The following is a 72089-nucleotide window of genomic DNA, read 5'->3' on the forward strand; positions in this document are numbered from 1 at the left end:
ATGGTTGCAAATGGAAGAACCATAAATTTCTCTGGAAAGTGCCATAATATCAAGCTATCCATGGGAGAATATGTAATGAATAGTTCAATGCTTTCCATTCCAATGGGTGGTGCTGATGTTGTACTAGGAGTTCAATGGCTACAATCTTTGGGTACAATAGATTTTAATTTTCAAGAACTTTTCTGGAAATTTTTTTGGGAAGGAAAGGGAATTGAATTAAGGGGTATTGCAAGGAAACCAAGAAAGATAATCAGCTCTAACATCATGACAAAGCTTCTAAAGAAATAACAACGGGGTGTAATTGCACAATTATGTTCACTAGAGGTTCCCACATCGAAATCGTCTATTTCTCCAGATCTACAAAAAGTTTTGGACAATCATTCCAAGGTATTTGAGACTCCCAAAGGCCTCCCACCTATTCGTGATCATGATCATGCTATTCATTTGATTCCAGGAAGTGTTCCCCAAAACTAAGGCCTTACAGATATCCATATTCCCAAAATAGTGAAATTGAATGTATGGTTACAAAAATGCTAGAGGTTGGTATAATTCAACCTAGTCAAAGTTCTTTCTCTGCTCCAATGGTACTGGTACACAAGAAGGATGTAGCATGGTGCATGTGTCCAGATTATAGGGAGCTCAACAAGCTTACTATTAAAGATAAATTTCCTATTCCTATCATTGATGAATTATTGGATGAATTTCATGGAGCAATTTACTTCACCAAGTTGGATCTTCATTCTTGATATCATCAAAGCAAAATAAAGACAAAGACATTCCAAAAACAACATTTATAACTCATGAGGGTCATTATGAATTTTTGTTCATGCATTTTAGCCTTACCAATGCACCTTATACATTTCAAGGTTTGATGAATTCCATTTTCAAACCCTTCCTTAGAAAATTTGTGTTATTATTTTTTTATGATATACTAATCTTCAGCAAGTCTTGGAAGGATCATGTTCAACATGTTGACAGGGTGCTCAAACTATTGGAGGAGAAACATATATATGCAAAAAGCTCCAAATGTTTCTTTGGACTACAATAGGTGGAATATTTGGGTCATATTGTATCTCATGAATGTGTTAAGGTATACCCTAGCAAAATTAAAGCCATTAAGGAATGGAAAATTCCCACATCCATAAATTATCTGCGAGGATTTCTCGGTTGACAGTGTATTATCGCAATTTTGTTAAGAATTATGGGAGAATAGAAGAACCTCTAACAACATTACTAAAGAAAGATGCATTTTCTTGGACTCCAGAAGCAATGAAAGCCTTTGAACATATTAAAGAGGCAATGTGCCAAGCACCGGTCTTAGCTATGCCAGACTTCACAAAAACATTTATTGTGGAATGTGATGCCTTAGGAAATGGAGTTGGTGTTGTTTTAATGCAAGAATAAAGACCCATTTCTTTTGAAAGTCATCCAATCAAAGGAAAGTATTTACACAAAGCTATTTATGAGAAGGAAATGTTGGCAATACTACATGCACTTAAGAAATGGTGACCTTACCTAATAGGAAGACACTTCAAGGTAAAAATAGATCATGATAGTCTTAAATAATTTTTAGAACAAATATAATCTTCATAAGAACAACAAAAATTGGTCACAAAGATGTTGGGTTATGACTTTGAAATCTTCTACAAAAGAGGGAAGCAAAATGTTGTTGAATATGCACTCTCAAGAAAGGATGAGGATGTGGAAGCATTGTTTTCTGCCATTTCTATTATCCAACCAGATTGGATAAACGAAGCAAGTGATGAATGGAAGAATGATGAAGAAGTGTGGGCACTCATTCAAAAGTTGTAGCAAGATCCTAGTAGATTTGATACATTTAGATGGTAAATTGATTCGTTATGGTACAAAGATAGCTTATACCTCTGTAAGAATTCCCAACTCAAACAAAAGATTCTTCTCAAATTTCACACCTCCCCCTTAGGAGGGCACTCAAGATTTTTAAAACTTACCACAAGGTTAAGAAAGAATTGTTTTGGGATGGCCTTAAATCATATATTCAAAAGTTTGTGGCAAAATGTTTGGTTTGCCAACAAAATAAAGTTCAGACAATTAAGACCCGGGTTTGTTACAACCTTTATCCATTCCAAATCAATGTTGGGAGGAGGTTTCAATGGATTTTATCACAGGTTTAACCAAGTCCAAAGGAAAGAGTGTCATCATGGTGGTAGTTGATAGACTTACCAAGTATGCACACTTTTGTGCATTATCTCATCCATTTAAATCTAGTACAGTTGTTACTGCATTTATGGAAACAATTCAAAAGATACATGGAAACCCAAAGATTATTGTAAGCAACAAAGATCCCATTTTCACTGGAAAATTTTGGATAAAATTATTTTCTTGTCTGGGTACTCAGTTAGCTCATAGCTCATCTTATCATCCTCAATCTGATGGGAAAACTGAGATAGTGAAAAAATGTTTGGAAGGATATCTTTGTTGCTTTGTATCTGATAAACATACATAAGTGGTTGCCTCTGGCTGAATGGTGGTATAACACTTCCTTCCATACTGCAACAAAAATGACCCCATTTATGGAACTTTATGGATATCATACACCATTTGTCACACCATATTTAAAATAAAATTCTAAGGATCAAGCAGTGGAAGATCACATAGAGCATCAAAAAAAAGTTCTCAAACTCTTAAAGGATAACCTCACTTTAGAGTGGAATAGAATGAAACAACAAGCAAATCAACATCACAACGAAAGAAGTTTTGATGTAGGTGACTGGCTATTTCTATGACTACAACCATACAAGCAAATGTCCCTCAAGCAAGCTACAAAGGATAATAAGTTATCACCAAAGTATTATGGTCCGTAAAAGGTGTTACAAAATATTGGTACTATGGAATACAAATTGGAGATTCCTGCATCTTCCTGAGTGCACCCAGTTTTCCATGTTTCATGCTTAAAGAAGGTTATATATGAGAAGATCCCAATTCAAACAATATTGCTATAACTTGACGAGGAAGGAAAAATCATATTAGAACTTGAAGCAGTCACAGAAACAGGAAATTGACAGCTACGAAATCAATTAATTTCAGAATATCTCATCAAGTGGAAGAACTTACCCACTGAAGATTCCATATGGGAGGATGAGAATTTTATATAGAAGCATCCAGAACTACTCAAGCATTGAGGAAAACACTTTTTGAAGGATAGGGGCATGTTAGGTCCCTATACTACTAGTGTAATCCCTTATTTTTATTAGTACAACCCCCTTATTGTATTATTGTGCCCATATAGTCCCCATGTTGTTATTATTGTTCCCCATAGAAGCCCACTATTGTTATTGTTGTGCCCCTACAATATTATTATTATGTAAGCTTTGATTGTATTAGGACCCCTTAGACTCCTATATATAGAAAGGAGGTCTTGTCATTTGTATCATCTAAGAAATTTTCATTTTTGTAATGTAAAGGAGGTTTCCCCCTCGAAGAGGCTTATTTTGAAGTCATTGATATATATTTTATTCTATTTTGTGAGCTGGTTGCATAACAAAAACCCACGTGTCAAAATCGCCCTCCTAAAAACCATCAAATATGTTCCCATAGATAATAAATTCATCAAGGAATAATGTTTTAAGAGGCCAGGAAGGAAGAGGAAGGATACCCCCACTATCAATGTCATTGGGAAATTGGTTGATCTAATGCTTGGGGAATTCATTTCCCCAAAGTATTTGGATCTTGGTAGGTCGATAGTGGATGTACATATTAACAATATTGTAGTCCCAAACACACGCATGTATCTAGGGGCTACAAACAATGTCATGACCAAGGAAACCATGCTTAAACTCAACCTCTAGGGAGACCTAGGAAAACCACAACAGTGTTGCAACTTGTAGGCAAATCTAGAGTAGCACCTAAGGGTGCTATTGAGGATGTTATGGTCTCCATCGATTCTTGGGAATACCCTACTAATTTCCTTGTACTCTATTCTAATTCCAAGTTCCATGAGTGTCCTCTCATCCTAGGGAGACCTTGGTTAGCTATTGCTGATGTTTATATCAGTTGTAGAGTTGGGAACATGAAAATCAAGAATAGGAAGCTAACAAAACAACTTGTATTATACCCCCTCCTCAACCCCTTTTTGAGAATGAATTTCCTATGTGTGTAGAAGAGAAACAAGAGGAATAATTCTACCAATCATCCCCCTACCCCGTTTGTAAACTATAAGCTATTCTTGGAAGTAGGAAGTTGGACGAAGATAATTTAATTGATAATTTTATGCAAAACAAGAACCTTACTTCCATGCAAATTTATGGATTAAGTGAGGAACATTTAGGACAACCTCAAGATATTCCATGGGTAGAATTACTCACTATTGGTTTTGATGAAGACCATGTAAAAATTTTTGAAATCAACCACTTTGAACTCTGAAAATCAATCCTTCCCATTCAATGGAACAAGAGGAACAATTTCTTACTGTCCTAAGGCATCACCTTAATGCCTTCACTTGGGATTACAAAGAAATGAAGGGGGTACAACCCTCAGTATATACACACCATATATACATCAAAGAAGCTCACAAAATTGTTTTCCAACCCCTTAGGAGGATGGAACCTTGCACTCAAAGACAATGAATGGGTATCACATCTAGTTATTAGATGCAGATTAATTTACCCTATTTCAGATAGTGAATGGGTATCACCTATAGTTATTGTGCCCAAAAATAATGGGAAATGGAGAGTTTGTGTTGACTACAAGGAGCTTAATAAGGCTACCAAGAAAGATCATTATCCTCTACCTTTTATTAACCATGTTTTGGATGCTCTTGCAGGAAAAACGTTGTTCTCATGTCTAGATGATTTCAACGGGTAAAATCAGATCGAAAACATGTCTAAAGACCAGGATAAGACTACCTTCACATGTCCATGGGGGACCATTTCCTATAGGGTCCTTCCATTTGACTTCTGTAATGCCTCTACCACCTTCTAGAGGGTAGTAACCTTGTTTATGACATGGTTGAAATATATATGCATGACTTCACTCATGGAGATGCTTTCTAGGAATCCCTCTCTAACCTATGTAGTGTTTTGAAAAGATGCATTGAAATGAATATCTTTCTAAGTCCAAAGCAATGTGATTATTTTATTATTGCAGAGATTTTTTGGGGCCACTTCCTCTCTAAGGAATGGATCTAGGTTTAACCCAATACGATTGTCATCATTAGGAGGGTACTTGTTCCACAAAAACCAAAGGATGTTAGGAGATTCCTAGGATTAGTTGGCTACTATAGAAGATTTATCAATAATTTTAGTAAATTGGCCTCACCTTTATTTGGTTTCCAACAAGACTCAAATTTTTGTTGGAAAGTCTAGTGTCAGGAAGCATTCGAAGATTTCAAGGAGAAGTTTACAACTGCACCAATTCTCAAAGGCCCAAATTGGGCCTTGCCTTTTCATATTCACACAGATGCATTAGACAAAGCAGTAGGGGCATCCTTGGGGAAGTTGGAAGTAAGCTTCATTATGCTATCTATTTTATTAGTAAGAACTTGTCCAAGTTTGAACTCAAATATACAGTCATTGAAAAGAACTCTTGTATGTTGTACATTCATTGAATGAATTTTGACATTACATTATAGGGTACCAAGTTTTTGTGCACACTGATCATGCAACCATTAAGTATTTTATGAACAAATTTAATGTCCATCAGAGAAATTTTGAGGTCTAAACAGGCCTCAAAACAAAAATGTACAACCAAAATCAACTTTCTAAGAACCAATAGGATTCAAAATGATGATGTGAACCGTGGGGGATGATTCACCATTTTTGGAGTAAAAAAGTAAAAATATTAAAAAAATAAAATAATAAAACTACCTTTTCAACTCATATTCTCAACTTATCTCCCTACAGTTTTACTCAAATTTCCAGTATGAGGATTCGTTAGATGCAGAATCTAGTTCCCCATCCAAAGAGTACCCATGTTTCACACTTTCGATGGACCCTGCTACATGAAAAATGAGAAATACATGAAAAACATGATTGTAATCACACTTTTTCATGTATTTCTCATTTTTCATGTAGAAGGGTCCATTGAAGTATGCAACATGGGCACTCCTTGGATGAGGAGTTAAATTATGCATCCAATGAGTGATTCATCTTGAAACCTGAGTAAAATTGTAGGGAGATAAGTTGAAAATACGAGGTTAAAAGGTAGTTTTTTATTTTTTTCCCTCTAAAATTTGATGATGTCACCTAATCTTATTTTATTATTTCCACTATTATTTTATAATATTCCTTAGGATGCCCATTTTAGACCTCAAAATTTCTCCAATGAATGCTAGGATCATTAATGGTTATTTCTATTGCAACGATTTGATCTAACCATTATTGACAAGCCACGGAAATAAAATGTTGTTGCATATTTCTTGTCTAGAGTAACCTTGTCTACAAAGAATGAAGAGATGATAGATGATCATCTTACAGATAAGCACCTCTTTTCCATATCATTGTTGTCACCTCAGTTTTCTAACATAGCAAACTTCTTAGTTGCTGGACAATCCTCTCAAACTGTCCTCCAAGGAAAAGACCAAAATTGTTAGGAAGAGTGCCCCTTAAATTAGATTTTGAGGAGATGCATAAGGTAAGATGTAGTCTCTCATATCCTCTTAGAATTCCATGATTTACCCTATGGATTTAATTTTTCTGCAAAGAGGACAATCTTCAAGATTCTCCACGCTAGACATTATTAGCCTACCCTACATTAAGATCCCAGGAGGTACACTACCCAATGTGATGAGTGCTAGAGGATGGGGAAGCCTAAACAAAAGGATGAGATTCCACTACAACCTCAAGTGAATATTGATCCATTTGAGAAGTGGGGCATGGATTTCATTGGGCATACAGAACATTCATTGAAAAAAAGAGGTATATTACTGTATGCATTGCTTATCTAACAAAGTGGGCTAAAGTGAAGGCAACCAAAGTAACAATAGAAAAAAAGTGGTAGAATTCTCGAGGGAGAACATCTTCTACAATTTTGGTTTCCCAAGAGAACTGGTCACTTACCATGCAACTCAATTCACTTCTAATTTGATAGAGGGGATAATGAAGTAACACCATATTAGGCATAGGAAGTCCACCCACTATCACCCTCAAGAAAGTGGGCAAGTGAAAGTGACCAATAGAGCATTAGAAGGCATCTTGATCAAGGTTTTCAGTAGCAACAAGAATGATTAGGCACCTAGGCTTATGGAGGCCATATGGGCCTACAATAATACATGGAAGAACATTGTTGGGTTCACCCCCTTCGAGTTGGTTTATGGTAAGAAAGAATTGATGTCTATTTAATTTGAATATAACACCTTGAGAGTGGTAGGAAAACTTAATCTAGACATCACCAGAGCTCAGTACGAGAGGTTGTAGTAGTTGAATGCCCTTGACTAGGCCACAAGCTCTTATGCATATTAAGGTGGTTCAATTTCAAATAAAGATTAAACATCACAAGCACGCCAGGGAAAAAACCTTCAAGGATGGTGATTGGGGCCTCTTATATGACTCCAGATTTAGGGACTTCAAGGGGAAACTTATGACTAGATGGTTGGGTCCTTACTTGGTGGATAAATTCCATGACAATGGATCTATGCATATCCGAATAATTGATGAGGAAAATATACCACTTCTGGTCAATGGTTATATGTTGAAATTCTATAAGAATCCCCTGTCAAAAGACAAATTTACTAGTTCAATAAGCAGAGAACTGAATGTGATTGGAAGCCTCAAAGCTCCCAACCCATTCATCCCTAGACTAATGGAGAAGGAAGGAAGAAAAAAAAACCCAAGTGTAAACCTTCATGAGGTACCTAAGGCAAGCTCTTTGGGTTGAGACCTCCATGAGGTAGCAGAGAGTTTGAAAAAAAATTAAAAAAAATTGGGAAAAAAAATTAAAATATCCCTCGGTGAAATTATCCTTTGAGGCACCTAGGGTAGTTCCAATAGGTTGAAAAACTCCTTTGAGGCAGTTTACAAGCCTAAAAAAAAAAAAAAAAAAGAAGTAAAAGGAAAGTGAAAAGGAACCCTTACATGATCTATTCTAACATTTTTGTAGGTAGAACAAGGTTCCAATTATAGTAAAAGAAGGTAAATGCAATCAAAGAAGCAACATCAAAATTTACCTTCACACACTTCCATTCAGCTCTCTGTGACCGCTTCATCCATCCCTTGACCTTTCCCAATCTTTCTACATCATTACCTATGCCCTCTCACTCGATTGTATCAACGTCTTGATATGCTATAGTAAAGTCCCTATATTTCTACATGAAGTTGATCAACATATATAGAAGAAGAAAATTGGAAGTTTTTCACTTAAGAACAGGGGAGGAGGACCATGAGAAGCCTATCATCTATCCACTACACTAGCTTTCACCTTTTCCACCAATTACCATCCATAAAAACTTAACCCTTCATCTCTTCTCCACCCATTTCTATCACAGAAGAGCTCTCTATCCACCATCAAAAGCCTTCCCATGAATTATCAATATTTTTTGAAAGCAATGCTTGATTGTGATCCTAAGGGGTGTATGTGACTATTATAGGAAGATATAGTGTCATGCAGCAGCATGCATAAACCCTATAAGATCACATTTAAAGCACTAGGTTGAGAGTTTTGAATATCATGAAGCTTCAGGAGGCTCCAACACTAGTCCTAGTCAGCAATAGGATTCCATGTAGACTATTACAAGATCTTTGATCATCAACAACAACAACATCTGACCAGTGGTGGAACCCTTACTTTGATCACCTGAGTCATGGAACTTTAATCAATAGTGAACACTGAAAAAATCCAAGCTAATGAAAGGTTTGATGAAGGTAATAGATTTCACCTCATAGGGAACTCCAAAAACCTTAGTAATGCTCCAGCAGCCTTGGGAAAGCATCGACTGGTCAATCATCAGCTACAACACCACCAACATGAGAATTATCAGGTAAGGCTCGGGTAGGAAAAGTCCTAACCCTTCCTTATGAGTGCATATTAGATTAAAAAGTGTGATCAATGCATAAAAGAAGAGGTTTTAGGGCTAAGTTCAATTTAGTAGTCTCAACCACCTTTGATAGTGAACTATAGTCATCTCCTTCATCCATCAAACATGCGGAGGAAAAGACAAAAATGATGGTGATGACTCCAACGTGTGGGCCAACGTTCCTGCTCATCGTGTAGGAATTTACAAGGTAAGTTCCTTAGATAGAACACCAAGGGACATCACTCACAAACAGATTGCAGATCAGTACACTAGTATTCTTGACGTGGTTAAAACCCTCAAAGAGGGAAACAGTCCACAACCTAAGCCAACATGGCCACTTTAGGTAATTTATTAATGTAAAAGAAATAAAATTTACATAAGCTTCTCTCATGAACGGTCACCTTACAAATGACCTTCCATGCTCTTTAAATAGAGATCATGGACCAATTGGGTGCTAAGCCATGAATCAAGTGTCAGTAATAATAAGGAGAGAATGAACCGTCGAATCACTTCATGTCTAGAACATATCGTGACCGTCGGATTGTAAGTTACAAAAGTACATAGTGAAGAAACACACTTTACCTAACTCTACACTAGACCAAGTCATACTTTAACTATTTCCTATGTGTCGGAATATCCTAACATCCCCCCTTAAGAAAAACTTGGGATACGATTGAAGGATGTACAAATATGACACAATAGGAGAAGGAAGGAGGCATTAGATCCTATCCCCCCTTAATGACAACTTCTTGAACTCCAACCATAAATTGAAGTTTAGTAAACTTCGCCTCTGTGAGAGCCTTTGTAAAGATGTCTTCAACTTGATCATCAGTTGAACAATATTGCACTTCAAGAACATGGTCAAGAATGAGCTTTCTAATGAAGTGCATGTGTAGTTCAATGTGTTTGCTATGCTGATGTTGGACTAGATATTTGCATAGTTGAATGGCACTTTGATTATCACACCAAAGTGTAGTTAGATGTTGCTGCTGAAAGCAAAACTCTGACAGGATCTGACGAAGCCACATGGCTTCTTTACTACCTTCTATGGTGCCATGATACTTTGCTTCTACTACAGAAATAGAAATGGAACTTTGTTTCTTGCAATCCCATGTAATATGTCCATAACCAAGAGTGAACACATAACCTGCAATAGACTTTCGATCATCAGGGTCACTAGCCCAATCAGAATCAATGAAACCAACCAATAGAGGAGATGCTTCTGCACTGTAATGAATCCAAAATTGAACTGTACCTCGAACATAACGAAGTATTCTTTTAGTTGCTTTCCAGTGACTTTCATTTGGGTTTTTCATAAACCGAGAAATAAGGCCAACAACAAAGGAAAGGTCAGGACGGGTATGGGTCAGATACAAAAGTTTTCCTACAAGCTGACGGTATAAGGTAGCATCAACTTCAGGGGAAGTACAAGTGACAGAAAATTTGGCTCTAGAATGAAAGGGAGAAGGGGTTGGCTTACAGTCTTCCATGTGAAAGTGGTGTAGAAGATCACAGGCATACTTGGACTGGGAAAGGGAAATATATTCCCTAGATTGCAAGACTTGAAGACTAAGAAAATAATGCAAGTGTCCTAAGTTTGTCATTTCAAACTACTTTTTAAGGATGGACTTCACATGTTTTATAAGGTTTGGATCACTATTAGTAAGGATAAGATCATTAACATAAAGAACAAGAATGATAAGAGACTTACTCACTTTCTTGGTGTAAACAATATTGTCAGAATGACACCTAGAAAAGCCAGTATCTAAAAGAAAACTATCCATTTTGGCATACCAAGCCCAAGGGGCTTGCTTGAGACCATAAAGGGATTTCTTAAGCCGACATACAAGGCTGGAGTTTGTTTGTATAAAGCCAATAGGTTGTTCCATATAGATTTCTTCATGCAAGTCCCCATGCAAGAAGACAGATTTAACATCCAACTGATGGACTTCCCATTTGAAAGAGGCAGCAAGGGAAAGAACAAGGTGGATAGAGTTCATTTTGGCAACAGGGGAAATTTTTTTGGTATAGTCAATTCCTTCAACTTGTGAAAAACCATTAGAAACAAGACGAGCTTTATGTTTATCAACTTTTCTATCTGGTCCAAACTTGGTTCTATAAACCCATTTACATCTAACAAGTTTTTGTCCCTTTATTAGAGGAACAAGATCCCATGTATCATTTGCCAATAATGAACAATAATATTCTTCATTCATAGATGCATCCCAATCTGGATGGCGTGAAGCTTCTGCAAAGGTTTCAGGATCATAATTCGTTGAAGCTTGAGCTAATAAAGAAGAGGCTCTATCGAACTGAGAACATGTACGTCACTAATCTGTAGGATCACCTACAAGAGCACCTGTTGCCTCCCGAGTAGCACAAACCCATTTTGGAAACTGAGGAGCTGAAGGAGGATCCCGAGAAGTTGGGGGGGATTGTCATCCTTGCTGTCATCATCTGAATAAGAAATATTTTCAAAACTAGAAGGGATAGAGAGAGGTGGCACATCCACAGAACTAGGCTCGTAGGCCGATATATTTTCAGCAAACTTTACATCTCTTCTATTGATAACATTTTTGGAATTAGGTGGAAGAAGTATATATCCTTTAATATATTTAGAATATCCAACAAAAATACATTTTTCACTCTTAGGTTCTAAGACTTTATGTTTCTCATTTGGAATATGGGCCTATTCTTCACTTCCAAAAACACGAAAGTGACTTACATCTGGTTTAATTGAGCTCCATGATTCTTCTAGAGTGATATTCTTTAAAACCTTAGTAGGAGTGTGATTTACTATGTAATTTGCAAAGTTAATTGCTTTTGCCCAAAAATTAAGACTAAGTCCTTTAGATTGAAGCATACAATTAGCCATTTCCTTTAAGGTGCGATTCTTCCTTTTAGCTACACCATTTTGTTGTGGAGTATATGGAACATTATGTTGCATTTGAATTCCATGCTAAGTGAAAAAGTTGATGAATTTGTTGTTAACATATTCTTCGCCATTATCAGATCTTAGCTTAAGAATTTCATGTCTATATTATTTCTCAACAAAGGCCTTAAAGGCCAAGAACATGTTAAATACTCCACTCTTGAGTTCTAAGAAGTATACCCAAGTGTGTCTGGAGAAATCATCAATAAAAGTTAAGAAATACTTGTAGCCAGAGAATGAAACAACTGGAAGTGGAACATATAAATCACTATGCACAAGCTGTAAAGGGGCTGAGGCGTGCCAAAAGGAACGTTTTTCAAAACTATCCCGCTGATTTTTTCTGAGTACACATCCAAGACTAACACCATCTCTGCAAGATACCATAGGAAGATCTGTCACCATATTTTCTTCACATAGATTTTGAAGCGAGCGATAGTTTAAGTGACCAAATCGCTCATGCCAATTTTTTCTCACTTCATCATTATGAGCAACAAATATTGAGGGAAGAGTTGATGACCCAAAGTTGTTAAACTTATAAACCTTGTAGAATCATCAACAATTCCAATAGCTAAAATCTGTCTTGGATCTCTTAGGTCCTTAATTACAACATCGTGAGGTGAAAATTCAACAATTTTACCTTCACCTGAATGAGTTATTTGATATACAGATAGAAGGTTGCAAGGTAAGGTGGGAACACATAATACATCATTAAATTGACCATTGCCTAGATGAATAGTTCCAGTCTCTACAACACTAAGAGATCTATCATCACCAACATATTTTTTTTTGGTGTTACAATCATTTAACGAAGAAAACATGGCTTTGTTTTTGGCCATGTGATAAGAAGCTCCATAATCAATGAGCCACTCATAAGAATGAGAAGAAGAAGATACATTTAGTGCATAACCAGACCGAGATGCTTGACAACCACATGCAGAAAGTGTTATTCCTGAAGATGAAGTTGAAGTTGAAGAGTGCTCCAAATGGATGTTATGCTTCTTCATTGTTGCTTCCAATGCTTCCATCTTCTTAAATCATTTGGATTCTAAGTGGCCATCTTGATTACAAAAGTTGCAATGTTTATCAGTTTTTTTCCCTTTGTTTTTATTTGCCTTATCATTTTGTTGAATTGATTTTTCATTTTTTTGAGACAAAAAGTGCTTAGGACCCTTGTTTGGTCCAGGACCATTCTTTTTAGGATACTTCTTCTTAGGATTCTTTGAATTTGAATGTTGTTGGGCTGCTAAGGCTTTCTTAGAAGAGTTTTCAGTATTAAGAAGACCAAGATGTAAGAGTTTTTCTTGTTTTCTTATTAAAGAATCACAAAAGGCATCAAAAGAGGGGGACTTGTAGGCTTGTCCTTGAGAAATAAAGGCTTCTCTAATAGAATGGAAGGTGGAAACAAACACAGATTAGGTTGGTCCTAACTTAGTAAGAATGGAATAGATAAGGCTACCATCTTCTTTCTTAACCTTAACACCTTCCAAGAGAAGTCTAAGGGTCTTGAACTTGGACAAAAAATCTTCAATGGAAGAAAAATTATTGGGGTCCAACGTAAGCAACTAATTTTCGAGTTGATGGGCTCTAATTTCATTTTTAATTCCAAAAACTTTATTGAGTTGTTTCATTGCTTCATCGGGAGTATCAAGTTTTGTGATATGGAATCTAAGGTCTGGAGAAATAGACATCCCTATCAAACCACGTGCTTGATCTTGCTTATTTTCCCATTTGACTGCCTTATCTTCATCTTTAGGTTTAGATTCTTGGTCTGAGGCTATTCTATAAAGACCTATACTTCTAAGTAAATCCTCCATGTAGAACACCCATTGGAAGTAGTTGGTGTTGTCAAGAATGACTTGGCATGGACTTTCCATTTTAACAAAAACTGAAGTTGTAGATGCTGAAACTAAGTGTTCCAATGGAAATATCTTGAAAAATTAGGCTGATTAAAAAAAACAGTTCTGAAAATGGTTTCCGGATGAAGAAGTTATGACTTTTTGAAGAAAAGTTGTTGAAGATGACGAATAAGTACGTGAATGTGCGGAAGTGAATGATAATGTTATATTTAAAAAAAAATCTCCTCTTTCAAAACTTAATTTAATTAGCTCACTTTAAAAAAAAAATATGTGACCCACTTTTATAAATAAGTGAAAGTCACTTTTACAATGGTACTTTACGAGCTACCCACTAAATTGTAACTTAAATAAAAGATAAAAAGACTTTAGGATTATAAGTGACTCACTTTTTATAACGAGTGAGAACACTTTTATATAAAGTAACTTTAAAACATAAGTTACATGTGTTTTTTGAAAAAGTAACTCAACAAAAAGAAAGACTTGAACCCAAGACCTCTATTATCATAAAGTAACTTTCGACCAAGTGAGCTACTTTAAAAGGTCAGTAATCTTTGAAAAGAGGAAGGGGTTTTTTTTCTTTAGTCACTGAAGCTTTGGAGTGCATGCTTACTTGAGAAAGCCCTTTTTGCTTACAAAACAAAAAACCACACAACCCAAAATGAACATGCAAAAAAAACCAAACCTTACAGCTTGAAGTTAGATTTCGCCGGAAACTAAATATTTTCCTCAATGTTTTTGATTTTTTGAGATCACACTAAGGCACGAAGGAAAAGAGCATATGCATGAGAAAAATCCTTTCTTTCTATTTCTGATTTTCCCAGATCGCACAGAGTCATGGGGCAAATAGCATACGCAGAAATGAAAGGTATGGATCCAGTAATAAAAAACAGAGAGATAAATCATTAAAACTGCAAATAAATATTGTATACCTCCAGATCTTAAAAATGACGTAGCTAGGGCTACCAGAAACCTTTTCATATGAAACGAAAGAGATTCCTCACTAGAATAGATGCTCCTAACACAATAGAGTAGTCCTCTCAGCTCGAAAGTGGTCATAAACAATATATCTAGGAAACGATAATCGGATGCAGTTGTACCGACTTCGGATTTGGATCACCAATGGATGCGACCCTCAAATAGCTCTGATACCATGTAAGAATTTATAGGTAAGTTCCTTAGATAGAACACCAAGGGACACTTCTCACATACAGATCATAGATCAATACACCAGTATTCTTGACGTGGTTAAAACCCTCAAAGAGGGAAATAGTCCACGACCTGAGCCAACGTAGCCACTTCAGGCAATTTATTAATGTAAAATAAATAAAATTTACATAATCTTCTATAATGAATGGTCACCTTACAAAATACCCTCCATGTTCTTTAAATAGAGATCATGGACCAATCAGGTGTTAAGCCACGGATCAAGTGTCATTAATACGAAGGAGAGAATGAACCGTCAGATCACTTCATGTGTAGAACATATCGTGACCGTCGAATTGTAAATTACAAAGGCACATAGTAAAGAAGCACACTTTACCTAACTTTACACTAGGCCAAGTTATACTTAACTATTTCCTATGTGTCGGAATATCCTAACACATCACATGGTTTGGTATGTGAAGGTGGTAGGTGGGGGCCAGCTCACACAGCATGCAAAGCCCAACCACTAAATCACGAATCACATAAGTTGAGCCTCGAGCTTCATTTGGCATAAAAATTGTACTTTAAAGCCAAGGGAGGCCCACCACTACCATTGAAAGACATGCTTCCCACACCATTTCTTTCATAGACCAGTACAAAAAAGCTACAAGATCTATAGGGACATAGAGTGCTACAAGATAGACACAGAGTGCTACAAGAAAGTTTGTAAAGCTACATGAAGCCTGATTTTGAGCAATATCATCACTCAAACCATAGAATTCATGGAAAATAATTAGAATAATGGTAAGTATGAACTCTCCTTGCCACCTTTTGATGAAAAAAGCTTGCAAAACCCTTCAATATTTTCATAAGTATATATTGTAGTAGTTTCTTCCCTAAATTTGGGTAGGAAAGGGAAGTGAAGTATAAGTGTTTTTTAAATAAGCATTATAAGGGAATTGTTATGAGGTGTATTATGAATTCTTCCCTCTTCTAAGCATTATAAACAAATAGTTCCTTTTATCTCTACCTCAATAACTGTAATAGTGAGGGGCTTCATTATTCATTTGAATGAGGGAGTCATCAACAAAATAACCACACTTCCCCTAAGGGTGAGATGGAGCAAAGAAGAAAGGATAGAGGTTATCACAACAAAGAGGAACTTTTTCCTTCTAGAAGAGCAAACCATTGGGCACAAAAGTGCAGTCAGAAGATAAGTTTTACCCTATCCTTGGGATGAGGTAGCATACCATGTATTGAAGTACATATATTGTGAAGGAAGACTTAGTATTGTCTATGCATGCCAATTTAGGATGCTTTATCAGCTGAGGTTTCAAATGAATTTTCCTACCCAAGAAAAATTGAGCATTCCTCACTTTCTCTTCCAGTCAATCAAGGAAATGAGCCAAAAGGTAAAAGGAGGAAAACATCAATACATGGCACACCATAGGATCATAAGATTAATAATCATGGATGCTCTGGAGGGTCTTTAAAATCCTATAACTTGGGATGACTTTGTGGACTTAGATAGGGAGGTCTTCCTAGAAATCCAAGCATAATCCCAACTGGAACATGGAGGAGCGACAATCATAGGTAGGATATGCAAAAGAAGATGTTGAAGAAGAAGAAGAAGAAGAGACAAAAGAGAAACCAAAAAATGAAGTGGAGGAGGAAGAAGAAGAGGTAGAGGCACAAAATAAACTAGAAACAAAAACATCAATGCTTAAACCAGAACCAGTTAAGCTTGTTGTACATAAATGAGAAAACAAAGGACCCCAAAGGCCATTAGGATATCATCAAGACCACAAAAGAGAAGGAGAAGGGAGCAGAAGGAAAGAACTTCATAAGGGAACACAAAAGAGGAAGTTGTTTCCACCTTGGAAAAAGTAAGTACCCCATTTAAATTAAGGGAAGGAGGCCAAGGCAACCCCCTATGTACTTCAAAAGAAGAAAAAGAAATAGAAAGGAAAGGGAATCCTCAACCACCTTCTCCAACCCCTATCATTATTGAAGGTTCATCTAGCCAACAATGGGGAGAACTGGAAAGAGGTAACAAGCAATTAGAGGAAATAACCTCCACTAAAACTAAGGGAAAATAACCACAGACCCCACAAAAGAGGCCAAATATCAAGAGGATGTAGTATACCTAGGGGGATATTATGGGGTACAGAGGGAGGTACCCAAGGGAATAATGTAATAATGGGATGGGTCATAGTTAATAAATAAAGTGGTTAACCCGCATCATGTAAGGGACCACAAGTAGTTAGCAATAATGTGATAAGGCCATTGTATTAGATATATGGTGTTGAGAGACACATGGTAATGACCCATGGTATTGTATGTGTGAAGCCTATATAGAGGCTAGAGACTCCCCATGGAGATGTGTTAAGGATTATTGTATTGGCAAGCATATGGATTGTGGAGTGTTCTCCTTCCTTAAGGAGTGATTATATCGTGTTACTCTACCTCAAGGGTTTCACTCCATAAGCCATATGTTTGCCATCTCCATGGGAGTCTTTAGCCTCTATATAAGCTTCACACATACAATACAATGGGTCTTTACCATGTGTCTCTAAATACCATATATCTAATACAATGGGCTTATCACATTATTTCTAACTACTTGTGGTCCCTTACATGATGCGGGTTAACCACTTTATTTATTAACTATGACCCATCCCATTATTACAGTATTCCCTTGGGTACCTCCCTTTGTACCCCATAATATCCTCCCTAGGTATACTACAGAGGAAAAAGACTCACAGGCATACCATCAAGCCATAAGATAAATTTGCAGTGCTACAGGAAGGCAAAATAGTGCTACAAGAATAAACATAATGGTTATAGGAAGGAATTGCACAACTATAAGAACATGAAAATAAATTGCAGGAAGGGGTTGTGGGCGTACAAGAGAAAAATATAGACCTACAAGATCCAAATCCCCAACCAGACCTTGGATCCTACTATAAATGGATTGAGGAAGGGAAGATACTCCCTACCCATTTTGCAGTCCCACTCTTATTTGAACTAGAGAGGGAAAAGGGTAGGACTCACAAATGGATGAAAATTGCAAAATCCAAAGGAGTTGAAGATGTGGGTATAATGGAGGAGAAAATGAAAAACATGGGGGAAGAAATGGTTGATATTCTACTAAAGGAAGCCAACGTAAGGGACCAAATGCAAACAAAAGATAGAAGGCTAAAAGCCCAACATGATGAGAAAGAGGAGTAGCTTTCCACCATGGCAATTTTGGCCATAGAAGCCATCCAGTGCACTTAGCGTCAATAAAAAAATGTATTCAATGTTCCTAAAGGAATAATGGTTACCAATTCTAGATTAAAACCTTGGCCCAGCATGGCTCTCTCCCTTTCTAAGACTACAAAAAATTAATTGAGTTTTGTTGTAAGAGTAGTGTTGAAGATAGAGCCAAAATATTTGAGTTTTACATGCAAAATTTAATACTAACTGACATGAACATTTGGGACCCCAACTCAAGAATTGGAGATGTGAAATTGATGGCCTTGGCCTCTTGGCTTACACATGAAGAGGCTAGAGTTCAAGACATCAAAAGAGTCATGGCTAGAGAGTTATATGAACCCTTATGGAATAGAGCAGAGCTAAGATTCCCTCATCTTGTCACTATTAAACATAAGGTCATTGCTGGAGATTCCAGGATGGAACCAACCTATACATAGAAACAAGAGAAGGAAATATTACATTTTGAAGATACCTTCTTATTATTAGCAACTCAAATTACGCAAGCCTTCTAGAGAAGGTGGAACACCCTGCCACACAACTTGAGTATGGAGGAGTATCACTCACCAGAAAGGCTAAGGAACGCTTTGGATATAACACCTTTGTACAAAAGAGTATTACAGAGGATGGAGATCAATTGGATTGGACTCAAGTTCAGTCCTCCTCTACTATTGGGCTTGCAAGAAAATAGGGAATCGACAAAAGAACAAAGAGAATGGGCAGATATTTAAAAGAATGTAGGTTTCCATCCTAAAGAATACATTCCCTATGAGGTAGCTTGGGATGTCAGGGCTACCATCAGGGCGATGAATGAGGTACAATTACATGACTAAGTTTCTTAGAGGATGAGAAATACTTTTAGTAGGGGCGTATGATGGGCCTCCCAAATAGGTACAATTCAAGGCCCACCTAACCATCCTTCAACACATTTTAACCTCTCTTTTTACATTTGATAATATATTTTCGAGCTATAATGTGTTCCTAGGAAGGTTAGGGAATTTCTTTTATATCTTATATCCTAATGAAAAACACATTGGAGACCAACAAAAGAATATTAATGAGGCTTTTTCCTTGCATCAACCCATCAACAACTTGGCTGGCTTATGGGAAGTTACTATCTCTCGATGATTGTGAGAAGCCTAGGAGACTAAATCCACTTTTGTAGGAGTTTTAGAGAGAAGTAGACCTCCCTTCAAGGAGATTTTCCTTTACTCACTTTTGTATAAATAAAGGAGCCTAACAGATCAGTAGGATTTTATTTTCAGAGGCAAGATAGTGACTATTAGAGCAAGAGACTTATGCTTGTTACTTCCATTCTCATGTTACGTATTTGAACAATATTGAGATTAATGAAAAGCATCACTTGTTTCTACTCTGAGCTTTATTTAAGGAAATGATTTCCCTTGGGTTAGGTCCCAACCCAAGCACTCAAGGCCCTCTTCTGTACATTTATTTATGCCTCTCTATTGCATGCACTTAGTCTAGTTGTATTTCTTTTCTGCAAATATATTTTATAAGAAAAATCGTTATTTTTGTAGGATTAGTGAGTAATATCCCTTGGGGAATCTTTTTTATGTACCCTGTGTGGACAAGAAACAAAAATAGTTTCTCATGTATGCAACAGTTAGATTATATTCCAAATTCAACTCATCCTTTCATATGTAATTTTCTTTCTACAATTAGTATTTTAGCAATCATTTCATTACTTTGTCTTTGTTAGATGAATGTTTATTAGGTTTGTAGATGAAGTCTATTAGTTTCTAGAGCAGAGTAGCATATTTTTATATGCATGCACACCCCCTCCTTCCACTCCTCGTTCCATTTTCATTTGTTTCTCCAAACTATCTGCGCACTGGAATTACACCACCGAACTATAAGGGATTGTTATTTTTGTTTTTTCCCTTGCACAAGTTGGTCTATTGAGTAGAAATGTGCTTGGAAAGGTATTTTACACCCATCCACAACCTCATACCACCTTCTCCCACCTTCAGACTGCTCTTAGAACCATCAAATTTCTCTTAGATGTAATCTTGTAGCAATAAAGGGCATCCTGTAGCAATATTGTAGCATTACACGTAATTCTTCAAAATGCATCCATAATTGCTTCTAAAGATTGATTTTCTCTTCTCATCAACCAATAACATCCTCTAATCTGTGAAAACAAAATAAAGAAGATCAAATACCCTTTGTATATCTTCCATCCATCATTGTAGTTTTATTTTTGCAACTAGGTTTTATTGTTTGAATGATGAGTTTAGTAGCATAAAAATATTTTACAATGATCACTTTTGAGAATTTAATGGTTTTTGTAAATAGAGTAGAATTTACCTTGATTACGATAATATAAATTTTGTTTTCCTGCAAGATATATTAGAGTCATTTCCATGACATTTACTTTCATGCAACTAGTTTAGGGTTACTTTCATGTTATTTATCTTCTGCAAAATAGATTAGGGTTTCTTTCCAGTATTTCCTTCCCTGCAAATAGGTTAATGTTTCCTTCATTATCTATTTTCTTTCAAAGTTAAGTTTAGTAGTTTTCCTTCTTTAAAATTTCACATTTCAGATCAATTCATTGCTTCAGAGCAACTTAGGTAGAATCTTGCTTGTTGTGCATATAGCACTGTCATCTCTTAAGCTTGTATAAACTATGGATTGATAAATTAAATTTGGTATCCCTAGGAGTTGCAACATTCTTATTGTAATACCAGGACTCATCATTATGCATTTATTTTAGAGCTATAGTATGATGCATCCTCATCATTCCATCTTTTTCTCATCTCGTCTCAAATGAAGGGGCCAACAAGAGCCCTGACCAGACCCATTGACTTGCTATTGTTTCTTCACTTTCCCTTCAAACAAAAGGGCCAAGTTAGGAACTATATCTAAATCCAACATGTGGAATTATGCCAATTATGCTAATTGTGTTCCCTATTTACATAAAATGATTGAGGCTCTATGAAGGAGTGTCTAGGCCTTCCTACTATCTAGTGCTATAGGCTAAGTTTTCTTAAGGACCCACCATTTCAAATCCACAAAAGCGTCAATCTATTGGAGGGAATGAAGGAATGCTATCCTACAAGATTTAACTGTCTCAATGCTTTGTTCTTAGCAAACGTAGCCTCATGGAGTCCATCTTGTATATCATTTGTTGCTTGCATTTCCTGAAACTTAGACTACTACTCTATAAGAAAAACGAGGGATTAAGATTCTAATTTCATTTTTCTGAGTTGATCCCACAACTATATAATTAATTGTTCCTTTGTTCTTACAAACCCATCCAATATTGGACAATGCTAAATATTATTGGCTTTCTTTATTATCTTGGTGTAGTTATTCCCTTGTAACTTTAACTTCCTCAACTAAAGGGGGAACTTAGCTCTTCAATTGTTGATGTTATTGGTGTAACATTCTCTCCCACCCGCTTTCGCTATCTCAGGCTATGGGAGGTGTTAATTGTTTTCTTTAACATTACCCCTAAGGTTTGTTATGAAGACGAGGCTACAAAATATTCTTTTTCTCAAGTCTTCAAATTTCAAAACAACTTCCACCATCACATTCAGCTTGTTGAGAGCTTTTTGATAATATAAATTTAGCCTTAATTCGACTCCCAAATTGAAAGTTATGCCCCTCATAAGTTTGGCCAATTATATTAGACCACGTCATCAATGGATTTCCATGTGACATCCACGTGGTACTTATCAGGGCCCCATGGAAGTGGCATGTCAACACTGTTAGTACTCCTTAGTTTCCCAAGGCTAAGAAAGGAAACCAAAGAGGTAACCTCAGACCAAACTTTTGACTTGGTAGCTAGCCCTACCAAATCAAAGAGTGATCTCTCTATGAATCAACCAAAATATGGTTGGAATTATTAGGGTTTTAGGCTAGATATTTTCATAGTAGGTTTTTTATTTAGGTTTTGTTGGATATGAAGCACTAGGTTTAAGAACTAGAGTCAAATAGATCAAAAGATTAGTTGTAGTCATTAATTGAGGCAAGATAGATGTAATCAAAGACATAAATGGATCTATCATATTAGTATGGTGATGAGGAAATCATATAGAAGGAACTAAGTGATAATACATGCATGAATTCACTTATCTAGAAGGAAAACACTTAAATGCTAATCCCAAACAAAATAGAGCATTTAGGCAATGAAATTTGTTTAACACTTAAGATATTAAGCATAAGAAGAAGCATAGATGGCTGGAAGAAACATATAAAAATCAATTACATAATAAAGCATGAGAAAAACAATGCCACTGACCACAACACGTGAATCCCAAAAAAATAGTTGCAACTGTATATTATTTCTCTGCAAAAAATGGACTTCACTAGTTCCAAAATGTATCTACCTCTAGTATCCAACCCCTGATTAAAATACATTTCAGCATAATAATGAGGTCGAATTCCTCCTAAGGAGGTCAAATTAAACCTTCAAAAAGTCAACGAAGCAGGTACGTCCACCTATCCTATCTCTGTTAAGACCTCGGAGGAGTTAGAACAAACTTTCCTCCTTTATCTTAACCATAAGAGCTTATCTCTCTATACATTGATTACAAGATATTTTACTATAGTAACCACTAATAAACCTACTGACCTTAGATAAACTCTTATTTTAACCAATTACATGCATCCAAAATGACTTTTACAAATTACAAAAGTAAAATTGTCTTTTTACTCAGAAGCGTAGCAAAAATGTAATAGAAGCGCAATGAAAGTTTGCACGCTAGTTTGGAGACCTTCCCTAAAGAATTTATTTATTTATTTATTTATTTTTTAATTTTTTTAATTTTTATTTTAATTTTTATTTTTTAATTTTTAATTTTTATTTTTTTTTTCTGACGAAGACATGAATTGAAATCTAAGGATGTGTACTTGATGTCTTCATATCTGATCCTACTCAAAAAAGAATAAAATGGCCTCAAAAACTGAAGTTTGGGTAGGGTATCCTAGAAGTGTAGAGAAAACTAGTAGTCAAAGACAAATTGATATATCTTTAACCATAACACTGGTTACAAAAATGGAAGAGGTTTTTGTATATAAGGTTATTTTGGAGAAACATGTCTCTCAGTTTTTGGCAATTCAGTTCCATTTGCTCGTAATCTATGCCACAAAATAATGGCTAAAACAGACCAGAAAAATTGGAGAATTTTGATATTCTCAAATAAGCCTCCAACAAAATTGAATATCTCCTAATCTATGATACCTGTGTAGAAACGGAGAGACTTTATTTTATTTGGGTATGTTATGAACAAAAACCTCCTCAATTTTTCAAAAATACTTTTCCATTGGTTCAGAATCCAAGCTTGAATTCTATCACACAGAAACACAACAAATCTTACAGAAATACAACAACTTTTACAGAAGCACAACAAACATTTGGCTTGAAATTTTGATAGCTTGGAAGGAGTTTTGAGCACTATTGAAGGCCTGTGAAGAAAATTGGAGATGTACACTACACCTTGGAGCCTTTAAACCATTCAAAAACATGATTTTATCCTCTTCAAACTTGATCCCAAAACTAATTGTCTAGAAGTGCAACAACAATCTTGAAAAGGGGGTAGCAAGGTGTAAAATAGGCATTGTTTCATCATTTTATGCAAATTAATGAATCTACAAGTATCCTCAGGTACTTTTCTGGTATCCATATTCCCTTAGCTACCTTTTCATGTTTGACAATCTTGATTCTGACTTTCTGAGAAAAAACGTAACAACTAATTGTTGTGTTTCTGTAGGATAGCAAAACAGAGCTAAACGCACAACAACTTGGGGGAAGGGAATGAGTAGAAAGGGGGGTAGGAAAAATTCTGTGAAAATTATGGGGGTTATGGATAGATGTTAGGAAGATAATGAAGGTGTTTTTTCTCAAAATGAGTGAGAAATAAGGGGTGAAAAGGGAAAAACACAGACCTAGGGTAAAAATGCAACAAATTTCTAGGGTTTTGGGGAGAATAAGGAAATGAAAGGATATTAATGAGGGGAATGATGGAAAATTCTCATGAAGCATCATGGAGGACGTGTGAACATAAAAATAAAGGTTTTTAATCTTGAATGAATCTATGAACCATAGAAGAGTGAAAGTGCAGCAAAACCCTAGCAGCTTCCAAGAAGCACAACAGATGCGTAGCGCTGCTTTAATTCTTATTTCTTGGCTTAGTTGTAAAGTTTTTGAAGCTGAATTTGAGCTCCTTGAATGCATATCACTGTTAATATAACCAAATAAAACTCCTTGAAGCATTTTATAACTTGAAAATTCAAATTTTACCTCCCTTTGTCATGATGACCAATTTCTCCATCATTTGGATGATTTGAGCTAGGATATGGCTTAATGATACATTTATACAAAAGATATGATGATTATTTTAGTTGTAGATGTCTTTTCCTCCATGTGACATAGATGTAGCTTGATTCTCTTGATGTAATTTATTCTCTTTTTTGCTAACTCCCATGATGATGACCATAATGGATGACATGACTCTCTAAATTGATATTGATGACTGAGATAATGATGACCATCAAATGCATATCCTTAACCATGACTTAGAATTTTAACTCTCAAAGTATGCATTTTATGATTCTATGACCAGTATGATGACCAACTAACTCATTTGATGACTTATGACAGGAAATGATGACATGACCATGATGGCTGTTTGTGACCTTGAATAAGTGGAGGGAGTAGCAATGACACCTAGACAATGACTTGGAACCATTTGACAACCAAGAGAGATGTCAAATTTAATTTGAAAATATTATAATTTGACCTAAGACTATAACCAATAGTGAAAAGAGTAATTTTGATCACTTGTGACTTTAATACTCTAACAAACACAACACAAGGACCACTAAGTTTTCCCAGCAAGGTGGATTTCATTTTTTTGCAGTTATATTTGGCCCATGCTAATCCAAGTGTTTTCACTTCCTGTTAGCCCTCATTACCCTAATAACATGAATCCCTAGATTCAAATTAGTTTTGAATTTAATCTGATGCATGTCCCACAATATACCCCAGGGTGTCCATGTGGTCCCTGTTAGGCCACCGTGGCACTGCCACATCGACACAACATAGGGTCCACTAACTCTCCACTCCATGGTGAATTTTTTTATTCGTCATTATATTTGTTCAGCACTGATTTGGGCATTTCAAACGTATGTTACACCTCACTACCAATGAGCCCCGTATCTCTAGATCCTTGTGCACTTGAGGTAAATCCAAACTTAGATGGAATTTGATCTCCACACAATCGCATTGGCCCTTTCCATAATTTGAACCTAGATCACAGATGAAACACACTGAAATAGGTTAAATATGGCCCTAGCATGATTTTCCCTCCACAAAACGATGTTTCCCATTGCCACCACAAGACACCATATCACTAGATTTTGTAGGCACGCTAAGGACAAAGGAACATAACACAAATTTGAGGAATTTCTTAATGAAAGGGGCAACAACCTAAATTCCACATTTCCTAAGAAGTGTAGTATGTGGCTAATCCTTGACCTCAAATTGATAATACAAGTCTGAAACTCACTTCTTAAAAAGTTTATCATGCATTTATTGACATGGTAATTTTCTTAGTAATTAATTGGAGTTGTAATACAAACACTAACAACAAAGAAACTTGTAGATATTCATAGTTTACAACAATTATCACAAGGTAAGACCTTGCGAACACAGTCATGTAGACACTGATCTCTAAGTATACAAATATCTTATAAATCATGAATATGATAAAATCCCCATGGTGCTACTAGACATTAAAACCACACTATCCAAGTTGCTAGCAATGAGTGTAATAACAACTTTTAAGCATTCACACATGAATATGCAATATTATATTAACAATCATTAATAGAACAAGGCTACCACATATTGTGATCCAAATAGGAAAAAAAATTATACTTATTTGAATATATTGCAATGGTTGGAAATTGAAGGAGGGATTTCAACTCTTCACCCAACCTTAGGCCAACTACATTGCAAACTCTCTTCCAGCTGATCACCCTTGAGATGGATCAACAGTCTAAGGGGATGCTTACACAAGAAAAGTTCACATCAAGGTTTCGTCAAACACTAAAGATATGGGGTCCACTGTCTAGGTAGTTAATAATTGCTCTCAGTAATAAGCACCATAATGACTCACTTACTCACTGAGTTCGATTAATGGGCTTCACCTAAGGCCCATATGGGATATTTATTATTTCTAAGAGACCGAATCAAATGTTTAGGTGGTTTCACAATTGTGTTTTGATGGAAAGCACTGGAGGGGTCTATAGTCCACTATATAGGTGGTTTGAAATATCTTCCAAAAAGCATCAAAGTGGGTGAGATTACCATATCAAGTGGTTTATCAACCATACAACAAGCACGCTTGTGGTTTAACAACTATTCAGAAAGCACTAAGTGGTCCAATCATCCACTAAGAATCCCAATAGACACTTAGTCTTAGACTCACAATCCAATGGCCTGCACGCAAAAATACATGCGTTGACACCCCAAATATCTATGTAAAATCTCAAGGACAACCTAGTCTAGTTCATTCCTGCAACTAGCTTCTCAATAACTCCTTCTCTATAGTGATTTTTCTAGGTCTCTCCTCTACCAATTGCTCCTCTTTCCACAGGTGCTACAAACTTTTCTCTTTGTGTTTTTCTCTTCCTCTTGTGTTAGTTGTCTATGTATTCTCCTCCATTCCCCATATTGACCTTTTTATTTCCTTTCTAAAGACACCATGCCTTGTATCGATCCACAAGGAGGGGACATGGATGGTGGTAGCCTTCACCCTTGCTACCCACTCCTAAATTTCAAAAATTACTAGTGTATGTTGGTTTGTGGTCATGGTGATAATTAATGAAATTTAAATGCAGTTGGTATGGCCTTGCTCATGGAACACCACAAGAAACCCCCTCCCTAGAGCATTGAATATGTGTCCCTCCCTTAAGCTAGCCATAAATTCATTTTTACATAGATTTGCACATGTTCAAAAATTATCACATAGTGGTATTTACATATACAAGATGCAGTAAAAAGGGTTGTTATAGACCCTACCCTCTTAAGGGAACATCTTCCCTGGTGTATTATAAACATGAAACAAAAATATAAATACTAAGCTTTATATATATCACTCGTATATTAATTTATACAATAAACAAAAACATGTAAAGTTCCCTCATTTGATTTTCCATTTCCTAAGTGGTTTCATTTGGTTCAAAGTTCTTCCATTGCACCTTGACCTACTCTATTACTTGATTTTGGAGTGTTGTCTATCTCTGGTCCAAGATGCACAATGGTTCTAGTTGGAATTCTCCCTTGGATTCCACTTGTATCACATACCAATCCAAGACATGATTAGTGTCATGTACATACCTCTTAAGCAAAAAGATGTGAAATAGCATCATGTTCTTTCACATTCAGTGGTAAGGCCAATATATAAGCTATTGGCCCCACTCTTTCCAAAATTTAAAATGGTTCACAAATTTTAGGTGCTAACTTAGCACAAGGCCCCTCTCTAATTGAACTCTTCCTTGTTCTGATGCAGCGCTATATATGCTCTCCCACTTAGAATTATCCATGCATTCTCTGTTGATCTGCATAACTATTTTATCTATCCTAGGCTACCTTCAATTTCTGCCTGATATTGAGCACTTCTTACTCCATTTCCTTGACTATGTTTGGTCCAAGAACCACCTTGTTCACTAGATCATCCCAGCTAATGGGAGTGTTACATTTTCTATGATATAAATGCTTTAAAGGGATCATCTTTAGTGACTCTTGGTATCCATTGTTGTATGCAAATTTGACTAATGGTAGGATCTCTTCCATATTAAAAATATTATTATTTCCAAATTTAAGGATAAGTAGTGGGACAATAAGTAATTAGAGGGGAAAAGTAAGCTAATATATTATAAGGAGGTTATCAACCCCAATCTCAAAAGCAATAATTATCCTTCTATCTTGACTAGTGCTAAGAAGAAAAATAACATTGCCAAGATAATAACTAATTCTCATGAGCTTCATAGTGAAATCGGGCATTGGTCTATTTTGAAAACACCTTGGGGCGAAATAGTTTTTCAACTTTGTGATACTAAGAGGTTTGAATATGAAAAGTGATTTCTCTTGGATTTCTTGGCTCTTACTCACATCCATTCTAATTTTCAAAATATTTGACACACTACCAACCTTCTTGACTTGCTAAGTTAGTAAAACTACAATGATATAGGAACACTTCTCTCCCTTCCTTTTGAGCATAGAAATAAAATTTTAAAGAATCCAAATTAATCTCTTACTTTCTTAAGGTCTAATAGACCATATTAGTCTTAATGGACATTAATCATCATCATAATTATATAATAGAAATATAATATTTCAATAATATATAAAAGTTAAATATATAAAAGAAACATATGAATATTAAAAAATATTTTAATCTTTAAATTTTGTTGCTATTTATTATTTTTGAATATGTGTGTGTGTGTGTGTTAATATTTTATTCATATCATACACACTTAATTATATAAATTTATATATTTTTAAACAATTATAATATAAATTTTATATTTCAATAATATATAACAGTTAAATATAGTCCACGGGGTGTAGATTTTATGGTGACAGAGTGTTTTGCTAAGGCACTATGTGGTGTAAATGTCGATCAAAAGTATATGGGAAAAATACAACCATGCTAAGGGTTGGTGTGGCTCAGGTCGGGTGTGATCCTTGGGTGATTTTGATGACTTAGATTCCCTTAGGTCATGGCTACTCAAGACATAAGTTAGGCATGCCAATCATCTCAAGGCTTAAGAATTAGTATATTCTTATGCTTCTCGATCCTTTCATGGAGCATAACTAAATTACCCGTCAAGTCACAAAGAATTGTTAGCTGTAAAGGGAACAATCCATCATTTTAGGTTGTATTCAAACCCTGTTCACTTTCTCATAAGATCAACCTTTAAAGTTTTACCAAGAATTTTAAACTTTGATAAATTGATTATATGGAGCCATTCAAAGATACAAAAGTGGGATCTTTGGTTAGATAATTTTGATTTTAGTATCAAACACAAACCTAGAAAATTAAACTACTTTACTGATATGTTAACTAGAGAGGAAAATTGCGTATATTTGGCTATGCTTTCCAGAGACTACATGGACAAAGGGAAAAATCCAATGGAATGGAATCAAGAAACATCGTAAGCAAACAATATCACTAGCGTGTGAAGAATAAAAAATAAGGAGAGCCCAGTTAGTTTATATACCAGAACTTAGAGGAGAAGTACTTGAGTTATTCAACAGAGAAAGGAAAAAAAGTCATCTTTCTAAGAGCCTAATCAAAAAAATTAAAGCATCACCTCTCTAGATCCAAATATTGGAGAAAACAACAAGTAGAAGGAGGACACAACTCAGCAAAAGTAGAAGCACATATTAATGTCAGACATATGCATATCGATTATGATGATTCTGGACTATGTTATTGTGACATTGGTTTAGAACCTGTATCATGGGAATATTATTCTCTGTTATTAACGTTAGTAAGGAAAAATAAGGAAGTAGTCATATGCATGAACACCAAAAACTTGGTCAGGATGGACAAAAATATTGATTGAAAAAATTATGTTGAGGATAAACTCGTACTGCAAAGGAGCACAATTTATTCTAAATGTCCAAGATGAACTCTTAAGAGCTACATCGTCTAAATTATGACTCAAATTTAAATTAAAGTTGCAAATTTACAAGTTATCCTTGCTAAACCCTCCAGAAATGGTAGTGGTTAATAAAAAACTAAGAAATCATTAGAATAAAATAATTGGTATCACACATGAAGAGTTGTCCAACAAATTCAAATACATAACATCATACCAAGGAGAATACATGATGATAAAAGATCATCCACTCATGATAAGAAAAATCACGAGTAGATGCCTTCATGACTATCCTTTTTTTATTCTGGATTATATGGATACTAAAGATCCATACTGGTCATATGGAAATATGACATTAGAGGAGTTGCACAATCTAGAAAACTGAATGGAACCATGAAATCAACCAACATGAAGCATGGTGGACCCTTATTCCATCATGAGAATATTTTAGCTCAACGTTATTTGCTTCATTGTATCCCTCCATTGTGTAAGTACTTTGGCCTATCAACCATGAGGATATTTTAGCTTTACTTTAGTTGCTCCGTGGGTGGCATATCACTCCACTGTGTAAGTACTCTGGCCTATCAGGGATGAGCATATTTTAGTTCTTTCATGGGTGGTGTATCACTCCACTATTGTTACACAATATTTTGTCACACTTCTTGTCCCTTTTCATGAAGCGTCAAAATGATGAAGGTTGTCACTGTATTCACCATGAAACATATATATAAGAATCCCTGAAAAATATAAGAAAAGTTGCCCTGAAAGAGTTCCTGAGAAAACTTGTCAAAAACCTAGTTTTCAGGATCAATGCATTTTGCACCATTGGTGACCCGTGCTGTTAACCTATTGCACTCTTTTGACCTAGCGCTGCAAGTGCCACTTTTTATAGGAAAACCCGCATTGAACCTCTTCAGGCAATTTTTCCTAAAGTGGAGGAGAAGCTTCTCTTACTAGAAGCCTCAAGAATGGCAAGCTAGTTAGATGTGAATAAGGATTAGACCAAGATCTCCCATTCTTATTCCTTAATCCTACGCTCATGGATCTTCCCCTTGAGTTTTGGAACCTCTCGCTCCTTTTATGGATCCTTAACTCTCTCTCCTTCCCTATAAATGAGATCCCTACTATCCATAACTTGTTGGTCATTGCTTGGTTTCATTCCCATGCTGAAACTATGCCTAAATGCTGCCCATTTTGCTAAGGAGGAGGAGTGCTTGAAGGTCTTGGATAGGACTTGGAAACTCATCCAAAGGAGGAATCCAACATCAAGGATTTAGTGGTTGTATTCTTCCCTCATTTTCTATTAATAAATACATCATGTGTTTACTTTCCACAAGTGTGTAAATCATTACTCATTTAGTATGGTACTCTTTGATCTATCATATAGTTTATGTTAGAATGAATTATGCCATGTATGCCTTCCTCATTTTTGTTTGATATTCCTTGCATGTACTCATCCACAATGGCATAAAGAGGATTGAACTTGGAAGCAAGAAGATCAAGGATGACATCAACGGGCATTTAGCATCAGAGTGAGGTAGGTCATCTATCTTACTTTGTATTTTCCGATATAAACTAGGAAAGTTTGCACATGTTTGTCTAGTTTGTTGCTAGATCCTCTTATAGGACTAGAGAGATTGCTTATGTTCATAGAAGGGATTGTCTACACAACAAAATGGTGACTCCACTGGGGATCCTATAGCCCTTTCAACCTCCTTTTTATGTTTGGTCTATTTGATCAGTTTGGCCAACCACTTAGTGATCTGTAATTTAGATTCAGTATGGGTTTGCATTTTGAGTAGTCAGTCCTTTAAAGTGTTAAGTCTGGACTTCTCTTTGAAATTATTTTTATTTTTCCAATTATTTCTCATCCAGAGCATTTTATCCTTTAACAATCGCATTTCCAGTTCGATTTTTCAAACTACAGTCTCGTTGAAAGCCCTGTCAACGCGGGTTTTGATAGATACAGTCACACTGATCCCTAAAAATTGAGAATTTAGGGTTTATGTCAGAAAGTTATAGTGTGTCTTGACCTATGAGGTATCCTCCTGCTCTGTGTGCTCTGGATTTGTCAGTATTATGGCTGATTTCTTTTTGATTTCCAAAATCCATCCCATTGCTTTGAAGTAGTGGAAGTGAAGTCTGGTTGAGTCGTTAGGGTTCCAGGTCAATTGGATTTACTGCTTACTACTTGTGTGTGTGGAAAGAATACTAATTTTATTGTTGATTGCGTATTATTAGTTCTTTTGGAAATCATAAATAAAAAACATTTGCATTTTATTTAGCTTTTATCTCAAGATTTACTTTTCGAAATTGCATTAGGTTAAATTGCATTGAAAAGTTATTTTTTGGATTATAATTGAGCATAGATCACATTTCTTGATTTTGAAAGTTGAAAGAAGTGCATTCTCATTCATTCAAAAAGAAAAAATAAAATAATGTAGGTGCATTTGAATTGAATTTCATTTTTCTTTTGGTGAGTGCATTGAAAAAGAAAAGTGAACAATTCATGTAGCTGCATGTTAACGAATTGAATCTCATTTTACTTTTGTTGGGTGCATTGAAATAGTGAAGGTGAAATATCTAGTTTGGAAGATTTGTTTGTTGCATACTTGATTGTTTTATTAATGTGTGAACCTCTTCCCTATGTTAGATAACTTTCATTGAATTGGAAAGAATCATTTTTTCATGCTAGTTGCACCATAGGTGTTCAGGTGACATCGATCTTTGAGCCCTAAAACCGAAACTTAATTGAAGATCAACTTAAAATTTACCTCAATTAACCTAAGGAGTTTTCTTCATTAACAAAAAAAATTAAAGGTCTATGCTAGAGATGTGTTTTGGCATCATTAAACGTAGGATTTGTCGTTATTTTCCAGTGTTGTATCCCTAGGGTGAAATCTCGTTCCACGTATGGAAGTGTATAAGATAATTCTCCAGTGATTTCGGGTATATCAGAGGTGCTCCACGCATGGTAAGTATATGGAAATTCTCTCATTGAATGGTAACACATTAGAAAACACTACTACATACTTCACTCCCACGTACTGTCGCATATGTTTTAGGAGTCCTCAATAGGTTCATACTCAGCCATAGGTAACCGAGTATGCTGCCTTGTATATCATCATACACTGAACACAAAATCGGGGAGATTGGTTGCCATACGTTAAGTCCTTGGTTCCACCAAGGTGTATATTGTAGTTCATGGCTGCTTGGTAAACCCTCATGCCTAGTTTACCCCTTTTTTATTTATTTCCTTTTTTTCAATAAAATCAATAGATCACAAAATCACCAATTACTCGTGAAACAAAAACCTCCTTCTCTGATCAACATTAATGGTTAATTATAAAATTGGATTTCAGCCCAAATTATTTGCCAACACACATTTCTGATTCATTTTTTGAAAAGACATTGTGGCAGAACCACAAAGAGTCCCAAACGAGACCCTAGGTATCTATGGAGATATTGATGCACCTGATTCACCTAGAGTTGTAGGTTTATGATATTGTTGAGCCTAAATCCCTTTAAAACCAAGGAGTTGTACTTGGTCTTTTCCTAAGCATCCAACCCCTTGCTTCCCGACCACCTCCAGAGTCGGTAGGCTCATCCCAGGACTCTCCTCTGGCTAGTCCTCAACCTATTTTAGATTTACTACTTTTTCTTCCTAATACACTCTTTGAAGCAAATTCTCCTATGTATTTGTCGCCTCCACATCCATGTAGTCCTTTTGATACTCCCAACATACCTTTGAGTCCTTCTCCCATAACGACTCGGGTTTGCAACCGAGAGTTGTTCCCAATCATGGCAACAAAAGGTGATAATCCACTTGTAGGGTCAACACCCCAAGGTATTCCAATGGAAACTTCTGGAACTCATATTCCTAGTACAGAGATTGATCCTTTGTTACTTCTTCCTCCTGAAGAATTTCCTTATGTTTCCTCTCCCTACATGACAATGAGGCTAAGTACACCTCCTACTTATAGTACACCCTTGGTTCCACTAGGTTATAACTCTCTTAGCGATGCTTTTTCAGACAATTTTGGCACAACTTCATTGTTTCACAATCCCATTTGGTCCTCTGGTGTCACTCCTACTACCATCTCGTTTGTCCCAAACATGTCAGTAACTACACAGACCCCTACCCAACCTATAATGTTGGTAAGTGAAACACATGTTCCTCTTAATCTTTCTGCTCCTCCTACTGTAGCCATGGTAACTGTGGTCCCTAATGTGAGTGGACAACCTATGAACTCATCTCTTCCACTATCTGTGGGGAAACTTCCTCCACCCTACATACCTCCTGCTTCTAGTGGAAACTATCCACCCCCTCCTCCCATATCGGGGGAAATTCAACCTATTGGTGTTTTTTCTAACCCATGTGGAATGCCAATTCCATCTGTATCAGGTAATGTCATAGGGACCCCTTTACAAGGTCACCAAGTCCCTTTGACTCAACCTTCCTACTAGTAGCCTTACATTCTTGCAAGTTCCCAACAACTCCAAACTCCTTATCAATAGACAGGTCCTCAAATGAAATATACTTATGGGACTAGTAATCCTCCTTTGCAGCCATAAATTATTATTCAAACACAACAGGGACCTTACCCACAGCCACACCCACATGTTTCCTACCTGCAGCCACAACCGCAGGTGTCTTACCCACAACCACAGCCACAAGTGTCTTACCCGCAGCTGTAGCAACAGGTTTCCTACCAATCCTAATAGGGACGTTACCAGCAACCACGAAAATAAGTTCCTATTCAACCCTAATAGGGACCTTACTCACAGTTGTAGCAACATATTTCCTACTAATCCCAATAGGGACCTTACCAACAATTGTTGCCACAGTTGCAGCAGATGCAACAGGGACCTTACCAACAATAATATGGTCACCAGTCTCAGTATGGTTAACCTCCATATAGTCAACCTATGTATGGTCAACCCCCATATGGTCAAACTCCTTATGGTCAACCTCCATATGGTCAATATTCATATGGTCAACCATCTTATGGACAAAACCCACCACAGTGGGGAAGATTCAAACTCAGCAAGGTTGGAATACTCAGTTTGGTACATTCTAGAGACCCTAAACCCCATACAATCCACAATTGCCATTTTCGGCAACGTCAGAATTACCATATGTGTCAAGGCTTACAAATGACCCAATACTTCACTCACTGTATTGGCCTCTAGTACCAACTAAAATACCTAGTGATTTCCCCAAATTCAAAGGTAAATCTGGAGAAGACCCCCAAGCGCACGTTATGACTTACCACCTTTGGTGTTCCTCTAACTCTTGGGTTGACAGTTCTATTTGATTACGTATTTTCCAGTGCACTGTAATGGGCGCTATCACTAAATTGTACATTGAGCTCCCTCATGGTGCTTTCCAAGATTTCAATACTTTGGCCATGGCTTTCCTCACCCATTTCCAATTGCCTGTTTGGTATGAGACTGGAACCCATCTCTTAACGTCTTTGCAACAAACGACTTCTACTCATATCTTTGATCATATCCATGAATGGAGGCGTAAGCATCATCTCATCAAATTCGATATCCCATATCAACTTTTGACTGAATGGTTTACTAATTCATTCATCCCTCCAATTTCTAAAGACATATCCATGGGTGGTTGTGGGATGAAGGAACAATCCATCGCCTGTGCCCAGTATTTGGATTTGGTTTATTCATAGTTTGACACATTATATGAACTCTTGCATGGTTCCTAACAACCTTTAATTGGCCCTACATCTTCCAAACCCGCGGATTCACCACCTATCGATAGCATCATTGGATCTGTGGCTCAACGGTCTAGTAATACTTCGGCTACTTCTTCGAAACCTAAATCTACTCTAGCCGTTGCAACTTCCAATATTGTTGATAATCCTAAGAATCTTGGTAAAGCCTCTGAGGTAAATGTTTTCCAGTCTACCGCAACAGATAAATCCTCGAAAGGCAAGAAGAAGGGTAAAGGGAAAGCTAAATAAGATACCCCTAAACAGTATTCCCAAAAACCGTCAGTTGATGATTCCTCTAAGCAAAAGCCTAAATATCCTTTCCTTATCTATGATGAAGATCATTACACTAGGTATTTCCCACGACATGTCGAAGGAAGTCATCTTCTGAAAGGCACCATAGGGATGCCAACTGTGATGAAGGAACCTTTCCCATATTAGCAGACATAATTAGTAGACCAACTCCTGGCTCAAACCTCTGGAAGCTCTCAATTGTTCATGAGTGGTTCAAAACATATTTTCGTAGCCATGAGGTCAAAATATTATCTGCCTCCTGAGAAAATGGTGGTGGAGAAAGATACCACTGATGTACACTCTTCCTCCACTTTACCTAGTTCTAGTTCTCTCCATATTGAGAAACCTAGCACTGATTCCATAATTCAACCACCCCCTAAAGGTGTTCTTCGGAAATCGTCTTATAATATGAATGCACGAGCTACCCAACACTACAGTATTGTGGAAGAATTGGCTCAAGCACCCTCGACGATGTCCGCCTTTGAATTCCTTCAAACATGTCCATCAAAACGGAAGGCTTTGCTATCCGCTATTGGAGGAATTGATCTTGCAAATTCCAGTTTGATTACTTTTGATCTTGAAAACCATGTTCCTTGCCTACCACCTCAACTTGATTTTCTCATACAAGTTGTTGTTATGGGAAATAGATATCCACCAGACTGTTGTTGATGAAGGAGCCTCCACATGCATCATGTCCATATCATGTTGGAAAGCCATTGGTTCCCCTCCTCTCAACTAGTCTCTAAACACTTTAGAAGCTTTCGATGGTCGAGGTTTCTGCCCATATGGTATTCTCAACTCCTTACCCATTCAGTTGGAAGGAAAGATGGTCAATTTAGAAGTAGAGGTTGTTGACGCTAATCTCAATTACAACCTTCTACTTGGTCGGAGTTGGACTCATGCAATGTTTTGTGTGGTTTCTTCCCTTTTCCGTGTGCTTCGTTTTCCCCACCAAGGGAAAATTGTCATAGTTGATCAATTGGCCTTCTTTTCCTCTGACTCTTCAATAGGTAATGTGCCTTATGTTGTGAAAACCAATATTCCTTATGAAAGTGTTGGAGTAGGTTTTTTCAAGGACTCTACCTTAATGGGAACTTTTTCCCTTCCTCCTCCCACTAGTGTTTCCTCAGTTATCATGATCTCGTCTAATGATGACCCTTCAATCATCCCTAAGCCTAATAATCTTGATAACTTTGGTGATACCATGCCGCTTAGCCCCATTGAACATGCCTACCAAGTTGTCCTTATGGCTTCCGCAGATGCATCTACGATCAATAATCGATTGAGTATGGCTCTAGACTTGTATTTTCCACCTTCTTGGCTTGGTTCTTCAGATTTTGATCCTTTGGACGAGATTTTCCTTACCGGCCTAATCATCACTAACATCATCACCCATGGAAAAACCACTTGGAATGATCATCTTCATCATCCCCCTAGCCTCAATATGATTCCTACTTGTCTAGATACTTTAATTTCTACTACGAAGACTACTCCTTTTAAGACATCCATCTTAGATCAAGAGGTGTTGTTTAAAGGAAACATATTAGCAACCATGCCCATCGAGATCTCTGTTGAATTAGGAATAGTTGAAAACCTTCACATTTTCTGATAGAACTTCATTGTTTTACTTGTACTTTAGTGTGTGTTTCATTAGTGTGCAGTCTTTTGGTGTGAATGTTTGCATTTTTGTGAACATGTTTTCCCTAGTTACCACGTGTTCCACTTGGTTTGCAAATGTCGACGAACCTTCTTCCTCATGTCGGTTTCACTAATGGCACTTGCCATAGTACACAAAATCTCTCTTTTGCTACGTGGGCACTCTATGCTCCCAATGGTGAGTTAGTGAGTTTACAGGGCATATGTCTAGGTCGTATAACTAACAATATTGCCAAATATAGTGTGGTTATCGAACTATTGTCGGAAGTTATTTCTCTTAGTATTAGGGAGTTAGTTTTTAAACTTGAATCACAACTCATTATATTACAGTTAAACTAGCATTATTCCATCAGAAACCCTAATATTTTAAGGATGTACTTACGTGTTCATCTCTTGGAAATAAATTTTCATTACATTACTTATCAACATATTCCGAGACATCTAAATACATTAACAGACACATTGGAAAATCATGTTTAAAATAGAAATCCACGACGCATGTAAAAAATCCATCATATAGTAGGAACAACAGATACAACATGTAAAACATGTATGAATATATATATATATATATATATATATATATATATATATATATATATATATATATATATATATATATATATATATATATATATATATATATATATATATAGCAAGAGAGAGAGAGAGAGAGAGAGAGAGAGTTTGCAAAATGTCTGTTACATCAAAAAATCAAAATCTGTGTTCTGAGACACATGGCTTCTCGAGCCTACATAAGTGCAAAAAATAAAACTAGAGATATGGCTATCCACCAACATGGTGCTCATGATAGCATGAAAAAAATCTGATAACTCGGTTCAATAACCGACGCAGTCTAGATGATACTCTTGTGGTATGCCTCTGATACTGTTGTGGCACCTCATCAATGGTCTCATACTCTGGAATGCCTCTTGTCAAGGCTTCCAATTTGTGTTTTGCCTCTGCTATGGGATCCTTTCCCTCCACATAGGGTGCATCTTGAATATATTGTGCCACCCTCTTAGCTATCAGAGAAACTCTTGGAGGTCTCTCTGGTCCAACATTTGCAAAAATCATAAGTCTCAATCTCAATTCACATAAAACAAAAACATCAAAAAACTTGGAAAAACTTTAAAAAAATAGTTTTTTACTCGAATCATTCCATTATGTTCCAAGTGGAAGTGGGAGGTTGGGATCTCCCCAGAAATCTATACCGGCATAGGCCTAATCATCTACCATGATGAGCTGTTGTCACAGCTATCCAAACAACGCTAGGGGAAATACATTCGTTGACCACCTCCATGACAAGGCATCAACTCAACCCACCTCAACAGTCATGGATCCATAGATCCTGGAGCCTCTACCTCTACCCACTAATACTTGAATAATGGTACACGTTCTAGGAAGAATGTCACCAAGATTGACCCATAGCCAAATTGTTTCAATCTTCCTGTCTTGCATTTAGTGAGTTGGTCTTTCATGTTGACCAATAACCCTTCACACTAGTTAAATACTGTGGGACTAAGACAGTCTACTGCATACTAGAAGTGAGACTTGGTTGCTTTGTGTAGGGCCTGAGCTCCAACTATTCGAGCCATGGTATGAAGAATCGTTCTCAACGGGAGATTTGTGATAGTTTTTATATCTATTTTCCCACTCTTTGTTTTTCGAGAACCTGGGAAATGTCTAGCTATCAACATATATGTACTCTCTCCCCCAGTACAAGAACCAGACAATTGAACTCATTGTCCCCTTCTGGACAAACCTATGATGAAATAGATGTCTGCAATATCTATCTCGAGTTCTTGGTCTCCTATGATAAACAGTTGGTGGTCTACATCCCACCATCCAACCAAATGTTGCAGTAATTCCATATGTGTCCTAATCCCATGGATACGAAAGAATTTGAATAGTCCACATGCCCAAAGAGACCTTATGCAATTTGGATCTTATGCTTCTTAATGTTATTTTGTTTCATGACCACTTTCCTTCCACTATATCACCATTTTTTTCAATGAATAACCTGTGAAACAACCTTCAACATAGTGTTTATTAGATGTTACGGAGGAAAATTTTCAGAACAGTTAGTAATTTTCAAGATCTCTTGAAAAACAATTATGCCATAGTGCCAGCAAGAGTGTTTCCAAATTTTTTTGTGCTTCCAATGCGATGGTGTCATTGATCTCAGGGAAACCAGTGCGGGCCCGATGGGTAAAACTCGCGCAGATCACCCTTGACAAAAAAAAAAATTGAGCCCTCCATTACTACCTACTATATGGATGAAATCACTTAAAAACATAATCAAAATGTAGAGGAAGGATGTATCTCTTACCTGCAACAAATAGATCATCAAACAGTGTCCCAGATTGGTCGCACTCCTCGCCCGAAGATCGGGGAATTTGGGGTAAAAAGTGCTCTCCAAATTACCAAATGACAAATGAATTTTTTTTTTACTTTTTTAGTGTATATAAACTTTTTAAAATATTTTTACCATTTAAGGCACTTTTTTACTTATATTTTAATATTTTCTCGAAACGAGTAATGTGTGTTCACTTGTGCAACGACATGTCACAAATCAATGGTGACGGCGATTGATTTTGACTTAACTAGTGAGTTTTATTTTATCACTTTTTCGAACTCGTAAAAAATAAATGAAAAAGGATCCCCCCTAGAGTCATCTTTCAACTCTTTTCTGACTCTCGAAATATGAAAATATTGTCGAGTACTTGTCGTTTCGAACTCGTTAAAGTAAATGAAATGAAATCTACTTAGTATAAGTTTAACTCTTTTCTAGACTAAGATAGACTATTGTACGAAAAAGGAATACCTTGGTCAAACGTGACTAAGAGTTTCACTTGAATATTTTTCTACCTTTTCGGATTCGAGAGACTATCTATGAAAAGGAACTTCTGGAGTTTAATTTTTGCCTCTTTTTCAAACTCTCAACACATTAAAAAGATGTCGAGTTATCCCTCCATCAAACTCGTAAATCTTAAATGACGCAGGTCTTGTCACCATAACGAGACTAAGCTACTCCTTCTTAGGGCTTGTTAAAACCACTGGGATGGATTCATCCGAAGGATGAACTTATATGAAAATCATATGCTATCCTCTTCAAGATTGCAATTAAAAATAATGAGGTACTTGCTAGAAATAGCGGAGAAAAATGGAAGTTAACATGTCCTGTATTTTGTATAAAGGTAGCATGTCACTCTTGAACATGACACTTATCTATTGCTCGTTCCAGGTTCAGGTTATTCTCACTTCATCACTTGCCTTCCTGGGTTTTCCTTTAATCTGATTATACCATATTTTCATCAGACCTATGATCCTATTTTGAGTCAAATGTTGTCAAGCTTCGAACTCGTGTCGCCAATATGTTCAAGAGAAGTCCCATCTACAATTTTAACCACATGTACCATGTCTGACCTTTTTGAAACAATCTTGAATCAGTCTTACCTACTATGCCACATCCTTTATTTCATGTTGATGATGTGGGAAACATTATGGCCCTCCTTCGACAGATCACTTCCTATCGACTTCAGCTCATTATCCATAAAGATGATCTAGAAACTCCTTTTCAGTACCTTGGAGCTTGCATGCCTCAATGGCAGGTTCTTTGCATTCAACGATAAGTTCACATCATTGCCATTTTATTGGATGATTCCACGAGTGTTCGACTTCATCTTCCTTATTCACACTCATGGATTGTGTTTTTGTACCTTGAGAGCCATTGTCACTATTGGTGGTTTCTCTCGTGCCTGTTAACGGTTCCCATCATTGGCCTGTAATCAGGTGGTTTTCTACCATGTTCAACTCTGACACGTCTATTCACATGGTAGGATTCGTACTTTGGTTGGATCGAGACAAAGATGAAGACCCTAGGTTTCGTCTGATAAATCCAGGTTGTGTGGGGTTATTATTTATTCATGATTGTACACATGTTTCCTTCTATATGGATGGTTGTGTCCATGTCGTGGGTCCTGTTATCACTGAAAAGTCTGTTGCCAAAAAAAAATTTTAGCCTAGCTTAAATTCAGGGTGTTTTCGCAGCGCATAAATCCGTTAGCAGTTTCGCAGCGCCATCTGTTTTAGTGATTTCGTAGCGAAAACACTGACCTTGCACTGGCTGCGCTGCGAAATTGGGAAATGACAGATATTTAAAGTAAATTGATGGAAACACTTCAGGAAACGAGGTTTGTCAAGCTGTTATATGTGGGCTTGTACTCCATTGAAGGGGAACATTCCAGTGGTAATTTTGCTTTGCGCTCACAGCTGTTGTGGCAGGTTCTCATGATCACCAACGGAGGTCCATCAAAACTCTGTTTCATACCCAAGTCTCAAAATCGTGGTCCTTTTTGAAACCAATGCTTGATCAGAATCGGTTTATGAGTAGGCTTCTTTTCGTCGACTTATTCCAAGTTGTCATTGCCTTGTGTCAATTGAAGGTTTTTACGAGTGAAAAAAGGATGAAGCGAAGAAGCAACTATTCTATATACATTTTCAAGATAAAAAGCCCCTTGCCTTTGCAGCTCTTTATGACACATGGCAAGATTCTGAAGGAGGAGTACTCTTTACGTTTACTATTATGACTACACGTTCCTCTAAGGCATTAGCGTGGCTTCATGATTGAATGCATGTTATATTGGGGACGGAGAGTAAAATTGATGCTTGGTTGAATGACTTTTCTCGCCTTACATTTGAAACAGTTTCCCAGCCATACGAAAAATCTGATTTGGTGTGGTATCCAGTGGCTTCTGCAATGGGTAGAACACAATTTGATGAACCAGAATCCATTAAGGGGATCGGCAGTCACGTGTATTTTCTAATCTCTTTAGACAGGCTGACAAAGTTGAAAAACTTGCTGAGTTTATCCAACGCCTGGAACAAGGAGATTTGAATGCTCCGGGTTCGCACACTGGAGTCAGAACGAGCATTCAAACGAGTTGCTTCTGCTCAAAAGGCGATAGGTGATGCTGTCATGACAGGAACCTTAGTTAATCTGGCTACGGTTTTCTACATCAATTCCATTCGGATGCCAGCGATGGCTGCATACATAAAGATACACAGTTTGAAGACGGGGTCTATTTCAGGAAATACAATCGCTCTTGACGAGATTCAAAGAGATCGGATTACCAAAACTGCAAATGCAAACTGGATAATCTCTCCAGATGTTGTGTCAAAGCATACTTTTAATCCTAGCCTTGTGGAGGAGATTTATAGAACTGAACTTCTTGTAACAAGTGGCAAATCTGTTCCTTTGCAAAGGGTGATGGTCCTTGAAGTCAGCCAATATCTGAAGAATTATCTGTTGCATAATTTTGACCCCGACAACGCAACCTTTGAGCATCTTATGTCTATGTTTTTAATGGCTAACGAAAAGTTTGGGGAAAATGTGCCAGCATGGAAATGCTTTCATGACAGGAAACTTAACAATGAAATTACTAGAGGTAGCCAAGAAGGTAATAGCAGTCGAGTTGGATCCTCGTATGGCGCTGGAATTGCAGCACAGGGTACAAGGCACAAGCAGTGCCATTCGGCTGCAGGCCATTCAAGGAGATGTTCTCAAATGTGAACTGCCTTATTTCGATGTGTGTGTGGCAAATATTCCTTATCAGATATCTTCTCCGCTTACATTTAAATTGTTATCACACAGACCAATTTTTAGATGTGCCATTATCATGTTCTAAAGAGAGTTTGCCATGAGACTTGTTGCAAATTCAGGAGATAATTTGTATTGCTGGCTTTCAGTGAATACTCAATTGCTAGCTCGTGTTTCATATCTCTTGAAAGTTGGCCAGAACAATTTCAGGCCTCCTCCAAAAGTTGACTCCTCGGTTGTACGTATTGAACCCCGTAATCCTCTTCCTCCAATTAGTTTCAAGGAATGGGATGGCATGGTCCGTCTCTGTTTTAATCGTAAAAATAAGACTTTAGGGGCGATCTTTAGGCAAAAGGCTATCTTATCACTACTGAAAAAGAACTACAAGACATTTCAAGCATTGCAAGAAGCATGACAGAAGTCAAATGAGTCTAGTTTTGGTGATGTGTCTATTTTGGGAGACACTAGCAATGATGTTAGTATGGACATTGATGTTGGGGAAGATCAAGGCATGGATGTTGATGATGCTGACATGCAGGAAGGGGCTTCTCAGTTTAAAGATAAAGTCTTAAATATCTTAAAAGAGGGAGGTTTTGAGGATAAAAGATCTTCCAAGCTTGCTCAGGATGATTTTTTATATCTGTTATCCCTCTTTAACAAGGCTGGCATACATTTTTCTTGATTCATGTCTTGTCGGTTTTAAGTCATTCCCATTCTCTGCTCCTTGTTCACTGTTCGAGATTTTATATTGAGGATGGCATGGTGGAGGGACTTGCAGATTCTACATCAGAATTAAGGTCATTTGAACACTGGCATTTAAAGGAACACAGTGATAAATGTCAAAATGAGCAGAATGGATGTCTGGAAAATACACAGGGTGCAATGTTAGAAGGTTATGCTTCTACTAATGAATTTTCTGTTGGTCCACTAGATTCTGGTAAAATTGTCACTACCTGCAGTAATGGTAAACCGATCAGTACACAAGCAAAGGTTACAGCAAGAAATGCAGAGCTATTTGTTATTACAGCAGAAATTGAAGGATGATAATGAACTTTGTTTTAACCTCTTATGTCAGGCAGCTATTGAAACTCCAAGGATTCTTAATCTCTCAAACAGTGAACACTTTAGTGGACTTTATGAGGAGGGTTTTGTTTTCATGACCAATGATTGGCATACATTTCTTCTTCCTTGTTACTTGAAGACAGTCAGATTTTAAGGTGAAGCTGTGTTTTTGGAAATTACACAGCAGTTTCGTAGCGCGCTACGAAACTGCTGTAGATGCTTGATTACAGTTCAGTTGATCTAGTATGATTGACAAATCAGCAAATCGTTGAAAGGTGTTGTCTTCACACATAAAAATGGCCAACACATTAAGGACGTGGCAGCCCACTCTTTTTGTTAAAGGATAAAAACATACTCCTTTGGATTCGAATATGTTGAGGCAAATCAAAGACCGACAAATAGGGACCTATGTTTCAGGGGAACAGAAAGATATGTCATTAAATATAAACATGGAGAATTAAAGGTTCATCACAGCCACCGCCAGAAAGAGAGCAGATGTCAAAGAATGAAGTTCATTGTAATTAAAGCCATCAAATCTACCGCTGTAGTAGTCCACTTGGCAGAGAGTGAATCTTGGTTGTAATAAATGCTTTTTCCAGCATGATGTAGAATTAGAGTTTTAATTGTTTTAGGAGTCCAGAGCTGTCAATTAGTAGGAAAGTGGCTTTTATTAGTTAGTTTAAAAGTGAATAGGTGTCATTAGGAAAGGACTTCGAATTCCCTTCAGATGAATCGGAGTCAAGTAGGAGAACTTTATAAATAGCTGAAACAGAAATAAACAAAGGGTTGGATGTTTTTGGAAAAGACTGTTTTGGTTTATGTAAAGCAGATTACAGTAATAGAAAAACAGCTGTTGTTTCTTCTCAAGATTCTCAATAGATCATATTGTTCAAATGTATGGTGGTTTATTCTCTTAGTGTTCTTTTTACAGTATTGTTACAGCATAATCACTCAGAATTCATGTTTAATGCTCTGACTTCCTGTATGCTTGGCAAGCTGTGGTTTTTGTAAAGTATGTTTGAAAATCTGATGTAAAGAGCCTTGACTTCCATGAAAAGACAGTGCTTTTGTTTACTGAAATGTGTGAGACTCCATAAGCCCAATGGGAGCAATTCTGTCCAGCCAGCTTATTTTTCATGTGTCTTGTAAGAGTTAGCCATCTTGTTCAATATCAATAACCTATGAGAGAGCCCTCTCAGACTAAGGAGGCTAAGCCTTAGTTAAAAGCCTGGTTTGAAATAGTTACATGAGATCTTGCTAAGTAGCAGCCCTTAGTACTCGATTTTGTGATAACAGGTCCATACATATGATCCCTTCTATTTGGATGGTTACGTCCATGTCATGGATCCATACACATGATCCCTTCTATTCGGATGGCTTCGTTCATTCCATGGACTCATGTATTTTTAGATGCATATTAAGAGATGTATTAGTAGGAATAGTTTTTTTTTTCTCGTTAAAAAACTAATCTATTATTTACAGTAACAGGAAAAACATTACAATCATAGAGTTTCTTCACCAGAGGCCAAACCTTGGCACTCTGGAATGTGAGGGATCATAAGAGCAGCCCTCGCAGGGGAACCATAACTGAACAAAACATCCCACGCAGGGGTTCTTTGTCTTTCAAAAAAGAGCAACCAGTTCAACCTAGATAACCCGCGCAGGGGCAGCAGACAACCAACAGCATTTTCCCACGCAGGGGCCCCAAAAAACATGACAAGAACAAGCATTAAGACCACATAACATAAACCGAAACCCGAAGCAAAACCTGAGTGTTGCTGGAGTGGGTGATGCTGAGCGGAAGGCCAGCTACTCCTCCGACTCCTCTTCGACCACCGGGCACCAACCAAATTTTTCCATTTCCTTTGCAGAAGGGAAGGGATCCAGGTTGATATCGACCCCCTTGGATGTTGACGCTTCCTGAGGCTGGGGAAGGTTGGGGGCATGTTCTGCATCCTTCCCTGGCATTGCCTTGACAACTTCTGACCTCTCGCCCTGGTGCTTCCCTTTGCCGCGATGCTCCTCGCTATCGGTTTGCGCTTCCTCCAGGAAAAGTACCAAAACATGGGCATTGATACGGGGTCTGTCCATCGAGCTGCTGAAGGTAAAAATGGTTGAACCAAAGGTAGGCGAAGGAGCTGAGTCAGGGTCTGGGCTGCTAGAGTCCATGAATTAGCTGGCTTGGATAGGATTGGCTTCAGTAATGCGATGGCAACGGCAGCGACAACAAGTATTAGTAGGAATAGTTTCATTAGACATGTTAGATATATTGTATCATGCTTGATTATAGGTCTCTTGACGATGTTTCTCTGGGTCCTTGCCTTGACTTGTAAAGCATTTCACCCATCGCTCCATGTTCTGCCTTTATGCTTTAGGGGGCATCTGTTACACAGTATTTTGTCACACTTCTCGTCTCGTATCCTGAAGCATAAAAATGACGAATTTTGTCACTGTATTCACCATGAAACATATATAGAAGCATCCCTGAAGAATAGAAGAAAAGTTTCCCTGAAAGAGTTCCTAAGAAAACTTTAGAAAAAACCTAATTTTTAGGATCAACGTGTTTTGCACCACTGGTGACCTGTGCTGGTAACTTGTTGCACTCTTCTAACATAGTGCTGCCAGTGCAAATTTTTATAGGAAAACCTGTGCTCAACCTGTTCAAGTAGTTTTTCCTAAAGTGGAGGAGAAGTTTCTCTTACTAGAAACCTCGAGAACGATGAGCAGGTTACAGGTGAATAAGGATTAGAACGAGATCTCCCATTTTTAGTCCTTGATCCTAGTCTCATGGATCTTCCCCTTGAGTTGTGGAACTTATCCCTCCTTTTATGGATCTTTAACTCCCACTCCTTCCCTATAAATGAGATCCCTACTATCCACAACCATTTAGTCATTGCTTGGTTTCATTCCTATGTTGAAACTATGCCTAAATGTTGCCCATTTTGCTAAGGAGAAGGAGTGCTTGAAGGTCTTGGCTAGAACTTGGAAACTCATCCAAAGGAGGCTTCCAACATTGAGGCTTTAGTGGTTGTATGCTTCCATCATTTTCTATTAATAAATACATCATGTGTTTACTTTCCATAAGTGTTTAAATCATTATTCATTTAGTATGATACTCTTCGATCTATCATATAGTTTATGTTAGAATGAATTATGCCATGTATGGATTCATCATTTTTGTTTGATCTTCCTTGTAGGTACTCATCCACAGTAGTGTAAAGAGGATTGAACTTGGAAGTGAGAAGATTGAGGATGACATCAACTGGTGTTTAGCATCAAAGTGAGGTAGGTCATCTATCTTACTTTGTATTTTCTGATATAAACTAGGAAAGTTTGCACATGTTTGTCTAGTTTGTTGCTAGATCCTCTTATAGGACTAGAGAGATCGATTTTGTCCGCAGAAGGGATTGTCTGCACAAAAACTATGTAAGTAATTTGTCCTATAAGCTATGAGCATATTCCAGCTTTACTTTAGTCATTTCATGGGTGGCTTATAACTCCAATATGTGATAGTACTCATGGTCAACAAGTCTTCTTAGGTAATTTTATGAAGGAATCCTTGAAACTCGGAGAACTTCTTCGACTTATGGTGAGGTTCGATCCACATTTCAAGGAATTTACATATATGATCTATAGGATGATATATGCATACCTGATAAAGAAGTCATGTCTTCGAAGATATTCCTCTTGCTCCCTCTAAACTCTATAAATAAGGAGGATTTAATTCATTCTAGGCATTCAAAGTGATAGATTCAATTCGGAGTCCTCTTAAGCTCCCTCTCTCTTAGCTTGAGTAATTCTTACTTGGGGAAAGTAATAATCCTACACACACATATGCAGATATGTGTGAGAACCTAAAGTAGCTGATTTCATAGAAGTCCATAGGATGTCACTTGTTTCGACATTGAGTCTGTAATTATCTAAGGTGGATAAATATTATAAGTGAGAATTTTTAAAGAAGTGTCATTGGAGGATCATATTAATTGCTTGTATGTTGTTGGAAGATCTATCAAAATTAGAGTATTGGGAGTCAAATTGGTATCATAGCCATATTTTGTCAAGATGTCCAAACTTTTGTAATCAAGTATGCACATTGTTGTTGTATTTGTAAAATGTTTTTCTTCTCTTGTTGTTTGTATGCCTTCAAAGGAATTTCTCTTTGATTAAATGACTAAGAGAATAACAAAGTTTATTTTGGGATGTGTATGCCTTCAAAGGAATTTCTCTTTGATTAAATGACTAGTAGAATAACAAAATAAATTTTGGGATGTGAGGCGATGCTATTTTAGTTTATTTATGTCAAATATAGGCATTGTTAAGACCTTAAGTCAGTTCTTTATCTAGTCTTTTGAATTTTTTCAAAGCTCTGTTAAACATATTTTTTGCTAGTATGAATCCATCTTTGGATAAAATAAATTACATAGAAATTACTTTAGATGGTCCTACGATGACATCACTTTCGAAATGATGATATTCTAGTCCTTTTAAAACATCTTCACACATAATTCTAATATCCATAGATGAAAAAAACTCCACAGACCACTGGGAGATACCACCCATTAATCCAACCAAAGTTTATAAATTAAAGTGGTGGCATTATTTATCTCATTCCTTCATTAAGACATATTCATTCGATATTCATTTTTCTCCCTCAAATAATATAAATCTCCTAGACTATGATATCTTAGATTGGGCCAAGAAAAAAGGCTTCTTGTATGCTCATATTGGTGCTATCAAATTTGGTTTAGGTTCTCTAGTCCGACCATACTTTCCAGTCTCTTCTCTACGTTGTGTAAATGACACCAGAAATAATAACTTTCCAGGTGCATTAATAGGAGGTTCTTTGCACCTTTTAATGATAGACCAACTTTTGCTACTGTATTTCCTAAATTCTCAGTAGCCCTAAATGACCCATACAATTATGATTTGTTAAAATCTTAAATTATTCCTATTGGTTTTGACATGTCCATAAACCCTCACATCATCTAGTTAAAAGTAATGGTCATTGTTCATTTCAAAAATGATACTCTTCCCCCTCTGTAGAAATAATTCCAAACTACCACATGCTTGCATAGTGTGGTGTAAAAATATAAATCCAGACAAGTCCAACTTTTGACCATTGACTGGACCGACATCCAATACCCAATTGTGTGGGAAGATAAGTACTCAAACTTGAAAACCCAATTTCTTACCCACATCAATAAGCCCAAAAAACTAATACCCCTGTCTGCAATAACCAGAGCCCAATCTCTAAAAATCCCAGAGTTATTCCCTCCAAAAAATCAGATGGTTCATTCATGTACATACAAAAACAATCCCTCTAATTCTACAAAAGAACCTCGTAAAGGGAATCATAATAGTTTCCCTTCCTGCCAAGAAAAACTTAACAATCTCCAAGGAAGAAGATCCATAGAAACTTCCTCTCCTCCTTCATTCTAGTTGGTCATGTTTTATTTACTAAGAGAAGGCTTAGCACAAATCAAAAGTTTCCCCAAAAGAGAAGAGGCATATCTACCTGGAAGAAACCTCCCAACTATCCATTTTAGATGGTTTGCGGATGATTTAAAATAAAAAAGAGAATATATTTCGGTAAGATCTTCATCAATAGGAAAATCAGTCTAAGATGAGTGAAAGCTATTAAATTTCTCAAATTTTCAAGCTTCACTAACATGACAAGATATAGATGACTTGCATAAATATTTGTTGCAGATTAAACAAGGTGCGGAATCTCAGAGAAAAGAAATAAAGGATATGAAAAACAAAATTGACATATTGTCCCATGTTCTTACCAACACCACATTTTTAAGAACATTTGTGTAAAAGGCTGAAGCCAGGTTAGATTTGATACACTCTGTGTTAGATAAGATGAATGAAGTAAAAGGGTAGTGAGAAAACCATAATGAACCCATACATTTCTCAAAAATATGTCCTTTGAGATGAGACAAAGAGCATTCATAGAAAACATAAGAAAAACAACTCCATAGGAGTATTTCAGATTCTGGATAACATACTTGAATGGGACTTTGGAACCACAAAAGGTACCCTCACAATAATAGGAAAAAAAATGTTTGTCATGAAAAATGGCCACACCCTATACAACCAAAAATCAAAGAAAAATGTTTTAAGGTGTTGACCATAAAATGTGAGCCAAAAATTGATACACAATGCCAATGGAACCCTCTTCCCATCCTAAATAGTTTTCATAATTAGGAATTGATACAACCAATAAAATTATCTCAGCCATGCCTGATCATCCATTCATTAATTTTGGTTGCATGACTATAGAAAAAATAAGTTTTTCCATCCAACTGTTGGCAACCATCACCCCAAGATATATGGCTACATAGTTGGTAGATGGCTTCACATGGATTACAACTAGCTAGTGGCGTTGGTTGCGACAAAGAACTAAATATGAATTAATGAATTATCCCAAAGTGGATGATGTAATAATAAAAGCCTTGGCTGCACAGTTTCATGATCTTGAGATTGATATAGAGCATGACCATCTTGCATCCATATTTATGAATCAAAGGCTTTTTAATCTTGCTTACCATGACTAGTATTTTTGTTATATGAAAAAAATGATAATAGAGTCAAGGAAAATGAATGACCTTGCATATATAAAATACTATATTAGAAGCTTTCCAAGGGAACTTCCACATGCAATATATCAATTTTTCAACGACAAAGGCATTACCATAGAGGACATGTCTATAGCAATGGTAGACTGCCATATCAAGATAGTAATCCAAGAACATTGTCTGGATAAAAGAGTGAACAAAGAGTTCAAAATATTTGAAAATATGTTTTCATAATCTTTATGCAAAAATGTAGGGAATATGTCAGAATGGGGAGGTGGTGTTGTTAGGCATGGGATCCCTGGCAGCATGTTTTGGGGCTCAAAGCCCAAGTTTTGGTCAATAAGATTGTAAGACTCCGCGAATTGCGAGCGCGAAGCGTGAGGTCTAGGATGAGTCTTAGGGTTGTCCACCCTAAAATATTGTAATTTAATGTAAAGTTTTGTTGACCTACCCATGGTCCACAGACCATGGGATTGTATAAATAAAGTGAGGCTCTGAGTGTAATGGTAGAGAAGTAAGAATATATAAAATAGCGAAGGCATGGTTCGAGATTAAGGTTGGATATGAGGTGTACTGGGTCATAGTAGTAGGTAGAGGCTCTCAGTTGAGTGCGCAGAGGCCTAATAGAGTCCGCAGCTGAGTGTGTGGACCCCTGCAGCTGAGTGCATAGGGTGGAGGCGGGTCTGTAATGGGATTGAAAGATAATAAAGAGAAGTTTACTCTGTGTGTCTATTCTCGAATTTGTACTTTGATGTTGTGAATTACTTTTACTATATTTATTTACTGCGCACAAATTGATATATACTTGTATTGATGCTTATACATGAAAGGAATCTTAGTAATCAACTAACAGAACCTAATTAAGGAAGATTTGGATAAATAACTCGAGTCGCGCTGTGGTTAGATCTGTGTGAAGATAGTATCACAGGGCGCGGGGTGCCCGCAGGTGCGTGTAGCACAGTAAGTACGAAGGTTGGGCCACTTACTAATCACCTCATATCAGACATCCCCAGGGTGCAGAAACCTAGTTCCAACACCCTCCCATACTACTTTGGGTGAGACCTTAGTCTGTGCTCCATGGACTATTGCCGAAAGGGCCAGTAGTACCGGGATTTGCTTGGCTAAATCACTTCTGAACCTAGGTCAAGCCCCACTAAGCCAACAAATGGTTCCGTTGCTAGGATCGGGATCTGCATAAGGGATGTCTGATGTCGTACCACTGGAACCCAACAAAGAAGGAAATTGAAGAGTGGTTGGACAAGAAGATTCACGAGTTCGCGACACAGGAAAACAGAACTCCACAAGTATCTAAGGAAAAGTAGCTGGATCACTACGTGTATATGGAAATCCACGAGATTTTCTTTGCATCCTTTCCATTTGAGCTATATGAGTGGATCAAGGTTAGCCGATAGACAGGGAAGGTGTAGGCTCGACCAATAGATAGTGTGGACTCCAGAATTAGTGCACAGACTAGAAGCATCAGAAGATAAGATCGTGTGAGTTGTGGACCATTGGCTCAACCAAATAATAGGGGGATTTATCACTGAGTTTGTGATAGACATGACCGTGAGCTATAGCAAGGCAAAGTGATGCTTCCTCAAGGGACCGCGAGGTAAGTATATTAAATATTTGGGAATATATTAAAGGGTCATGCGAATACATTAATGTTTGGGACTACGCGGAGCAGAAAAATCTACAAAAGTAGCGAAGAATTAGAAAACAGTCCCTTAATTTCACCCTCGCGAGAAAGTGAGGAGGAGTTCGCTAAGGTCTCTCTGAGAAGCGCGGTCAGTTTGATAAGGTAGCACATCCCGTGGTTACCACCTCCACCCACCCTGCCACCCACTCCACCTCCCTCACCTCCATCTCCACCCACTCCACCTCCACCACCTCCACAGTGCAGTATGGCAAGCGCGATCAAACAACTAGTATTCAGAGGAGTAGGGAATGAAGATTCGGATCAATTCTGGTTCATGGTAAGAGTAGTATGGGAAGCACAAGGTGTCAAGGACGACAATATTAAGAAGCCTACATTGGTGAGCGTGATGTAGGATCGCGCACTAACATGGTATATCAAGCACTCTAACGACCAACCAAATGCAAGGATAGCAGAGATCCAGAATGCGCTAAACATGGAATTTAGCAGGCCAAAGTCAGAAACACAATCAATCATTGGGTTTAAAGAAATCACGATGCTCCTGAGCGAGACTCCCTGGGATCTGGATCAACGACTAAAGAGTACGATCTGCGAAGCCAATATGACGTTGATAGATGGACGGCATCGTGCGTGGTTTGTAGCATCTCTGACACTGCACTTGAGGACGGTGCCATCACAACAGAAACTTTCTACCCAGGCCGAAGCGTTGGAAATGGAAATGAGATTACATGAGACCCCGATACAAGACCGTGGGTTGAGAGTTCAAAAAATCCATGCACAGCTACTGAATCTGTGTTTGGAAATGCAAAGTTTGAAGCAGGATATGGCACCTGGCCAGAGGCGTGCGAGAAAGTATGGTGCATAAAATGCAAAGGCCAGGGCCATGACAAGGATCATTGTTCAGTGTTCACGAACTACTTGGCAAGAGGAGGGCTAACGTCATTGAGGCCGGAGGCATAGGCAGGGTTGAGCGTGGCACCCGCTTTATGGTGCACGATCTGTCAGATAGGAGGGAAACACATGACGGATATTTGTCATTTGCTGCAGAAATATACCCAGACACCCCAACAATTGTTTTGTAATTTCTGCAGGTCATTAGGTAGTGAGCATTTAAGGATCCATTCCTAGCTCTGGCTGATCCTTACTACTTGAAGTGGAGGCCTCCGGAAAGCTCTTCTTAGCTTTCATGAATGTCTCCTTTGCATGTTCTAAGTCAAACTCGGGTTCCTTTGTAGGAGCCTTGTGAACCCACGTACTTTCCTCTGGCTACTTTCCCCGTATCCTCTCCCATGGCCGTACCGCTTCTAAGCATCATGTTTACATTTGGGTCCTCTTCGCATGGCTCAAACCTCATCATTTGTATATTCTGAGTTGGGGGAGGCTAGAATACCCCTTTTTCGCGCATCCTAGTGATAAACGTAGGATAGTCTATTGTTTCATGATCACACTAAGCACAATACATACAGGATATCCTCGTCAGGTTGGTACAATCACGAGCATAGTGCCCTGGTCCTCCACAATTATAACAAATTAATTTCCCACAACCCCTTCCTGGTCCCATTCCACCTCATGCTCGACCTTGCCCCTGAAATCTAGTGTGCGCCATCCTTGCATCTAGGTCGAGGGCTCGCATTTCGGTCTGCATCCTATAGGGAAAAGTTTGAAGCAGGATAGGGCACCATGGCCAGAGGCGTGCGAGGAAGTATGGTGCATAAAATGCAAAGGTCGGGGCCATGAGAAGGATCATTGTCCAATGTTCACGAACTACTTGGAAAGAGGAGGGCTAATGTCATTGAGGCCGGAGGCACAGGCAGGGTCGAGCGTGGCACCCGCTTTATGGTGCATGATCTGTTAGATAGGAGGGAAACACACGATGGATAATTGTCATTTGTTGCAGAAATATACCCAGACACCCCAACAATTGTTTTGTAATTTTTACAGGTCAGTAGGCCATGATGAGCACACTTGTCGTAGTTACGAGCTAATGATGGATCGGACCCTTGCATGAGGTGGAATGGGACCGATATGAATAGAGTTATCAACCTGAAGAAGCGCAAAATGATCTTCGAGAAAAAGTCACTACATGTAGTAGTCCCACTAGACCCAGCAGAAGGAGCACGCTACACTAAACCAGTGCATGACGATGATAGCGATGATGATCTTGATTGTATTTACAAGGTAACTGCACGAGACTAGGATTGGGTGAATCCGATTGCAGATGGGAGGATCTCGTGGGAGTGTGAAAGCTCCTACACTTCGGATTCAGACGAAGAAGTAGATCGATGGCAGAATCGGTTGCACGAAGTGACGAAACTGAATTGTAACATGATGGTTAGATCATTGCGATGTGTGACAAAAGAGGCAAGAGAGTTGCCGACATATGATGGATTGACAGTGGTGGATGAATTCTTGAGAAAATTTGAAAGCGCAGTACTGGAACAACAACGGTTCGATGCGTTGAAGTGGGCGCCATGCGCAACACCCGAACGATGGTGGGGTACACATCAAGAGAACTTTGAGGACTGGCGCGGATGTATAAGGATGATACACCTACTATTTGGAAGCCCCCACTTCAAACAAGATTCGGCTAGCAAGGACGGAGCAACTTCCGCACCCACTTGTCTCGATGGGTATAGACGTGTGTTGTGCAGCCCACACAAGCACACCCCAAACTCAGAATCGAAAATCGGAACAGGACGCAGCAGCAGGAAAGGTGATGCACACCATGAATGTTCCATGTGGAAGCCTTTAGTAAGGTATGCAGAGTCCTGAATAGGGTTCACCAGGCGAGACAAACTGATTGGGATCTGCACGTGCCAGCGGTTCGATGGTCCTATAGGGCCATGTGCAAAAACCTGAGCGCAGCGATGATTCTGAAACTGAGGAACAAAGTCAAGACCATAATTTTGGAGGAAAGGAATCCTCATGCAATAGCTCCCGCTGTTGGGACAGTACGCAAGGACCAGGATGAAGGAATCATGCAGCTACACGAGGGAAAACATATGCATATTCAGGAAGCCATTTCGCGAGGGAAACTTAAGGTTCGTGAACTCGAAAAAGATCGAGTACAACTGAGGAAGAAAAGCATGTTAGTGGACGCAGAAATCAAAACAGTCGAAAACGAAATCACACAAGCGTGTCTCATCAACAAACTAAGAATGACAAGACAAGATACGGACATACATACTACTGCATTAGAAGATTGTCGCCGAGAATTTGTGACGATACTACCATGGTTGTGACCGCACCTTACCAAACAAAAAACACCAGGGGAGCGCACCGCATAAGGAAGGGTGTGCGGCACTGGCTGTCACAAGGATAGATGATGAGTGCCTGCAGACTAGGCTTGAAGGTGAATTGAAGTCTTGCACAGGTGTTGTGACCACCTAACTAGCCATAGGGAGCACAGTCTCAGTGCTCCAAGTAGTTGAAAGAGAGCGCGGGACTATAAAAAAGTCTGTGAGGGAGCTGCGCGATATGGAGGTTGCGAGCAGGATCAGCATGTCACAAGGGTCGCGCCCATGCAGAGGGGGTTCTGCTACTGCGCAGGTAGGCTGGGAAGTGACCGTTGGTGTCATTGTTCATGACAAGAGGTCCAATTTAAGACAAAGAGGAGGGCGTGACAGGAAATTAAGACACGAATTAAGAGCTAGATTTGGGATGATCTACTGCCAAGAAGGTATTAATGACTTAGAAGTGGGGGAATGGTCGAATTCAAATTCAAAAGATGCTATAAAACCCCCAGGGCTAGCCACGAGATAACACTTGGTTGTTTGAGATTTGAGCAGTTACAGAGCATTGAGTGCCGAGCACTCTTACCACCCTTGAGTACGCGACAAAACATATCCCATGTGAACATGATAACTGCTACTAGACCAAGAGTGCGATTCACTGAAGACACTGTTGGTGAGGCCACGAAGCCCCATATGGTCCATGCAGAGCCTGGAGATACAGTGGTTGCGCCAAAAGTTCCAAAATCACCACGGATGCCGCGGCTGAAGAAGGATAAGCAGATGAGGGGACTAGATTGTGTATCCCCAAGAAACCCACGGTTCGGAAAATTGTGGATGGAAGAAAAAGTAAAAGTCGTCACCATTGAATCAAAGGAAGAGGAGGAAGACTTATAGGCTCTAATTGATCAAATAGAGGTGCAAGACGATGGGGAAGAGGATGTCCCACCAATGCCATCCACAAAAAAATTACCCACGTATGTCCCTCCGTGGAAACAGAAAGTTAGGGTTGCCAAAGACTTGGAGGCCACGAAGAGTGCGCTCCAGATCTCGTTCCTCCCTGACGACATTACTTTTGAAGGTCCACCCCTCGGCTGAGTGCCTACCCTGAAATTAGAAGATTGGGACCTCGCAGACAGTGAGAAGTTCCCTCACCTTACGACAAAAAGCTTGATGAAATAGAAGTTGGGGGGGTCACTGATCACTTTGGAGCCGCGAAAATGGTTAAGTGGTGTAGAGAATTCTGGGTTACTTCATATATGATGGATACCCCACTTTCACCGTGCAACCATCACCATTTTCATCATCAGGAAGTTGCTCTGCATGGTGCATGAGGGTATCTATGGTTGGACGAGCCTATTCCCATCACCACAGAACTTATTCATAACATTTCTCGGCTCCCTTGTAAGGGAAGGGTCCCCAGGGAAATAGCTAGTAAAAGAAGCGATTTGGCTCTCAAGGAAGCCATGAAAACCAAGTACAAGCTGGAGAAGAAGAAGCATGGCTATGTAATTGCAAGTATCAAGGAGAAATGTGTGTGCGTAGCCACCTAGCTCATGGCCGGCAAGCTAATGCGAAAGTGTTGTGCCGATGAAGTATGAGCACCTGTGGTTGCGTTGGCCAAGCAGTGCATGGAGGGGGTCCAATTCAACTGCTCTGAGTTCCTCTGTGAGTAATTTTTGATAAACTGAAAGGAGGCCTAAGAGCAGGGTAAGACCTTCCACTATGCGTGGTTTCTCTTATCCATTATGCTGGTAGCAGGTGAACTACCGGCAGATAGCTAGTTCCCGCCGATCGACCAGGACCTTCCTGAGGCCGCGAAGTACGCTTCGCTCTGGGCCATGAAGGATGCAAAGCGGATTCACGCAGTCAAGGTGTTTTGGGTGCTGATGGAGGCGAGCATCTGGATATGGATCAATAGAAGGCCATGATTGTCTCCCACAGTGTATGCCACTCTGCAGAGCTTTGCAAAGTTTAAAGCGAACATACACAACATTCATGTCGGGTTGCAGAAGGATCCAACAAAGGAATGGACAAAGCTTCTATTTATTACTATGAATGACGCCATCTTCACAGCATTGGAAACATGGCCTCTGGAATGGCGCGCCTCGGACTTGGCAGGAATGGAAAAGGCTGCAGCCCAACAAAGGAAGAAGGACACGAAGCTACGCATCACGTAGTGGCCGAAAAGAGGCACCAGGAACAAGAAGCAGCCACACAGCAGAAGACGGTTGATGCAGTAGCAGCAGCGCAGATGGCAGAAACAATAACAGTGCCAATAAAAGAGGTAGAGGGGGGCCATGAAATGTCCATAGGGGAGGAAGCTGAGGACATCAACTTGGATGGAGAGCACGCGGATCTAGAAAGTACCTCGCAACAATTGAAACAACCGCACGTCCTGGAAAAACAGGTCCCCAGAAAGAAGACGAAGGCATCTAAGATGTCCATTGACCCAATCACACTTACAAAAGGTGATCTATTTGACATTGGCGTGACATTTTGCAATGTCACTAAGGACGCACTCCAAGAAGTGATGATGGAGCAAACACTATGTTAGGGACGCTACGAATGCAGTTATAGGGACTACAAGTGTAGCCCCCTCAAATAGGAACGATGGCCCCATATGTCGTAGCAGGTACATTAGAGACAGAACAGATGTTGTGCGCTCGTGTGACCAACACTTTCGTGTTCCCTGAGGGCGCATTAGCAGCAACAAATGAAGTTGATGGAGCTGCGGTGGGTAGGATTCAAGGGTTGAGCATAAAATTGGCTGCCCTTTTGCGAGAAACCCTGTACCAATTACAGGATGGGGTCATAGCCAAGCTCCATGCTAGAGAAGGCCATGCACTATAGGTATTGACTGAACAAAAGATCAATATGGAACAGCTTAGATGGAAGCGTGATGAAATTGTTGCACAAACTCAAGGACTGGCGCAGGAAGTGGACGATGCTTATAGAACTGTCCCAGAATTAGTTGTCCTGGCAGATCTACCAGTGGGAGTACGAATTCACAGATTGGCCAGTGGATTCCGCAAAGAAAATGAGGAAGCAACAAGGGTACAGCTGGACGTCAACCTTCAGATTGTCAAACTGCGATTGAAGGCAAAGTCATCCACACCCCCGGAGGTTAGGAAACAACGTGCTAGTGCTATCCAAAAATGACTGGAGGAAATAGGACAGGTAGTGCAAAACTATACAGCTATGTTAGAAGAATCCTTCGCGGTCCCCACTTCCTTACAAGAGGACCCCCACCATATAGCGCTTGGAAACAGAGGCATGGGAGCTTCAAGTATAGTATGACAGTGTGCGCGGAACAGCGCAGACAGTTTCCCTGACCCAATGGCTGGTGAAGCTAGAGCAGGCGAAGGCATTGAAGGAACAGGTGGATGTCGCGCAATAGAAAGAGGCAGTACTTAAAGCACACGTCCAACCTTGGATTGACGAGGCCTTCCTCATCACTACCGATATCGAAGGGAAGCTCGCACAGATAAAGGTAATGCATGCCACCAGTCAAGAATTTGCCCCTGATAGCGAGCATTCGGCCAATAGACTATAGTAGATCTAGTAGACTGCAGAAGAGTGCGCTGCGGACCTTCGCGCAGGCACAGTTAGAGGGGTTCCATGCCAAGATCGCCGCACCAGTAGAGTGACTTGGGACGAGTCACAATGATTGTGTTGGGGGCCTGTTGGGCATGGGATCCCCCGCAGCATGTTTTGGGGCTCAAAGCCCAAGTTTTCGTAAATAAGATTATAAGACTCCGCGAATTACGGGCACGGAGCACGAGGTCTAGGATGAGTCATAGGGCTTTCCACCCTAAAATATTGCAATTTAATGTAAATTTGTGTCAGCCTACCCATGGTCCGCAGGCCATGGGATTGTATAAATAGAGCGAGGCTATAAGTGTAAAGGGAGAGAAGTAAGAATAGATAGAATAGCGAAGGCATGGTTTGAGATTAAGGTTGGATCTGAAGTGTACTGGGTCATAGTAGTAGGTAGAGGCTTTGCAGCTGAGTGCGCAGAGGCCTAATAGAGTCTGTAGCTGAGTGCGCGGACCCTTGCAGTTGAGTACGCAGGGCGGAGTTGGGTCTGTAATGGAACTGAAAGATAATAAAGAGAAGTTTACTCTGTGCATCTATTCTTGAATTATACTTTGATGTTGTGAATTACTTGTACTCTGTTTATTTACTGTAAGAAAATTGATATATACTTGTATGGATGCTTATACATGAAAATAATCTAAGTAATCAGCTAACAGAACCTAATTAAGGAAGACTTGGATAAATAACTCGTGTCGCGCTAATCTGCGTGAAGATAGTATCATAGGGCGCGGGGTGCCCGCAGATGCGCATAGCACAGTAAGTGCAAAGGTTGGGCCACGTACTAATCACCTCATATCAGACATCCCCAGGGTGTGGAAACCTGGTTCCATCACCCTCCCATACTACTTCGGGTGAGACCTCAATCTGCGCTTCACAGATTGTTGCCAAAAGGGCCAGTAGTACTGGGATGTGCTTGGCTAAATCATTTCTAAACCTCAGTTTGGATAAAAGAGTTAACAAAGAGTTCAAAATATTTAAAAATATGTTTTCATCATCTTTATGCAAAAATGTAGGGAATATGCCAGAATGGGGAGGTGGTGCTTATAATTACGACCATCAAACTACAAAAAATGTTTGTCAATGCAAGAAAAAGGATAAATAATATACTTCTAGATCTAGATAAATCTGAAAGAAAGTATAACAAGAATTAAATGTATTGCAAAATTATTCCATATTTGAAGAAAATATGATCTCCCCAAACTAATTATTTATTCTACAATTGAAAAAACTAGGCCGTTGGGCTCATCAATGCCCAAAAAATAAATCTAAGCCGAAAATGGAAACATTATTTGCTAAAGAGATTGATCCATAATGGTGGGATTTAACCTATTGTTCTCCCACATATCAACTTGATGGAAAATAATTTTTCTTGAACCCTTTCAATTCTCAAAGGAAATTGATCAACAACATTAATGAGCTCATCTAAAATCAAATCCTGCCAAGATGAAATAAATGATTTGCTAAAGAAAGGTCTCATAGATCCCTCTAAGAGTGCATGGGCATGTAGAGGATTTTATGTCAGCAAGCACTTCGAATAGGAGAGAGGAAATCCAAGGCTAGTATTAAACTATAAACCTCTAAACAAATCTCTACAAGATATCAGGTATCATATCCCTAATAAAAACTCTTTACTTCAAAAGATAAAGGGGAAGGAAATATTTAGTAAATTTGATTTAAAGTCTAGTTTCTACCATATTGGTATAGTTCTAGAGGACACGCACAAGCCTTGCATTTTTAGTTCCTCATGGACACTACCAATGGAAATTTATGCCTTTTGGACTGAAGAATGCACCTAGTGATTTTACGAAGATATTGGAGGTATCTTCAAACAATATTCTTGGAACATATTCTACATTGATGATTTGCTAATTTGATCCAAGAATTTGCAGGAACATCTAAAACACTTGCAAATGTTTTGTGATATAGTATTCAATCATGGATTATTTCTATAAAAAAAAAACTGGAGATAGGAAAAACAAAGATCGAATTCTCAGGTCTCAAAATTGCCAAAGGTAAAATTATTCTACAAGATCATGTCCCAAAGACATTTATTCTGTTTCTAGACACTTTGATGGAGAAAGCACAACTTCAAATATTTTCGGGTGGCCTAAACTATATTAGGCCATTTTATACAGGACAAGCAGAATACATACTGATACTCAAACAAAGATTAAAGAAGAATCCCTATATCTGGTCTTCAACAATGACTAATGTAGTTAGGACAATAAAAGAAAATGTCAAGGAATTACCACCATTATCTCTTCTTACAGAAAATGGGAAGTAAATCACAGAAACAGATGCATCTAATAACACTTGGGCAAGAGGCATACTTGAAGAAAATTAATATATGTATTGTGCGTGGTTCACGGATACTAGAGGTTGGTCGTCGCTACGTCCACGAAAAAAAAAGTATAAGAGAGAGAGAGAGAGAGAGAGAGAGAGAGAGAGATTATGTGTGCTTCATGGACAACGAACATTGGTGGTTGGTACATCCACAAAAACTATCTAAGTAGATCCACTCGAAGGGATCACTTCATGTCGGCTCATTAGCAGAGCCTAACCCCAAGAGCATCGACAAGAATCGAGAAGTAAAAGATAGAGGCACCTGAGGAATCTGAAAGATCTGAAGAACAAAATGATTTGGATTTAGACCATCTAGAAGAACACCATCAACCAGAATTTACTCTATTGTCCTTTGGAGGATCAAATTTCTACATCAAACTGTTGTTTTTTCCCACCAGATGTAAAGCCTTATGAAATTAATCGCTTAGTAGGCTTTCGATGTCAACTAAACTTGCTAAGGAGAAATGTAATTCCAGAATATTATTGGGAACATCCCACCATCATAGGAAGAGCAGTGGATGGAGCAAGTGTAGAGATTCAAGGCCAACCCAAATACTTCCCATTAAAGGTAGGAAATCATCAATTTAATCTTTCTTTCCATTGTGTAAACTAGATCACAAATGGTTGTATTATAGGAAAAGAATTTATTGAATTATTTGATCCTATTACTATAAACAAAAAATAAAGAAAGTTTTAATTCCATATTGATGGGATAAGCATAAAATATCTTATGTTTTTACAGGGCATAAGTCGCAACAAAGAGAAAGAGCATTATATGAGGGTCAAAAGTCACGTTACATCAAGTATTCCGAATAAAATGGAAAGATGCATGTTATATTTCATAACTCATGCAGAATTTTTGAACCCTATTAGTGAAAACATTATGATCAATTGTACTTCAAAAACCCCTAATGCATTCTAGCATAGGGAAAAATACTTTGTTTCTCTCCCTTATAACCCCCTGGTCAAAGTTAGACCTCAAAGAGCTTCAACAACATTAATGAGCCTGTCTAAAATCAAAACCTGCCAAGATGAAATAAATGATTTGCTAAGGAAAAGTCTCATAGAGCCCTCTAAGGGTGCATGGCCATGCAAAGGATTTTATGTCAGCAAGCACTTCAAACGGAAGAGAGTATTAAACTATAAACCTCTAAACAAAGCTCTGCAAGATATCAGGTATCATATCCCTAATAAAAAACTCTTTACTTCAAAAGATAAAGGGGAAGGAAATATTTAGTGAATTTGATTTAATGTCTAGTTTCTACCATATTGGTATAGTTCTAAAGGACAGGCACAAGCCTTGCATTTGTAGTTCCTCATGAACACTACCAATGGAAAGTTATGCCTTTTGGACTGAAGAATGCACCTAGTGAGTTTAAGAAGATATTGGAGGTATCTTCAAACAATATTCTTGGAACATAGTCTACATTGATGATTTGTTAATTTGATCCAAGAATTTGCAAGAACATATAAAACACTTGCAGATGTTTTATGATATAGTATTCAAGCATGGACTATTTCTGTCCAAAAAAAACTAGAGATAGGAAAAACAAAGATCGAATTATCGAGTCTCAGAATTTCCAAAGGTAAAATTATTCTACAAGATCACATCCCAAAGATGTTTAGTCTGTTTCCAAACACTTTGGTGGAGAAAACACAACTTCAAATATTTTTGGGTGGCCTAAACTATATTAGGCCATTGTATATAGGACAAGAAGAAGACATATTGATACTCAAACAAAGACTAAAGAATAATCCCTCTATCTAGTCTTCAACAATGACTAATGTAGTTATGACAATAAAAGAAAATGTCAAGGAATTACCACCATTATCTCTTCCTATAGAAAATGGGAAGTAAATCACAAAAACAGATGCATCTAATAACACTTGGGCAAGAGTATTACTTGAAGAAAATGAATATATGTATTATGTGTGGTTCACAGACACCAGAGGTCGGTGGTCACTACGTCCACGAAAAAAAAATTAATATAGATATACATATATATATATACATATATATATATATATATATATATATATATATAGAGAGAGAGAGAGAGAGAGAGAGAGAGAGAGAGAGAGAGATTATGTGTGGTTCATGGACACCGAAGATTGATGGTTGACATGTCCATGAAAACTATCTGAGTAGATCCACTCGAAGGGGTCGCTTCATGTCGATTCATTAGCAGAGCCTAACCCCAAGATCATTGACAAGAATTGACCCCGTGACCTCCCATTAGCAAGGTTCTTTAACAATGGGAAATCGATAAATTGAGTTAAACCTTGGAGCTTATAGATATATATATATATATATATCTATATATATATATATATATATATATATATATATGTATATATATATATATATATATATATATGATGATGATGATGATGATGATGGTTAACGTCCACTGAGACCAAATTGGTCTATCGGACCTATAATTTTCTTAGTTTTTAATTATCTGGCTCCTCGTCTTTCTTAGCGAGATTGATGTTGTAGCTTTCTTTTTTTTCTCTACGGTCTTCCAACTTCCTTTATCTTGCATCCCCTTCATCTCTTCTGGTTCTTGGGACATTAGTGTCTTAGCTTCGCGATCTATTGTGTTCGTCCTTTTGAAGATAGTTGGAGAAGAAGTTTGGTCTAGGAGATCTACTTTGCTGTTAAATGAAGATTTATTTTGTGTGGTCGAATCCTCATAGCTGTTGATTTGTTGGGTGGGGCTTTCTCCCTGCTTGTCTTGAGAGTTGTTTCTTTCCTACCTGATTTCTTGTGATTCAAATTTTTCTGTAGAGTATTCTTCTTTGATGACAGTGTAGTGTTATTTTTGTGCTCCTTCCCACCATGTAGATCTGTGGTGGTTGTTTCTAGCAGAATTTTTCTAGGAGGCTTTTGGGCAATTTTTGGCTAGATGCCCTGTCTCAAAGCAGGATCAACATCTGAAGAGGACACTTTCGTAATCAAGTTTCTGGTTCTGCACATAGTTTTTACTTGTTATGTTTATTTCAGCTGGGAATCCGGTGCTGAAATCCATTTCCACCATGCATAGGTGGTTCTTGCATATTCCTCTGTTTCTGGGCACTTGCAGTAAAATTTCCCAATTGCATTTCCAATGGCTTTTAGTGAGGAGAGATTCCAGAGATGCAAAGGTAGGCTTGGCAATCTCACCCAAACTAGTGTTGAGGTTATGACTGCTGTAGATAGATCGAATGATGGGTTACATGGCTTCATGAATAGGCCTGATTTTTCCCAAAACCAAGGGTCGGAATCTAGAATACATTGTTTGCTTTCGATCTTAGATCCACCTTAATTCTAAATCTACCAAGTGGAGACAAGGATCAAATCTCTTGATTTGAAGTTAAGATAGATCGAAGCTGGTTTAATTATTAATTATAATAAATTAAAATTAAAATTATTAATTTTATGTTATTTTATTTTATTTTATTTTTAGTTTTAGTTTTATGTAATTTGACGGAGATAAAATGTTTTATTGATAATTATAATTATAATTTATTTTTATTTTATTTTGACCAAGTCAAAATGTTTAAAGGACATTACATTACATTACAACATCTCTATCAGACTAGGCTAGAAAGAACCTCTCAGCACAAAATGAGTTACAACCATACACACACACACACACACACAAACCCCGTGACCTCCCAATCGTCAAGGTACTTAAAAACTTTTCAATTTTTTTAATAACATTAATTTAATATGGGATTTACACAAACCAAATAACATTTTTTGTGTAAGCTGGAGTTGATTATATTACTTTGAAAGAAGTTTACAGATAGAATACACATATAAGCAGAGCTATCTCAAGTGCAAGCTCAAAATCTGAGACATAAGACGCCTCTACACGCAAAGACAATGAGACTGCTCCCTATAAGCACAATTAAGGTACAGAACTCCAAAAACCAAGACATACTCAGATATATCACTAGAACCTAGATGTGAGATCCCACAATGACCAAAAAAAATGGTAAATCATACTCTAAGATAACTATATGCCAAGTGAAACTGTGAAGACTCGTTCAACAAATGTGCATCCTAGCGCATCAAGAAGCAACAACAACATTGATAAAGATCCACATATGGAAAGCACAGTAGAGGTCTTGAGTTCGATAGTGGCCACAAAAGATTCTTTTGGAGAAGTGTTACAATGGAGGATTTTTGAGGTCAAAAATGTGTCTCAAAAGGTACAACAAAAATGAACTTTATAAGAACCAATAGGATTCACTATGATGATGTCAACCATGGGGGATGATTCACCATTTTTGGAGTGAAAAGGTAAAATGATAAAAATAAGAAACTATTTTTTCAACTCATATTTTCAACTTATCTCCCTACGATTTTACTCAAATTTCGAGCGATAGAATTCGTTGGATGAAAAATTTGTTTTTTTCATCGAAAGAGTACCCATGTTTCATACTTTCGATGGAGTCAACTACACAAAAAATGTGAATTACATGAAAAACGTGATTGCAATCACATTTTTCATGTAGTAGGGTCCATCGAAAGTATGCAACATGGGTACTCCTTGAATGCAAAATTAAATTTTGCCTCCAACGAGTGCTCCCCTCAAAATTTGAGTAAAACCATAGGGAGATAAGCTGAAAATACGAGTTGATTTTTTTTTTCCTTTTTCCTCCAAAACTTGATGAGGTAATCTAATCTTATTTTATTATTTTCACTATTATTTTATAATATTCCTTCGGAGGCCCATTGTAGACCTCAAAATTTTTCTAATGTGCCATTTAAATCATTATAAGTTGAACATATAACCAACACTATCATGCATATTGTTATTACCCTTCCAAAAATGATGACTTGTGAGCACACAAAAAATCCAAAAAAAAAACAATGTAGAAACTTTATCACACCAAAAACTACTACATGACCAAAATTTCTTGTACATCTCAAAATTCCTATTGGTAAAAGAAATACAAGAACCGGAATTATGAAATAATAGAATAAAATTCGACGAAAACTTAGATAGCCAAGGATGATATTAATTTGAAGAGATTACAGTAGGATCTTGTGTGCTCTCAATTAGAGGATTTGTAGGATTTCCAGACGGGTCCTTGAGATCCCCTTAATCTTATTCTATGACCAAATAACTCTCCAAATGAATGGGACAGGATTCAATATCATTGAGACAATACATGATATTCCTTAGGATGTGTTTAACACCCTCCAAACTTGAAGAAAAAAAACATTATAAGTGTTGATTTGTTTTTCCTTGGGAACCAGACGAAGTAAGGTATCCAATTGTTGGTGCAATAATAGGGAATGAAAAAATGTAATCTCCTCTTCTGAACTCATCCCAATGTAGGTACTCATTGTGGCCATTTTCCAAAATTTTAGACTCAGAATGGTAGAGACAATCTCTAGACTCTTGAGATTCTAATATCATAATTTCCCGACAGACCTCAAGGGGGGGTTATAGAATCAAAGGCGAAAGGTTGTTGACACTTAAGACTAACATTACCAACTATTCCCCTATGGCTCACCATTCTTTTCTGAGGTGGCATAGAGGTTAGGGGTATAGAACACTAGACCCGCAACCAATAAAGGAGGTAGGAGGAAAAATCACCCCTCCTTCAACACCTCACTGAAAAATTGTTAAGTCATCCCAAAAATTCCACAATAAAGGCTCAAATTCAAGGAAGGATTGGAACTCACGACATTCAAAGACCTAAAACATAGAAAATTCCACTACCATTGGACCACTCATAAGCATGTAATACACAGGTTGTTCGCCAACACAAAACCCACCCAAAGGATAAAAGTCACCCAAAAACAATTGATTCTAGTGTTAGAAACCCAAATTCTAACTAGGGTAAAAAGAGAACTGAAGAGTGAAATGAACCAATTCACCAGAGCAACGAGCGTGATCCAAATTTATGCAAGAACAAAATGAGATATAGATTTAAACAAAAACATAGAGTTATTAATGGGCCTCTAAATTAGACATAAATTAAGTCCCATGCCTCTAAATTAAACATAAATTAAGGCCTATCTAACCATCCTTCATCACATTAAACCTTTCTTTTTGCATTAGATAATGTATTTTTAACTTTAATTTATTCATTAGGAAGGTTTATGAATAATTGCATATTTTTGCCTCATATTATTTATTTTTGCGAAATATTATGAGAATATTGGGCAGATTATGAAGATTTGAAGGAGGAGATAATTTAGGGACTTGCTCCCTACTACAGAAGGATCAATATTAAATAATAAATCAACAAGATAGTACAAAATTACGGCACAGATTTTGGAACTCCAATGATTAAGAAAATCTAGGAATGTGTTCCCTGCCATTTATTGCAGATTCCTAGTATTGGGAACCAAATCCACTAATTGTAGGAATTTACAGGGTAAGTTCGTCAAATAGAACACCAAAAGACACTGCCCACAAACATATCACATATCAATATGCCAGTATTCTTAACGTGGTTAAAACCCTCAAAGAGGGAAACAGTCCACGGCCTAAGCTAACGCGGCCACTTTAGGCAATTTATTAATAAAAGAAAGAAAATTTACATAAGCTTCTCTCATGAACAGTCACCTTACAAATGACCCTCCATGCTCTTTAAATAGAGATCATGGACCAATCGAGTGTTAAGCCACGGATCAAATGTCGGTAATACCGAGGAGAGAATGAACCGTCGGATCACTTTATGTCCAAAACATATTGTGACCGTCAGATTATAAGTTACAAAAGTACATAGTAAAGAAACACACTTTACCTAACTCTACACTAGACCAAGTTATACTTAACTATTTCTTATGTGTCAGAATATCCTAACATCCCCCCTTAAGAACAACTTAGGATAGGATTGAAGGATGTACAAATATGATACAATAGGAGAAGGAAGGAGGCATTAGAGCCTATCCCCCCTTAGTGACAACTTCCTAAACTCAAACCATAAATCGAAGTTTAGTAAACTTTGCCTCTGTGAGAGATTTTGTAAGATGTCTACAACTTGATCATCTATTGAACAATATTGCACTTCAAGAACATGGTCATGAATGAGCTTTTTGATAAAGTGCATGTGTAGTTCAATGTGTTTGTTGTGTTGATGTTGGATTATATCTTTGCATAGTTGAATGGAACTTTGATTATCACACCAAAGTGTAGTCAGATGTTGCTGCTCAAAGAAAAACTCTGACAAGATCTGACGAAGCCACAAGGCTTCCTTACTAGCTTCGACAACACCACGATAATTTGCTTCTATTGAAGAAAGAGAAATGGCACTTTGTTTCTTTCAAGCCCATGTAATAGGTCCAGACCCAAGAGTGAAGACATAACCGGTAGTAGACTTCCGATCATCAGGGTCACCAACCCAATTGGAATTAGTGAAACCAACCAATAGAGGAGATGATTCTGCACTGTAATGAATCCCAAACTAAATTGTACCTCGAACATAACGAAGTATTCTTTTAGATGCTTTCCAATGACTTTCATGTTGGTTTTGCATAAATCGAGCAATAAGGCCAGCAGCAAAGGAAAGGTAAGGATGAGTATGGGTCAGATACAAAAGTTTTCCTACAAGTTGACGGTATAAGGTAGCATCAACTTCAAGGGAAGTACAAGTGACTGAAAGTTTGGCTCCAGAATGAAAGGGAGAAGGGGTTGGCTTACAGTCTTCCATGTGAAAGTGGCGTAGAAGATCATAGGCATACTTGGACTAGGAAACGGAAATACCTTCCTTGGATTGCAAGACTTGAAGACCAAGAAAATAATGCAAGTGTCCTAAGTCTGTCATTTCAAACTTCTTTTTAAGGCTGGACTTCACATGGTTTATAAGGTTGGGATCACTACCAGTAAGGATAAGATCATCAACATAAAAAACAAGAATGATAAGAGACCTACCCACTTTCTTGTGGTAGACAATATTGTCAGAATGACACCTACAAAAGCCAGTATCTAAAATAAAGCTATCCATTTTGGCATACCAAGCCCGAGGGGCTTGCTTGAGACCATAAATGGATTTCTTAAGCTGACATAAAAGGTTGGAGTCGGTTTGTATAAAGCCAGTAGGTTGTTCCATATAGATTTCTTCATGCAAGAAGGCAGATTTAACATCCATCTGATGGACTTCCCATTTGAAAGAGGCAGCAAGGGAAAGAACAAGGTGAATAGAATTCATTTTGGCAACAGGGGAGAAGGTTTCATTATAGTCAATGCCTTCAACTTGTGAAAAACCCTTAGCAACAAGACGCGCTTTATGTTTATCAATTTTTCCATCTGGTCCAAACTTGGTTTTGTAAACCCATTTGCATCTAACAACTTTCCGTCCCTTGGGAAGAGGAACAAGGTCTCATGTATCATTTGCCAATAATGAACGATGTTCTTCATTCATAATTGTGTCCCAATCTAGATGGCCTGAAGCTTCTATAAAGGTGTCAGGATCATAATTCGCTGAAGCTTGAGCCAGTAAAGAAGATGCTCTATCAAACTGAGAACATGTACGTTGTTGATCTGTAGGATCACCTGCCAGAGCACCTGCTGCATCCCTAGTAGCACAGACTCATTTTGGAAGCCGAGGAGCTGAAGGAGGATCCTGAGAAGGTGGGGGAGGATTGCCATCTGATGAGCCCCAATTTTGGTACAATTTGGGCTCATTTTGGCCTATTCTACTTGCTCAAACCATTCATTTTTTACTGCTTATGCATGCATTTATTAGTTTATTCATGTTGTTTGTAGGAAGAAGGGTAGGCACTCTATCTACGTGACTAATGCATTGTGATTCCAGGTTTTGGCATTAAAAGGGAGCAAAAGACAACGAAAAAGGAGACAAGGAGACAATGAGGTGGCACTGCTGACTTTTAGGAGAGGATGTCCACGGTCTTGGGGACATTCCTCGTGATTCCCACCAACAACTCCGAGCTCCAATCCATCTCCCCTCCGAGCTTAGAAGCAGCCAGCTGTTCTACAGGAACAGCAGTTATAAACTGCTCTACAGGAACAGCAGTTATGACCGTCCTACAGGATCAGCAGTTAAACTCTAGTTGGACAGCCGAGCTCCTAAAATCAAGGACACTTGTTGGATCATCGTTTTTGTATAAGTGTAGAGGCCTTAGCCTTGGATAGGTTGTTGAAACTCTCGTATTGCTATTGTAATTTTCGAGCACAGCTCAGTTTTTGTTCCTTTTTGTAAGCCAATTTGGCATGATATCAGATTATGAATAAAGAAGGCAGATTCTGATCTAGTTCTGAGTTTTCTTAAGGAGACTATAGCTCTCAGGTTAGGGCCCAACCTGAGAGCCATAGATCCCCTCTGATGTAGTGTTGTTTCCATTTCATTTCAGCACTTTGAGCTTTTCATTTGCACATGCAATTCGAATTACAGGTTGTTAAGTTGGTCTTTTTCATGAGTTAGATAGGAGTTGCTTATGGTGAATTTGTTTCGACTTGCTTAGCGTAGCAGAGGATAGATATAATCGATTGGAGCTCCAAAAAAAAGGTTGTTAAGGCTCACTGCCACCTCATCTGGGATTGGAGTGAAGTCCATGACTAACCACCAAAAATACGCATTTCTTTATTCCATGATTGCTGCAAACACAGTCACGTTATGTTAGATGCTGTCACATGATTCACACCTGCACCACACTCCTTTACCACGGCTTCATGCACATTCTCCTTCGCGTTTAGATTGCTGTTCATTGAATTTATAAGCACAGGTAGTCTAAGTTAATGCATTTTCGGTTTGGTGATAGTCACAAGCATTTGTTCCATTTACACTGCTTTCTCTCGTTCCATTACTTCGTCCTCCATCTTGATCACGCATGCAAACACATCTTTGACCCCTGCTCTACTCTGTCATCTCCCAAAGTCTTTCACTCCTCACGTACTTCCATTCTCTAGCCCTTTCGTTGACATAGCCCTTTACCTTCCAACCTACTCCCTACACTCACTTCCCATCCTATTCTTCCACTTCTATAGCCATCACCAGCCTCATTCCTACCTTACACATCTCCCTCTACCATTTCCTCATCCCTCCATCACGCCAAACACTCACGGTAGGTCATCCTGTAGCCATCTGTAGACATCCTGTAGAAACCAGAGTATCCTGTAGGATCCCCTGCAGCCATCCTGTAGGAGGCCACTCTCTCGGTTGTTGAGCATCTGAATGCGAGGAACCTCTGTGGATGGATGTTAAGGATCCCTAGGGACCTCTCCTAGCCTTCCCAACCTGTCCCACGCTTTCCTTCCTTCTCCATCCCATCTGCACAATCAAACCCTAGTTAGCACAAAATCACAATCATTCCACACACTTAAGGGAAAAATACAAAAACATATCTTTCATGATGCAAGTAGTTTAGATCCATGCATTTGCACTTATTAGAGGTAACAGCAGCATTGGTAGAAGTTTCATTCACATGTTTTGCATTGTAGAGGTTAGACTAGTTAAATTAGGGTTTCCTAGGTTTACATGCTTTGATTTGCTTTCAGTCCATTTTGTCAAGTAGAGTAGTTTTCCTTTGAGAATAGCTTTCGTCCATC

At 38.0% G+C, this 72089-nt stretch overlaps 1 pseudogene; it reads left to right on the forward strand.

The window, feature by feature from the left end:
- The first annotated feature begins 42397 nt into the window (after positions 1-42397).
- On the forward strand, positions 42398-43790 carry LOC149147803 (ribosomal RNA small subunit methyltransferase pseudogene; annotated as a pseudogene).
- The last annotated feature ends 28299 nt before the right edge of the window (positions 43791-72089 follow it).

This window comes from Pinus tabuliformis, chromosome 9 (assembly GCF_031772625.1).
Source record: "Pinus tabuliformis cultivar Carrire ecotype Pingquan chromosome 9, CPIR1, whole genome shotgun sequence".
Taxonomy (NCBI): domain Eukaryota; kingdom Viridiplantae; phylum Streptophyta; class Pinopsida; order Pinales; family Pinaceae; genus Pinus; species Pinus tabuliformis.